At 39.8% G+C, this 71,392-nt stretch overlaps 1 protein-coding gene across 1 annotated transcript; it reads left to right on the plus strand.

The window, feature by feature from the left end:
- The first annotated feature begins 17,579 nt into the window (after positions 1-17,579).
- AMD1 (adenosylmethionine decarboxylase 1) lies at positions 17,580-42,235 on the plus strand. Its single transcript, XM_030316162.1, has 9 exons — positions 17,580-18,027; positions 34,126-34,212; positions 35,687-35,813; positions 36,383-36,485; positions 37,565-37,607; positions 37,735-37,879; positions 38,204-38,296; positions 38,373-38,528; positions 38,935-42,235. The coding sequence occupies exons 1-9, from the start codon at positions 17,918-17,920 to the stop codon at positions 39,073-39,075; spliced, it is 1,005 nt and encodes a 334-aa protein (XP_030172022.1). The 5' UTR covers positions 17,580-17,917; the 3' UTR covers positions 39,076-42,235.
- The last annotated feature ends 29,157 nt before the right edge of the window (positions 42,236-71,392 follow it).

The raw sequence follows: 71,392 nt of genomic DNA on the forward strand, positions 1-71,392 counted from the left end.
TTGAACTCACAACCCCAACATCAAGAGTCGCATGCTCCACCAACTGAGCCAGCCAGGTGCCCCCCGCCAACCTTTTTTTAAATTAATTTTAATTTTATTTTGCTTACTTTATTTATTTATAAACAACAGGAATTTATTGTCTCAGTTCTGCAGTCTGGAGTCTGGAATCAAAATGTCAATAGGATTGGTTCCTTCTTAGGGTTGTGAGGAAGAATCTGTTCCATGCCTCCTTCCTAACTTTTGATAATTTGCTGGCAATCTTTTGCATCCCTTGGCTCGTAAAAGCACCACCCCAATCTCTGCTTTCATCTTAACATGGTGTTGTTCTTGTGTGTCTCTGTCCACATATCTCCCCATTTTTTTTCAGTGAAGTGTAGTTGATACACGATATTATATTAGTTTCAGGTATGCTACTTGTATATACATTACAAAATAATCACCACAATAAGTCTAGTTACTGTCACTGTATGTAGTTCTTACAATATTATCAACTATATTCCCTATGCTGTATGTTACATCCCTGTGAAGTTTATTTCATAACTGGAAGTTTGTACTTCTTAGTCCCTTTCACCTATTTCACCCATTCCCCTACCCTTCTCCCCTCTGGCAACCATGAGTTTGTTCTCTGTATCTATGAGTCTATTTCTGTTTAGTTTTGTTTTTTTAGATTCTGTGTATAAGTGAAATGATATGGTATTTGTCTTTCTCTGCCTGACTTATTTCACTTAGCATAATAATACCCTCTACTTCCATCCATGCTGTCACAAATGGCAAGATTTCATTATTTTTATTCTTGTATGTGGTAGGAATTTTTAAAATTTTAACTCCAGCATAATTAATACACATACAGGGTTATATCTGGCTCAAGTTTACAATACAGTGATTCACCAATCCTATACATTACTCAGAGCTCATCACTGTAAGTGTCCTCAATTCTCTTCACTTATTTCACCCATTCTCCTACCCACCTCCCCTCTGGCAACCTCCAGTTTGTTCTCTATAGTTAAGAGTCTGGTTTTTTTATTGGGGGGGGGAGGTCTGTCTCTTTTTTTTCCTTATGTATTTGTTTTGTTTCTTAAATTCTACCTGTAAGTGATATTGTATGGTATTTGTCTTTCTCTGACTGATGTATTTCACTTGGCATTGTACCCTTTAGATCATCCATGTTGTTGCAAATTGCAAGATTTCATTCTTTCTGTAGCTGAATAATATTCCGTTGTGTATATATATACCACATCTTTTTTATCCATTTATCTATCAATGGACACTTAGGTTGCTTCCGTATCTTAGCTATTGAAAATAATGCTGCAATAAACATAGTGGTGTTTATATAACCTTAGTTTTACTATTTGTAACGTGGAGATGATGACAGTATCTACTTCTTAAAAATTAAAGGAGATAAAACATGTAGTATTTCACACGACTCCAAGTTGTATAAATTAAGTGGTCAATAAATATTAGCATTATTCATATATTTTAGGCGTATCAAGTTTTCCAGGAAAAAAAAAAAAGGAAACTTGTACTAGATAAAGAATATGGAATGGGTATGCAAAAATAAATAAGAGGTATAGCTCACTTTAAACAATAATGTGCTTTTTTCTTTTTCCTCTTTCTTTTTTTTTTTTTTTTTTTTTGTAAGCTCTACTACACCCAGTGTGGGGTTTAAACTCATGACCCTGAGATCAAGAGTTTCATGCTATAAGGACTGAGCCAGCAAGGCGCCCTCCCTTTTTAAAATAATCTCTATGCCCAACAGGGGCTCAAACTCCCAACCCCGAGATCAATAATCATGTGCTCTACTAACAGAGCCAACCAGACGCCACAATGTGCTTTTTAAAATATGTATAAATTGGTTAAAGTCAAACCGAGAGCTTCTGTTTAAAAGGGAACTCTGGGGATGCCTGGGTGGCTCAGTAGGTTAACTATCTGACTTTGGCTCAGGTCATGATCTCGTGGTTCATGGGTTTGAGCCCTGCTTCTGGCTCTGTATTCACAGCTCAGAGCCTGGAGCCTGCTCCAGATTCTGTGTCTCCCTCTCTCTCTGCCCATCCCCCACATTCTCTCTCTCTCTCTCTCTCTCTCTCTCTCTCTCTAAAAAATAAGTAAACATTAAAAATTTTTTAATCTAATAAGTTATTTATTTTTTATAATTTACATCCAAGTTATTTAACACATGATGCAACAATGATTTCAGTAGGAGATTCCTTAATGCCCCTTACTCATTTAGGCCATCCCCCCTCCCACAACCCCTCTAGCAACCTTCTGTTCTCTATATTTAAAGTCTCTTAAGTTTTGTCTCCCTCTCTGTTTTTATATTATTTTTGCCTCCCTTCCCTTATATTCATCTGTTTTGTATCTTTAAGTCCTCATATGAGTGAAGTTGTATGATATTTGTCTTTCTCAGACTAATTTTGCTTAGCATAATACCCTCCAGTTCCAACCACGTAGTTGCAAATGGCAAGATTTCATTCTTTTTGATTGCCAAGTAATACTCCATTGTGTATACCACATCTTCTTTGTCCATTCATCCATTGATGAACATTTGGGCTCTTTCCATACTTTGACTATTGTCGATAGTGCTGCTATAAACATTGGGGTGCACGTGCCCCTTCGAAACAGCACACCTGTATCCCTTGGATAAATACCTAGTAGTGCAATTGCTGGGTTGTAGGGTAGTTCTATTTTTAATTTTTTGAGGAACCTCCATACTGTTTTCCAGAGTGGCTACACCAGCTTGCCTTCCCACCAGCAGTGCAAAAGAGATCCTCTTTCTCTGCATCCTAGCCAACATCTGTTGTTGCCTGAGTTGTTAATGTTAGCCATTCTGACAGGTTTGAGGTGGTATCTCATTGTGGTTTTGTTTTGTACTTTGCTGATAATGAGTGATGTTGAGCATTTTCTCCTGTGTCGGTTGGCTATCTGGATGTCTTCTTTGGAAAAGTGTCTATTCATGTCTTTTGCCCATTTCTTCACTGGATTATGTTTTTTGGGTGTTGAGTTTGATAAATTCTCTATAGATTTTGGATACTAACCTTTTTATCTGATATGTCATTTGCAAATATCTTCTCCCATTCTGTCGGTTGCCTTTTAGTTTTGCTGATTGTTTCCTTCGCTGTGCAGAAGCTTTTTATTTTGATGAGGTCCCAATAGTTCATTTTTGCTTTTGTTTCCCTTGCCTCCAGAGACGCGTTGAGTAAGAAGTTGCTGTGGCCAAGGTCGAAGAGGTTTTTGCCTGCTTTCTCCTCGAGGATTTTGATGGCTTCCTATCTTACATTTAGGTCTTTCATCCATTTTGAGTTTATTTTTGTGTATGGTGTAAGGAAGTGGTCCAGGTTCATTCTTCTGCATGTCGCTGTCCAGTTTTCCCAGCACCATTGGCTGAAGAGACTGTCTTTGTTCCATTGGATATTCTTTCCTGTTTTGTCAAAGATTAGTTGGCCATATGTTTGTGGGTCCATTTCTGGGTTCTCTATCCTGTTCCATTGATCTGAGTGTCTGTTTTGTGCCAAAAAACTGTGTTTAAATAAAAGGAAACTCTGGTAAATTATTCTGTGACATATTGTATTTTCTAATATGTATTATGTTGCTATTCATGTTTAGACTTCCTCCCCACCTCCCTTAATAATTGGGAAATATCTGTTTTGTAACCCATAGGTATATCAAATAAAGTCTCTTATACTAACTTGTATTAAAAATAAAATGCAACAGGGGCGCCTGGGTGGCTCAGTCGGTTAAGCATCCGACTTCGGCTCAGGTCACGATCTCACGGTCCGTGAGTTCGAGCCCCTCGTCGGGCTCTGGGCTGATGGCTCGGAGCCTGGAGCCTGCTTCCGATTCTGTGCCTCCCTCTCTCTCTGCCCCTCCCCCATTCATGCTCTGTCTCTCTCTGTCTCAAAAATAAATAAACGTTAAAAAAAAATTAAAAAAAAAAGCAACAATAATAAATGATGCAAGGAATTCCTGATTTTGATCTCTATACCTGTTCATTTTTATAACAAACTTCTTATGGAAACTTCACAATATCATTGTAAGAGTCTCAATAGTTACGACCTAATAAAATGTCACAGTAGGTACGCAGTGAATAGCTGTTGGATGAACGAATGATTGAATTAATTAGTTAATTAATTCATGGATACATAAAAATGATACCTAAACCTAAAAGTATTCTGGGAAAAAAAATAAAACTAGCAAGAAAAATTCATAGGTATAAGTAACCATGACATTCTTTAACTACCTGACTTTTTGAGCTAACAATTGAAGATAGTAATTCTCTATTTTGCCTCTCTGTATCTCCATAATATTATATTGTATTATTATACTGTATTTTGTATTATACTGTATATTGTATTAATATACAATAATAGTATGTATTGTGTGTGTGTGTGTGTATATATATATATATATATATATATAGTCTTTTATTATATCATGGAATGACTGTGAACCAGCATAAGGTTCAAGGTTGTGTCATCTCATAGGCCCACCACACAGCTGTACCCACTGTGTTACTTAGCAACATTTCCCTGCTGCCCTCTCTCGCCTCCTGTTGGGAAATCTGCTCAGAGGCTGAGGAGCTTGTCAGGGGTGAAGGGACATCCAGTAACTGATGCTTTGTGTCCAAGAATTTTCAGAGGCTATGGATGACTCTTGGGTTTGGATGGTGATTTTTGTTTTTCTTTCTAGCTACTTTTTTCTACTTTATTTAATAATTAGAAGCTATATACTAGAAAGTTTACTTCAAAATGGAAGATGCAGAACAGAAACATGTTTGACTGGAATAGGGTTCTGTAGCACTGGCGATGCCACACCTTAATTGCTACAGACACTGCTGTTGAGAAACACTGACACTCCCCTTCTCACACTTTGGGTTACAGTTAAGCAATACACTGCTTCACACTGGAGACTGAATTTAAATGAGCTACAACTAACTTTTATGTAGGTCAGCAAGGTATATGAAAAGGAAAATAAATGAGTACACAGGAGAAAGGAATCACTCTTTTCTATATAATTCCTTGGGTGGGAGTATAACGTGAGCAGATAAAGGCAATACACCTTCAGTGTAATTATAATTCTGAGTGTCTGAAGTGCATACATTAATACCAGCCTATTTGGACAAACCTAAGCTAAAATTACTGTAATACTTTGTTCACATAATTGCTTCCTTAAAAAAATGAAGCTTTAAAATACTTATTGGAAAATTAATAAAAAACAATGATTAGATAAATTGAAGTGATTAATTGCCTCCTTAAGTATTGTTTTTCTTAGGAATATTCTTAGGAAAACCTAAGCTTATAAGTATCAAAAAGCTTACATTTTTAAATTTTTTTAAGTTTTTAAATTTATTTTTGAGAGAGAAAGAGAGAGAGAGAGAGAGAGAGAACAAGCGGGGGAGGGGTAGGGAGAGAGAGGGAGACACAGAATCAGGAGAAGCAGGCTCCAGGCTCTAAGCTGTCAGAGCAGAGCCCGACAAGGGGCTCAAACACCTGAACTGCAAGATCATGACCTGAACAGAAGTTGGATGCTTAACTGACTGAGCCACCAAGGCACCCCAAAAAGCCTATATTCTTTTTAGGGCTAAATGAACATAATACTAGATATGAAATAGATTGTAGAAATATCAAAATGAATGGAAAACTTTCACATTTCATTTAGGTATATAACTAAATAAGCCATACTGTGACTGAACTATTCAAAGTAGATAAGAATTAGCTTGTCATATGTAGTTAAACCCATAAAATATTCGAAGTTTTAATTACCTAAAAGCAGAAACAATTTAATTTCTTTCATCTATGATGATGACTGTTGTCATTTTTGGTCCACCATACTTTCATAAGGATTTAATGATTGTAAACAGTGTGACTGGCATATAAATAAATGTATGGTTTTTAGTATCTCAGAATTTGAAAGTCATTTAAAGAGGAATCTACTTTAAAACTGCATAGTTTCAGGGACTCCTGGGTGGCTGGGTCTGTTAACCTTCCGACTCTTCATCTCAGCTCAGGTCTTGATCTCAGTGTTGTGATTTCAGGCCCTGTACTGGCCATGAAGCCTACCTCAAAAAAAAAAAGAAAAAAAGAAAAAAAGTACATACTTTGTGATATGACCAGATACGAGAGTACCCATAATTATTTGATGTTTGCCTATACAAAAAGTTATCTACTCTTCATAACAATGTGATCTCCCTTATTTCAAATTTTTGTAAGTTATATTTTGTGGAATGAAATTCATTAGTTGAGTTTATACTCAACTAATATGATCCTAATGGTTTGTGAGCTGACAGTACAGAGCCTGCTTGGGATTTTCTCTCTCTCCCTGTCTCTCTTCCCCTCCCCAGCTCGCTCAATCTCTCTTATTAAAAAAAAAAAAAAAAAAGTCTGCTGAATAACAGACTGAGTCTTGAAGAGGTTGATCATTTAAGCACCACTGAATTCCTGTAACTAGAAAGATCCAGGCATCCCTTCTGTAGGACATTGCAAGGAAATGTCTTTTCTCTGATATTTCCCCTGATCCCAACTAACTTAAAACAGAGTACAGAGGACCTGTAGGATCCAGATGGTTACAGAGAGGTATGAAACAGTAGAGTCGTGGGGTGCCAAAAAAGAACTTTTAAAAACTATTGAGTCAGAGATTCTTTGGTTACAAGCCAAAAAAGGAAGCTATCCAAATTAACTCAAGTAAAAAGGGGGTGTTTAGAAGTCCCAGAGGGGAATTTCATTGTTCCCAACGCAAATATAGAAACGGTCCAAGTTGTCAGACCATTATTTCTCCATCTTTCTCTAGAGCTGTAAGGTTTCTGCTTCCTTTGGCACATCCAGGTTATGGCTTATCTCTCTGAAGGCAGATTTCTCAGTTTATTTGCATGCATACAGCAAAAAAAAAAAAAAAAAAAAAAAAAAATGGCTGCCACTCCTGAGCCTACCTGATCTTATAGCTGTAGTGTCCTCCATATCCTCCATACTGACTCAATGTCTAGGTCTCTGGGTTCACATAAACAAGCAAAAGAACCTTATTGGATAGGTGTTCTCCCCTTGTCCAGTCAGCCACAGCTCAGGAGACAAGGTCTTATGGAAGTAGAGCTGCCCCTTCCAAGGACTGTGGGTATGGCAGATTCTCTGAGAAAGGGTGTGTGGGGGGATGAAACAAGTAGTACCTCAAGTTACCAGATACCAGAGAGGTTGAAATTGGACTTTGTCCGTTGGTTATTATTATTTTTTTTTTTTTAGTCTCTTTCAAGTTGGGAGTTCAGGCTATGGATGGCAGAAATGTCAAATAGTATCAGCATATTCTTCTTATTACAAAACAAGGTAGGCTTTGGGTATGTGGCAGATATAGTTGGGTCCATTAGGGTTGCCTGGTTGGCTCAGTGAGTTGGGCATCTGACTCCTGATTTTGGCTCAGGTCATGATCTCAGAGTGATGGAATTGAGCCCTATGTCGGGCTCTGCACTAAGCATGGAGCCTGCTTAGGATTCTCTCTCTCCCTCTCTCTGCCCCTCCACCCCCTCATAAAACAAAAGCAAAAAAATAAATAAATAAAAATGGGAAGGGGGGGCGCCTGGCTGACTCAGTCTGTAGAGCATGCAACTCTTGATCTCCAAGTTGTGAGTTCGAGCCCCATGTTGGGTATGGACATTACTTAAAACTAAAATCTTTTTTAAAAGGGGGGCAAGGTATAATAAAAGTTCTTGGTTCCCAACCACCTCTCTAGCTTCCAGAGTGAGTGGAAGCTTTGAATGACCCACTAAAACCTGTTTCCAGGGGCCAGAATAGCTTTTGTTCTCCAGCCCCAAATAAACATATCCTAAAAGAGATAACATTTATAGTGATAGTTTATTGCTCCAATTCTCCAATTGTTCCAGTTACCATCTTTCTCAAACAAGGAGAGTACAATAAACCATGAAAAGAACTTAAACACTTCATTAATACTTTGTGCCATTGCTCTAATTGTGATACCATTCTGTGTATAAAAACAGAACAATCACATTTTACTTCTGATGTTTAATAGTTTGTAGAGATCACTTGCTTTTCTTGTTAATAGGTTATAATAAGTTGCTTTTTATAATTTGCTTTTACTAACGCCTTGCATTAAAGCATGATATATTCAGTTTAGCATCATGCCTATCAAGTAACCTAGGTACTAACATACAGCACAGTGGCTAGAGTCAATACCATATTGTATATTTGGAAGTTGCTAAAAGAGTAAATCTTAAAAGTCCTTATAAGAAAAATTTTAAAAAATATTTTTTGTAACTGTATGGTGACAAGTTATAACTAGACTTGTCATCATTTTGCAATGCATACAAATATTGTAAATCATTATGTTGTACACTTGAAGCTAATATATATGTCAATTATACCTCCATTTAAAAATAAATAGGGGTTTGATGGGGGGTGAGGGAGAGGGGAAAGTGGGTGATGGGCATTGAGGAGGGCACTTGTTGGGATGAACACTGGGTGTTGTATGGAAACCAATTTGACAAAAAATTATATTTAAAAATAAAAATAAATAACTAATTGACAAAAAAACTAAAGATAGGAATCTAGGTGTTGCCTGAAACTGCATGTAGTATAGAGCTCTTAGTTAAAAATACTTTTTCCAGGGCTCCTGGGTGGCTCAGTCGGTTAAGCATCCGACTTGGGCTCAGGACAGGGTCTCAGGGACATGGTCACGTGGTCCACGAGTTCGAGCCACACTTCAGGCTCTGTGCTGATCCTGTGGAGCCTGGGGCCCACTTTATGTTCTGTGTCTCCCTCTCTTGCATTCCCTTTCTGCTCATGCTCTGTCTCAAAAAATAAATAAACATTAAAAAAAAAAAAAAAAACTTTTTCCAGGGGTGCCTGGGTGGCTCAATCAGTTAAGCATCCAACTGTTGATTTCAGCTCAGGTCATGATCCCAGCATCCTGAGACTGAGCCCCGTGTGGAGTGAGCCCTGTGTCATGCTGAGCATGGAGCCTACTTGGGATTCTCTCTCCTTCTCTCTCTCAAAACAAATACTTAAAAAAATACTTTTTCCTCAACATGTTGAAGGTATTTCTCCATTGTCTTTAAGTTTCCAATGTTGCTGTTGAAAAGTCCAATGATTTCCAGTTATTTATCCTTTGATTGAACCTTTCTTGTTTCTCTATGTGAGCTTTAAAAATCTTTTTATTTTTTTATCTTTTTCTTTTGAGAGAGAGAGGGAGAGCACAAGGGGGGAAGAGGGGCAGAAGGAGAGAGAGAGAATGCTAAGCAGCCTCTATGCTCCAGACAGAGCCCGACTGCAGGGCTCAGTCCCACAACCCTGGGATCATGACCTGAGCTGAAATGAAGAGTCAGAAGTTTAACGGACTGACCCACCCAGAAGTCCCTAAAAATCTTTATTCAAAGTATCCTGAAATTTCACAAATATGTGCCTTAGTTTGGGTCTTTTTTTTTTTTCATTCATTGTGTGGAGCACCAGGAGAGCACTTTCAGTAAAAAGAAAATTCATTGTTCTGAAATGTTTTAAATTATATTGCATTATACTGTTTCTTTGATTTTTACTTCCTCTCTTCTTTCTTTCTTATTACGTGGGTAGGGGGACTCTTGGACTGATCAACTAATTCTCCTATCTTTCCTCTCCTATCTTTCATCTCTAGCTTATCCTACCTTCTCAGAGATTTCTTCAAATTTATCTCCCATCTTTTTTTTAATGTCACCTGTCTTATTTTTAATTTTCAAGCACTCTCTTTTGTTCTTTAAACATTTCTTGTTTAGTATTTTGTTTTTGTCTGTTTTGTTTGTTTTGTTTTTGTGGATAGAGCAATTTCTCTTATCTTCATGGTGTATAATTCTGGCCTTTTTTTTCTTGGAAGTTTACTTCTACTCTCTACACTATTTCTGTTTCTTCTGGTTTCCTTTCTTTCCTATTTACTTTGATCTCTCTTTAAATGTTGAAGGCTCTCATCAAATATCTGATACTTGGCTGTAAGTATTTAAGCACTCCAAAAAGATTGTAAGCTCTTGGCTCCTGAACTTAAAGGCTTCACCACAGAAAGACCAAGTTGAGGTTTTTTTCCTCTTGAAATGAGCCTCAAAAGTGAGTATGTTGAAGAGATCTTTGATTTAGATCTATTCAGGTTCTACAGAGTAGAAGCCTCCAAATTTGAGAAATCTTGATTTGCTTTTTGAAATTAGATGTTTGACCCGAGAGAGGCAGAAAATAGGGCTAATTTTCCCATAGAACTTAAAATTAAATATTCAAAAGAACTCACTTCCCATTATACTTGACTTAAGAATTTACTGTAAGCAATAGACACAATAACTGAATTTCTGTAAATATTTCCCCTCAGTGAATGTAAGCTTTTTTTTTTTAAGTTTATTTATTTATTTTGAGAGAGGGAGAGAAGAGAAAGAGAGAGACAGCATGAGTAGGGGAGGGGCAGAGAGAATCCCAAGCAGGCTCTGCACTGACAGTGCAGAGCCCAGTGCAGGGCTTGAACTCATGAACCGTGAGATCATAACCTGAGCCAAAATCAAGAGTCAGTAGCTTAACTGATTGACCCACCCCGGCGTCCCCGGGCTTTTTTATCTCAATGTGACAGGTTTTTTTTGAGATAGAGTAGCTAGTGGGACCCAAAACATTACAAATCTCTAAGAAAACTTTATGTCTAGTGGCATAAAAGCACTAGGGAAGAGTTGGAGAGTTGGGGCTTTAAGCCCCTATAAAAAGCTGTTAGAAGCTAAAGTCCAGAAATAATAATTCTGTGAACTCTGGGACCAGTATCTTACGCCCAGCAAGAAGGGTCCTGCCTTGGACCCTGCATGTTACGAACATACCCCAAAAAGCATTTAATAAAATAACATATGGGTACCTCTGTCGTGTGAAATCCAAGGCACATTGTTGGCATAGTGTGGCTCATAAATATATTCTCCACTCCTGGAAATAACACCAATCAGACCCCAGGGAAATACTTTTACACATGTCTTGCCTTATGTTCACAATGCAAAAGCCAACTGAAGACAAATGTCATAAAGGTTTATGGTTCATAGTGCTGTTGACATAGAAGAAAGACTTTGCTTTGGAATGTGGGGAAGATTTGAATAGCAGAAATGGATAAGAGAAAAGACAAAATAATTGTCAAATTCTTCCTCTTATTGTGAATGCAATAGCTTTGGACCTCATGAAGTATCTTTTCCTGGTGCCAAGTACCCATTTTCTTGCTTGTCTCAGGACACCGGAGATACTCACAAATTAGAGTGAAAATTCAAACAGTTCAATATGGTGGCTGAAGACCATTTTACAAAACCAAACACTTTTATATTATTCTTAAATTTATGTATAGGTAGGTATAGACATAACATACATGAAGTGTGATACAGACTCTTTACATTAGTAGCAAAATGGACATGTTATATGACATTGCAAATAGTTTAATTTTCATGAAAATGTTGAATGTTTCATAAATCTGTAAAAATTAATTTTAAAAACGTATCTGTGGAAACCAATTTGTCAATAAATTTCATATATATAAAAAAAACGTATCTGTATAAAGTTAGGAATTGTTATTATAATTCATATATTTGTGATAATTCATATATTTATTGTCTTTACTTTTAACAGATAACTATACATTTTGGAAAAAATAGCTTTCTGAAGTATCTGAACAGAATTTTAATTTGTGATTTTTTAACATTTAATTTATACTTCATACACGTTCAAAACACTTTTTTAATCTTTTAGATGACAAATGAGTACAAGTGGAGATCATGACAGAAAAAGAAAATACAAAAGTGGAGCTCAAAACCAGTAAAAAAAAAAAAAAAAAAAAGGAAATAAAAAAAACCTTTTGAAGAGGCTATCTGCCTACATATTTGAAAACTGAAACAAGGTGTTTATGAACCACATGAAATTTACAAACAACACATTACAAATTCTTTGCTTACTGAACATTTAATTACTAATGAAAATAAATAAGAAAATTATGTTAGCATATTTTGTCAGCACGATGGCCAATACATTGTTTATAAAAGGCTCTGTCCAATTCCATTAAGGTCATTGTCTATCTTTTCTTATTTTTAACTTTATATCTGTTGTTAAATATTTAATTCGGGGCGCCTGGGTGGCGCAGTCGGTTAGGCGTCTGACTTCGGCCAGGTCACGATCTCGCGGTCCGTGAGTTCGAGCCCCGCGTCGGGCTCTGGGCTGATGGCTCAGAGCCTGGAGCCTGTTTCCGATTCTGTGTCTCCCTCTCTCTCTGCCCCTCCCCCGTTCATGCTCTGTCTCTCTCTGTCCCAAAAATAAATAAACGTTGAAAAAAAAAAATTTAATTCACCCTAGGAAACACCATCACTAAATTTGTTATATCCTGAGATTCTTGTTCTCTCTTATTAGTTTTATTTTATGTTACTTGTCTTTCCCCCATGTCTCACTAATTGAAAATCAACACAGAACTTTAAGGGGAATCATTCCAAATAAAACTGCATTTTTCACTTTTGGCATATCTTCTCTTATTCACATTAGTCACACCAAAGAAGTCAAACGGCTTTTAGGCCAGATTATATCTGGGCACTTTTGTTTCACAATTTAATGTAAAACACATCAGGTATTTCAAGGTTGTTCTTTTTCTCAGTACCTTTGCTTCTGTATTTTGCAGTGATAATGCCATATATGCTGTTCTACAGTTATTAAATCACTTATAATCCCAAAGGAAGACCACAACAGCCCTGGGTCATGGAATTCACATTTACATTACAGAAATCCATGTTTTCAACACCATGAAAGTGACAAATTTGTGACAACCAGTGGTATACTGGTAAATGTTTAACAATGGACTCTTAGAAGGTATGGAGGACCCTAATTGTAGAGTCTGCCAATTTCCTTGAAATAAATACTCCCATTCTGGTCCATTCAACCTATGTCAACTGGCTCCTAAAAGTCCTGAAAACTTAACAAATGGCTCTTGCAAACAGGAAGAAGTCAGCTCCCACACACCACCCAGGCACTTTCAATTCATTCCCAAAGTATATGAAAACTTACATATGTGCCTTGTTTTGAGATTGAGATATCAAAATAAAAGATATGGATGTGCCAATTTAGCTGGCACATTAGACCAACAATGAAGCTATTAAATGTTAAAGTATGTAGTCCTAATGATAAATGTTTTTGACGTTCCCAGCGGGTAGCGAGTGTGATGATGGTGGGTTCTAAACTCAGCGATCCCTGACTCCCAGCATTCACACCCTTATGGCATCCACTCCTTTACAGTGTGGGTAGAACTTGCGACTTTATTCTAATTTTCTTAACCAGTGGAATATGACAGTGGTGTAAAGCTGATGGAATGCCATTCTGCAATTGGTATATCACACTGTAACTTATGTCTTACTAGCAGAACTCTGTTTCTGGATGTGATGAAGCAAGCTACTATGTTCTGAGCTGACCTATGGAGAGGCCCGCATAGCGAGGAACTGAGGCCCTCAGTCCAATAGCTTGAAGGAACTGAATTCTCCCAACAACCATGAGAACATGGAAACAGCTCCTTTCCTAGTCAAACCTTTAGAGGAGACTGCAGCACAGACTTGCTTGATTGTGGCCTTGTGAGAAACCCTGACGCAGAGGACTTAGCTGAGCCATGTGCAAACTCCTGACCCACACAAATAGTGACATAATAAATGTTTGCTGTTTTAAGCAACCAAGTTTGTGTAATTTGTTACACACCAAGAGATAACTAATGCAGTCAGTGTGTGCCAGAGTACTGTCCTAGAGAATGTTATGTGGAATTATAGCTGGTGTTAGAAATTGAATAAGATTTTTGGAGTGCAAAGAATTGAGTGCAGGGCTTTGAGGGAATGTTGGGAGATAAGACTAGTTTGAAAGAGCGGGATCTATTAGAAGGTACTTAAAAATTCATGTAGTCAACTGGGGTGCCTGGGTGGCTCAGTTGGTTAAGGGTCCAACTTTGGTTCAGGTTACAATCTCACAGTTCGTGGGTTCAAGTCCCACATGGGGCTCTGTACTGACAACTCAGAGCCTGGAGCCTGCTTTGGATTCTGTGTCTTCCTCTCTCTCTTCCCCTCCCCCACTCTCACTGTCTCTCTCTCTCAAAAATAAATAAACATTTTAAAAAAATTTTTAAATTCATGTATTCAACTAATACTGATTGAATATATTATGCCAAATACTTTTTGGGGGCAATGCTATCCACCTTAAGCAAAGACAAACAAGCTGTTACATGGCTTAAAATCTGAGGGTGAGATGGGGCGCCTGGGTGGCGCAGTCGGTTAAGCGTCCGACTTCAGCCAGGTCACGATCTCGCGGTCCGTGAGTTCGAGCCCCGCGTCAGGCTCTGGGCTGATGGCTCGGAGCCTGGAGCCTGTTTCCGATTCTGTGTCTCCCTCTCTCTCTGCCCCTCCCCCGTTCATGCTCTGTCTCTCTCTGTCCCAAAAATAAACGTTGAAAAAAAAAAATTAAAAAAAAAAAAAATCTGAGGGTGAGAGACACATGACAATCAACAAGTAAGTAAATACAAGAGAATAATAAGAATTATGCAGAGAATTAGGTGGCTCAGTCGATTAAGCATCCGGCTCTTGATTTCAGCTCAGGTCGTGATCCCATGGTTCATGGGTTTGAGCCCCATGTCAGGCTCTGTGCTGACAGTGTGGAGGCTGCTTGGGATTCTCTCTCCCTCTCTCTCTGCCCCTCCTCTGCTTCTCTCTCTCTCTCAAAAATAAATAAACAACAACAAAAAAGAATTTTGCAGAGAATTAAAGCAGAATGGTATGTTAGGGAGTGACTACTTGGCTACTGTAGGTTAGAAGGTAAGGAAAAGTATGTCAGGCCTGTAGAATGTCCTTCACATCCATTCTCTCCCTCCTTCCTCTTAAGTCATAGAATCCCCCAAGTTTTGACCAGGCAACTAGCTGCCCAAGTAGGAATCATACTTCCCAGCCTCTCTTGCAGCTAGGTATGAACACATGACTAAGTGAGCAGAACTGATAATGCAATTTCCAGGTCTCATTTTCTTAGGGAAATTGTTTTTTTCTGCACTCTCTCTTCTTCTTCTTTTTCCAGGCTGGAATGTAGACATATGTGGACCAGCCTTAATGATGTGAGTGAAGATTGCACCCTATGGTAAGAACAGGGTAGAAGGAACCAGGGTCCCTGAACGATCTCCCAGAACAGAGCTGCCCACTCATCCTTTACCACCTCCCTGCCTCTGGATGTTATGTGAGACAGAAATAAACTTTAATCATTTTTCGAGCTACTGTATTTCAGAATCTCTGTTATAGTAGTCTTAGCCTATGCCCTACTACTACAGGTGACCTCTCAGAGGTGGGGACATGACATTTAAGCTAAGAGCTAAGTGAAAAGAATGAAAAAGCTATATAAAGTAGAGAGAGAGCATTTAAGACAAATGAAAAAGACCTAAAAAGAGAAAGGTCAGTATGGCTAGGGAATAGGGAGATGAACTTGGAGAAGAATTAGGAACAGATCATGTAGGAGTTTGAAAACTAACGTAAGGAATTTTGATTTTAAGTATGAGGGGAGAGCACTGGAGTATTTTGAAATATTAAGAGAAGTGTCATAACTGGATTTAGGGTTTTTTGTTTTTCTTTTTTTCCCCTGGATTTATGATTTAAAAAAATCACTCAGACTGCTCTCTGGTAAATCATCTGAGGGGGCCAAAAATATGTTTTGGACATGTAAAGTTTAGCAAAATAGTTGAATAAGATTAACTGACCAACTTAGTTATTAGTACAAAGGACTTTGAGCCTCACGCTAGTAATGATGCTGAAGAAAAATAATATATTTTACAAATGACCAATCCAATTGGTAGACACTATTTAAATTATCCTATGTCAAATTAACAAGAACTTACCTTGCCAAGATTCTTGGCACTTTTATATTAACTTAAATTGCATTGGGAAAAAGCATAATAGTAATTGAAAAGCAACTAATTATAAGCAATTATAAGTCAAATTATGTTTACACCACAATTAGTGTTTGAGGTGGTTTAGTAGACATTCTTCATTTCAATAAGCAACCATCAAATAACTGAATAGCTTGTAAAACACATAAATACTTCTTTTATCTTTATTCCAAGTATAACCACCACATTCACTTTGAATTGTTATTATCATAAAATAAGCAACATTTCTCTTTTGTCCCAATTCCCAGTTTGAGTTGGATGCTTTTAAAAACATGGCAAGAGTACTCTATGTACCTACCGCACAACATAGCTTCTTTCAACAGTTTTCATGGAGAAATGTGAACAAATTCACGTTCTTGTAAGACAAGTACTACCCTGGAGGGAATCTAGAGTGCAAATTCAAACCACATCTTTTTCACTAGGTTTTGCACACTTACAACATGATCTCATTTCACTTTTGGTTGAGGGAAGTCTTTCTCTAAGGATGATAGGGAAAAGTCTTTTGTGTTGTAAATGGTAATTTTATGACCGGCTGGGTTTTTTCCTCCCATATTCTTGAGTGAAAGTCATAACTGTTACCACAATTTTGCCACCTCAGGTTAAACTGTTTGACTACACCTTAACAACTATTTTACAGTTTACATTATTCCTGAAGTATTAAATATATGGTTCTTTATTTAAAAAAATTTTTAAATTCATGGTTCTTTAAATCACCGCTAATGATAGGTCAGAAATCTCTATTATATAAATTTCCATGTAAATTCTTTTGAAGCATGTGAGATGATAGTACTGTAAATTTTGGAGGTGGGGGCCCCCTTTCAACTAGCTCATCAGTTTGAGAACATTGAAAAAAATATTATCAGACAATTTCAGATTATATTTATTAAACCAGTTTCTAGAAATAGTTTTAGAAAATAAATTCCCACCCGTTGACCTAATCGAGCACGGAGTTGCCAGTGCTTCACGGCAGCCGCTGAGCTCGGCCAACTCCAAGGCTGGGCGAGCCACATGGTTGGAGGTAGGTAGAGCCCTCCGAGGCTGGGCGCCACGTTGCTTTTCCCTTTTTAAATAGGCAGACAACGCTTCGGGCTATTGTGTAAACGGATCGAGAACTCCTTTTCCTCGAACATCAGCTAAGGCAGGGGCAGAATTAAAGCGCCTTCTAATCCGACCCTCGGCAACATGTGCGTCACGGACAAATACTGAGTTTTAATGTGTGGCTTCTTTCGTCCTGAAGAAACACATACTTTAGAGAATGGCCAAGTACCACGGCAATCGCGGTGAACTGCACAGGATCAAAACCACCACGCCATCCCAGCAGTGGCCACCGCCCCCGCCGAACCCCGCCAACCCTAAGGATCCACCCATGTTCTCTGCTAACCAGTTTAACGCAGCGCGGCGCACCCTTTCCCCACTCCGTTCCCGTTCTCCCCACCCATTCTGCATTCGACCCCAGGCTCTCGGTCGCCAGCCGGACAACACAGCGCCGTCTCCCGCCCAAGGGACAGCGCGAACCCAAACCGCAGCGCGGCGGGTAGCTCTCCGCGCTCCCGGCAGGCGGGCCGCCAGCCAGCCGCAACTCGGCGGCTGCTGATTGACAGGCGGGAACACCTATGAGCCTCAGGGGCGGGAGGCTACGTCACTTCCTGGCCTTTCGGGGGAGACGGCATATATAAATGCGGTGCTCACGCAGCGCCCTCGCTTCCACAGTATGGCCGGCGACATTAGCTAGCGCTCGCTCTACTCTCTCTAACGGGGAAACAGCGGACTACAAGAGACTGAACTGTATCTGCCTCTATTTCCAACAGACTCACGTTCAACTTTCGCTCACAAAAAAAAAAAAGCCGGGAAAATTTTATTAATCCTTTTTTTAAAAAAAGTTAATATAAAATTATAGCAAAAAAAAAAAAGGAACCTGAACTTTAGTAACACAGCTGGAACAATCCGCAGCGGCGGCGGCAGCGGCGGGAGAAGAGATTTAATTTAGTTGATTTTCTGTGGTTGTTGGTTGTTCGCTAGTCTCACGGTGATGGAAGCTGCACATTTTTTCGAAGGGACCGAGAAGCTGCTGGAGGTTTGGTTCTCCAGGCAGCAACCCGACGCAAACCAAGGATCTGGGGATCTTCGCACCATCCCAAGGTGGGTGCTGGGGGCTGTCGCTGCCTGGAAGGCACCAGCCACGGGCTGGGGTCGGGGGCCCCGGGTTCCCGCAGCCTTCAGGTGGGGGCGGGTCCGCGGGCGGGGCTCGTTTCGGCTGCTGTGGAGGGGGGGGCTCGGTGCTGGGGGGAGCGGCCGCGTCCACGCGTGGCCCGAGCCGACTTCTCCCGCCGCCTTTGCCGGACCGGGCGCTGCCCGGGGGGAGGGGGAGGAGGCCGGCGCGCCGCGTGCTCAGGTAACGTCCCCCGCGCAGCGTGCGGGGCGGCGGGCGGCGCCAGTCGGTGTGGTTTGTGGGCCCGCGCCGTCCGACTTTCCCCTCCGGAGTTGGCGGTCGGGACCCCGGGTGGGGGCGCCTTGGGGCCGCGCGGGCTGCCTCCCGGCAGGTGTGGCTCAGAGAGCTTAGTCAGGCGCTACTTCGGGCGTTCCCCTCTCGGGGAGCGGGGAGGGAGGGAGTGGGTTTGAAGCCGGGCTCGTTCTCTCCGCGTGCTTCGGGAGGTGGGGGCTCTCCCGGTCTCGGACTGAGGGTCTGGCGCGCAGGCCTCCCGCCCGCGGTCGGCGCTGGCAGCATGTGGCGCCCGGGCGGCGGGGATTGGGCGGGAGCAGTGGTGTCGCAGTGGCTGGGCCCCACCGCCGCCCTAACGTGCTCTGCACCAAAATCCTTTTCGGGGCGGCCCCGGAGCCCACCGAGGCTGGCCCCGGAGACTCTTGACCTTGGCTGTGTAACCTGTTACCGCGTCGGCGGGTCCCGGGCGAGGTGCGGGGTGGAGAAAGGTTTGTCTAAATTTACGGGCTAGAGGCCCGTCCGAGCCAGGACATAATACCTTTAATGCCTAAGCCTGCAAAGGAATCTGGGGCCCCAGCCTCCCACCCCCGGCAGTCACGCGAGAGCGCTGGGCTGATCGCGCAGAAAAGAAGAGGTCTTCTCGTGGTCTTGGGAAAGCAGAGAGCAAATGGAAGTACAGGCGGTTGCGAAGGTGCCTGGGCCTTTCCCGTGGCGCTCACACCGCTAGGCACCCCTTGCCTTTCCGCGCACAAGTGCGGCGAGTGTGACGGTGCGGCGGAGGAACCGGCGCGGCTGCCTCGTTGAGGCGACGACCAATGAGCTCCTGGGCCCGACCGGGAGCCTGGCCCCAGGGTGTGGGCCAATGGGCGTTTCAGGAATGTAGGCTGCGCTCGCTGCAGTCCCTGACAAAAAGCAACTGGAGAAGGGAATCCAGGCGGACACGTGCTGCCGGGACTTTTAAGGCAGTAGGTCTGTCTTGAAGGATCCTCTTGCTAAAAGCGTCGTGTTAGCTAGAATGTGACAGGTCTCATTTTTCAAGCTTTGTTCGACACTTAAAATGTCTAACGTAGACCTTCACTATGTGCCAGGTTCAGCTTTAATCACTGTATTATAGGAGGCAGTTACTTACAAATATTGGGAAGCTTAGTATTTCCTCCATTTCACAAAGGGGGAAACTCCCTGGTGGTGATATGCGTCTGGTGAAACAATTGTGATCAGATAATCTAGAAAATCGTGTCATTGAAGAACTAATGAATAAGTCTCTCATAAGGTGGTTAACAAATGGTTTTGCTCTGACTCTTTAAATGTTCTGAAGCTTTATTTGTAAGCACACATTCTTAATAAAGGGAAGAGGGCTTTTCTTCCTTCCAAGTTCTTAGGCAGAAATGCCAGAATTTAAGCTTGGGCTTTTTTGCTTAAGTTCCCTGAGTCAAGGAGGAGGGAGAAAGGGTTATAAAAGGGCAGTTTGCTTTCTGTAAGTAAGAACCACTGTTCCTTTGTACTTTGGTCAGCAGAAATTGTTTTGCTCCCTCAGTGTGGCTCTTAAAACGATGGCAAAAGTTAAACCTTCAAGGACAGAATATTGTTTTGTTCGTGATTTGGTGCGGTGATTTTATAGACCTTTAACATTCGTTAAATCACTATCTTGAGAGATTGTACCACACTTAAGCTGTTGTAGATAGAGCAAGTAAGAACTGGAAAATCTGTTTAACTGAGAGGTCTTTTGGCAACCTTGGTAGGAACTTTCTCTGTGACCTGTCAATCAAGCATAAATAAATTGCCTCTGGAATATCTAAATTTGAATTCAGCATTTAATAACTAGCTGTTTGATGTCTCTTCATCTCTAAAATGAAGACAGTACTGGTATCTACCTTCATGGAGTAGTTGTGAGGATTAAGTGGGTTACTTTAGGTACACTACTTTAAAAACTGACACATAGTAACCACTCTAAGTTATTATCTTTGGGGGTTTTTTGTTGGGGGGGTTTGGGGTTTTGGGTTTTTTTGCTTTTTAAAGGCCATTTTTTTTCCTTTTCCCCCTTTTTAAGCAAACAAGGTTGTAGAAGAAAATATGTCAGATGGTAGTCTAAAAGACTGCATATTAAAGGGTGTCCTAGCAATTTGATGTATTTTGACTCCAGTAGAGGAGATAGTGTCATTGGGGAGTTTTAGATTGCACCATTATAATACATTCTACGAAGTATTTTATCTTTGTAGCCTTATTTTTATTTAATGATAAAATTTTATTTAATGATAAAAATGTTGAAGGCAGAAAGACCTTATCTCCACTGTCAGTCATCCATTAAAATGCAGACAGACATTTTGTGTAGTGTTTTGTGTCAACATACCACAATTTTTTCATTCTGTTAATGATCTTAACTTAGCAGGTTTGCATCCTATTTAAGATATCTTTACTCACTAGAGGTTAATGAAGATGTTCTTTTTTCCTCCTAAACTTTGTTTTGCTTTTTGTATTTAGATCTGCATTTCCATCTGGAATTGATTTTTATTTTTAATATAGTATGAGGGAATACAATGCACTTGAAGCAAAATTGGCTCATCTTTCCAAGCTTTAACTCCCAAGTTCATCTAGAACTGTTCTGTTAAACATTTCCTACTCTCCTGTAGGCCTTTCAGTAGAATTCACCTTAAGTATAATCTGAACAAAGTATGTGATCTGGAGAATCTTTTTACTAACTTCTCAAAGGAGACATGGAGCACACTATACAGTTTTTGGTTTTGTTATTTTAAGTAGGAAAATCCTGTCTGGACTGGGTTAAAGAATGCTGGTTAACAATATGGACAATATGGGATTTTTTTTTTTAAGAAGATCATTTTCTTTTTAATGTTTATTGTTTATTTTTGAGGGAGAGACAGCATGAGCAGGGGAGGGTGAGAGAGAGAGGGAGACACAGAATCTGAAGCAGGCTCCAAGCTCTGAGCTGTCAGCACAGAGCCCACATGAGGCTCGAGCTGACAAACCGCGAGTTCATGACCTGAGCCAAAGTTGGACATTTAACCCACTGAGCCACCCGGGTGCCCCGCTTAACAGTATGTTTAAGAAAAGCAGCATTCTGGGGCACCCGGTTGGCTCAGTCAGTTGGGCGTCTTCAGCTTAGGTCATGATCTCGCGGTTCGTGGGTTTGAGGCCTGCGTCAGGCTCTGTGCTGGCAGCTCAGAGCCTGGAGCCTGCTTCGGATTGTGTCTCCCTCTCTCTGTCCCTCCCCCTCTCTCTCTGTCCCTCCCCCTGCTCATGCTCTGCCTCTCTCTCTCAAAAATAAATATTTTTTGAAAAAGCAGTATTCCATATCAATAAAGGAATAGATGATGTGTTCTAAAACTGGCTTATTTCACACATTATATTATAGGAAATGGCTGCTATGGGGAGGAAGTCTGTTGGAAAATTAGAAATTTTGAGGAGAGGAAAGGTTTTTTGCTTTTGAATTCATAGCCCTGAGCTTTTATTCTTAGTAATGAAGTGGGTTCAGATGGGAAATTGTAGTGGAGGCGAAGAGAATAAAAATTATGGGAAGGTTAGAGGTGTATTATTTGCAGTTAATGTGAAACTATAAAAACTACAATCTATGGTGGTCATGTTGGAAACAACATTTAGGACAAAGTGGGATGTTCTGCCATTTCTCTCCTTCAAATTTTGTAAGGTACAATTTAAATCACTATCCATATAATTACTGCTACATTCAGTTGATTACTTTCAACAGGTGCACTTTAAAAAGGGTGGCTTGGAGATAGCAGTTTAAACTTTTTCAAAACTTCTTTGAGAAAGGTAACAAGAGAAGCTTACTTCAATAGGAAGCTTTTCTACTTCAAACCTTTTTACACTAAAAGGTTTCTTGGGTAGGGGTTGTAAATTCCTTCAATGTAAAATTACTGATTCTGCAATAGTGTGCAATGATGTAGTCAAGTAAGGCAGGAGTTCTGGAAAAGTTAATTTTGAGGTATGACTTAGAATCCTTGCAACCAGCCCTCATCCTTTACAAAAAATTAAATTGTAGTTTATAGTGTCTGATCTACTGCATCTTAGTAGGATCCAACTCTTTGGGTGACATGAGTGATAAAACTGCTCTGAAGGGTTTCTTCCACCTGCGAGCAGCATTCTGTTCCTTCAGACATTTACTTTGTAAAATTGAGATTAAGAAACATCTAACACGTGGAGCACTTGGGTGGCTCTGTCGGTTAAAGTGTCCGACTCTTGATTTCAACTCAGGTCATGATTTCATGCTTTGTGGGATCGAGCCCATGTCAGGCTCTGCTGCACTGCTAGCATGGAGCCTGCTTGGGATTCTCTCTCTCTCTCTGCCCTTCCCATTTGAGCTCTCTTTCTCAAAGTAAATAAATTAAAAAAAAATTTTTTTAAGCATCTAACATTAAATTTACCATTTTAACCATTTTTTGTAATTTTCTTTTTTTGAGAGAGAGTGAGGGGGGTGCAGAGAGAGTGGAATAGAGGATCCCAAGTGGGCTCTGCTCTCAGCCCAGAGTCTGCTTCACATCTTCTCTCCCTGTCTCCCTGCGCCTTCCCTGCTCCTTCCCTGCTCCTGCTATCTCAAAAATAAACATTTAAAAATACTTTTATAATTTTAATTTTTTTTAATTTTTACTTATTTTTTAAAAATTTACATCCAAGTTAGCATATGGTGCAACAATGGTTTCAGTAGATCCTTTAATGCCCCTTACCTGTGTATCCCATCCCCCCTTCCACAACCCCCATTAGCAACCCTGTTTGTTCTCCATATGTAAGAGTCTCATGTTTTTGTTCCCTTCCCTTTATGTTCATGTTTTGTATCTTAAGTCCTCATATGAGTGAAATCATATGATGTTGGTCTTTCTCTGACTGATTTCGCTTAGCACAATACCCTCTAGTTCCATCCACGTAGTTGCAAATGGCAAGATTTCATTCTTTTTGATTGCCAAGTAATACTCCATTGTATGTGTATGTGTGTTTGTGTGTATATACCACATCTTCATCCATCCTTTGGTGGACCTTTGGGCTCTTTCCATACTTTGGCTATTGCTGATAGTGCTGCTGTAAACATTGGGGTGCATGTGCCCCTTCGAAACAGCATACCTGTATTCCTTGGATAAATACCTAGTAGTGCCATTGCTGGATCGTAGGGTAGTTCTGTTTTTAGTTTTTTGAGGAACCTCCATCCTGTTTTCCAGAGTGGCTGCACCAGCTTGCATTCCCACCAGCAGTGCCAAAGAGATCCTCTTTCTCTGCATCCTTGCCAACATCTGTTGTTGCCTGAGTTGTTAATGTTAGCCATTCTGACAGGTGTGAGGTGGTATCTCATTGTGGTTTTGATTTGTCTTTCCCTGATGATGAAGGATGCTGAGCATTTTTTCATGTGTCAGTTGGCCATTGGGATGTCTTTGGAGAAGTGTCTATTCATGTCTTTTACCCATTTCTTCACTGGATTATGTTTTTTGGGTGTTAAGTTTGATAAGTTTTTATAGATTTTAGATACTAACCCTTTATCTGATATGTCTGTGTTGTTTGTAAATATCTTCTCCCATTCCATCGGTTGCTTTTAGTTTTGCTGATTGTTTCCTTTGCTGTGCAGAAGAAGCTTTTTGTTTTGATGAGGTCCCAATAGCTGCTTTGGTTTCCCTTGTTTCTGGAGACATAGTGAGAAGTTGGCTGCGGCCAAGATCAAAGAGTTTTTGCCTGCTTTCTCCTCTACGATTTTGATGGCTTCCTGTCTTACATTTAGGTCTTTCATCCATTTTGAGTTTATTTTTGTGTATGGTGTAAGAAAGTGGTCCAGGTTCATTTTTCTGCATGTCACTGTCCAGTTTTCCCAGCACTACTTGCTGAAGAGACTGTCTGTTGGATATTCTTTCCTGTTTTGTCAAAGATTAGTTGGTCATACGTTTGTGGATCCATTTCTGGGTTCTGTATTCTGTTCCATTGATGTGAGTGTCTGTTCTTGTGCTAGTACTATACTGTCTTGATGATTACAGCTTTGTAATACAGCTTGAAGTCCGGAACATTTAAAGATATTTTTAAATGATGTGTACACCCAACATGGGACTTGAACTCCACCCTGAGTTGAAGAGTTGCACAGTCCACCAACTGAGCCAGCCAAGTGCTGCATTGGGTTATTTATTTTTGTTCTTGTGGAAGTTCCTTATATATTCTGAATGTTTACCTTTTATCACCTATTTGATTTGCAAATATTTTTTCCAATTCTGTATTGTGTTTTCACTCTTTTGAATGCTTTCCTGTGATGTGCAAAAGTTAAGTTTGATACAGTCCCGTTTGTCTTTTTTTGCCTTTGTTGTCTGTGCTTTTTGTGTCATATCTAAGAAAGCACTGACAGATCCAGTCTACTGAAGCGTTTCCCCATGTCTTCTAGGACTTTTGTAGCTTTAGGTCTTAATTTTTGTCTTTAATCTATCTTAATTTTTGTAGATGGTCTTAGGAAGGATCCAACTTTATTATTTTGTGTAAACACCCAGTTTTCCTAGCACCATCAGATGACTCCCCCCCCACCCCCAATTTTGTAGTCTTGGCACCTTTGTTGAAGGTCATTTGAGGCATTTACTTACTATATTTAAAAGTATGGTCAGTTGTCCATTTGGGGTCTTGTTGAATCAGATAACAAGTCGTTTTAGTTGTTTCTTTTCCCTTGTAAACACTCCGGCTTGTTCTGTTTTTATTAAATCACAGACTCTTTAAGAAAACTTTAAATATAGGGGTGCCTGGGTGTCTCCGTTGGTTGCATGACTCTTGATTTAAGCTCAGGTTATGGTATCACGGTTAGTGAGATGAAGTCCCGCTTATGGTCACTATCAGCACTGAGCCTGCTTGGGATTCTGTCTCTCTCTCCCTGTCCCTCTATCCCTCCCTGCACATAAGTGCACTCTCTCTTTCTCTCTCAATAAATAAACTTTTGGGGTGCCTGGGTGGCTGAGTCAGTTGAGCGTCCGACTTCAGCTCAGGTCATGATCTCACACCTCGTGAGTTCAAGCCCCGCATCAGGCTTTGTGCTGACAGCTCAGAGCCTGGAGCCTGCTTCCAGATTCTGTGTCTCCCTCTCTCTCTGCCCCTAACCTACTCGTGTTCTGTCTCTGTCTCTCTCAAAAATAAATAAACATTTAAAAAACTTTTAAAAAATCAATAAGCTTTTTTTTAAAAAAAACTTTATTTTTAACATTTTATTTATTTTTGAGGGACAGACCAAGCACGAGCAGGGGAAAGGCAGAGAGAGAGGGTGACTCAGAAACCGAAGCAAGTGACTCAAATCTGAGCTGTCAGCACAGAGCTGGACTCTGGGCTCAAACTCATGAACTGTGAGCTCATGACTTGAGCTGAATTTGGATGTTTAACTGACTGAGCCCCCCTGGTGTCCCTAAAAAAAAAAAAAATTAAATATAAAATGTAAAATTTTGCTTTTCTGGCATAGTGATCTAAGATTATTCAATCCATGTACTGTTATTAGTAAAGAGTATCCTATTTTGGGGTGATACATGATCTGGTTGTCTGGGATCCAATAAAGCTTTATTTACAAAAGGAGGCTTGGGGCACCTGGGTGGCTCAGTTGGTTGAGTGCCCGACTTTGGCTCAAGTGATGATCTCATGGTTGTTGAGTTTGAGCCTTAGGTTGGTGTTGGTTTTTCACCTTTCTTTTCATATACATGTATTGACATTTTCGGTTTTCTTTCTCTCACATCTTGCCCCTTGATTTATTCATTCTTTGAAAGCCTGTGGGCTATCCTAAGATTGTCTTTTTGGTTGATAAACCATCCAGTTGTTTTAACAAGTGTTGTGGGGTTTTTTTTTTTTTATGTTTATTTTTGAGAGAGAGCACGAGTGAGGAAGGGGCAGAGAGAGAAAAGGAGACACAGAATCCCAAGCAGGCTCCAGGCTCTGAGTTGTCAGTACAGAGCCCGATGTGGGGCTCAAACCCACAAACCATGAGATCATGACCTGAGCTGAAGTTGGACGCTTAACCAACTGAACCACCCAGGCACCCCAAAGTGTTTTTTTGTAATGTTGATTTATTTTGAGAGAGCACCTGTGCATGAGTGGGGAGGGGGCAGAGAGAGAGAAGGAGAGAGAATCCCAAGCAGGCTCTGCCCTGATAGCACAGAGTCTGATATAGGCTCGAACACACGAACCAGGAGATCATGACCTGAGCCAAAACCAAGAGTCTAGATGCCCAGCCAACTGAGCCACCCAGGCACCCCTAAAGTTTTTTAAAGCAATTGTGTTCTTTCATACTGTGACTTTGAAAAAATACTAGATGGTTTCTATTAGATGAGGAAGAGCTTGGTTGCAAAAATTATTAACTAATGAGTGAGTGCAAGAGCATTCTGGTGTCCCTCAAGGTGGAATAAGCACACTGTCTAGCGTTTACTAAAAACTTTGGACAGAATGCATGGATCAGCTGAGGACTCTGGAAAGTAAATGTTAGCAGGTGAATTGGAGAAGGAAACCATAACTCAAAATAGCACTGAGACAGCTATGATTTCCTGTTTTTTATTTCCTTTGGTTATCTCTTGGGGTGGTCTGAAAAGCTGCCAGAAGCTGGTAACTGCACACTAGGTGCAGACAAAAAGAGCTCCGAAAGAGGGCCAACCTGGTCCAAGAGAGTGGGGGAAAATCTTTTTTCTTTTTGTATTGCTTTGCTTTTTGTGTGTGTGTTTTGGCCAGAAGAACTGTGGTCCCAAAAGTAAAGAGCATCATGGATATATCCCTGTTGATATTTTTTCTTTTTATTTCCCTGTTTGGCCAGAGAGGGACAGATAGTCAAGGCAGAGTGGAGAGAACCAAGAATTGGGCCCTCACCCTGAACCAGAAATTGTCAGCAAGATTATGGGGAGGAGAAAGATGAAGAAAGTGATCCCATAAAGATTTATATGAATACCACTGAGCTGCTCCTGTATGGATTTGATCACAATTTATCAAAGGCTTTGAAAAGTGATAGGTCACCTCCCAGTCCCAGTCTGACCACTGGGTGACAAGCAGGGCAGATCTGAATACCATGGCAGGGGCTTTCATAACTAAACAGAAATCATAACATATAACCCATAGAAGTTGGGTAAAAACTTGAAGACTGAACTTAACCATTTCAATTGCCTGCTAAAACAATTTTTTTTAATTACTTTTTTAATGTTTGTTTATTTTTGAGAGTAAGAGAGGGAGACACAGAGTGTGAGCAAGGGAGAGGCAAAGAGAGGGAGACAAAGAATCCTAAGCAGGCTTTGGGTTCCAAGCTGTCAGCACAGAACCCAACATGGGGCTCAAACTCCCAAGCCGTGAGATCATGACCTGAGCTGAAGTCAGATGCTTAACTGAACCACTCAGTTACCCCTAAAACAATTTTTAAAAATCAGCATGCTCCATAGGATTTAAACAAGATTTAAAATTATATAACATGATCAAAATGCTAAGGATGCAATCATAAATTAAAAACAAATCACCAGGAAATTCTCAGCATCCATCAAAGGAAAAAGACTGCAACTTCAAGGTGATGCAGATCACGATTTACAAACAGCTATCATAACCATTCCATAAGAAGTAAGAGCGAATTTTTTTTTTTTTTTGGTATGTGAGAGAGACAATCTGAGGGGGGTAGGGGCAGAGAGAGAGGGAGACACAGAATCCAAAGCAGGCTCCAGGCTCTGCGCTGTCAGCACAGAGCCTGATGTGGGGCCTGAGCCCAGGAACCTTGAGACCATGACCTTAGCTGAAGTCAGCCATTCAACCAGCTGAACCACCCAGGTGCCCCTTGAAGTAAGAATGAATACTCTTAAAAGGAAAGACGAAGTCTTAGAGAAATAAAAGAAAAAATTTAAAAATACAACAGGAAAGGGGCACCTTGGTGGCACAGTAGGTTGGGCATCTGACTTTAGCTCAGGTCATGATCTCACAGTTTGAGTTCGGGCCCCACATTGAGCTCACCGATGTTAGTGCAGAACCTCCTTTGGGTCCACTGTCCCCACCTCTCCCCTGTTTGTACTCTAAAAAAAAAAAAAAAAAAAAAAAAAAAAAAACCAGGAAAATAACTACTGGAATGAAAAGTTTATTGGGTGGGCTTTAGTAGAATGGAGATGACAGAAGATTGACTGAACTTGAAGATAGATCAGTAGGAGTTACCCAAGTTGAACAACACAGAAAAGATTGGAAGAAATGTCCCAAAGGTCTCTCAGGTTCTGTTCAGACCAAAAAGTTTAATATGTTTGCATCAGATTACGCAGAAAGAGAAGGGTGTGTTGCAGGAAAAAAACCTGAAAACAGAACTACGTTCATTATAATGAGTAGATTCTACAACTAAATTATTTGGCCGTGAAATGAGTAAGTTTCATTTATGTAGATTAAAATAAGATGGCATTTCAAGTGGAATGATCTAGTTAACAAGATAAACTTACCTTTTTAATAAGAATTGCCCTCTAAATACCTGAATTATTAGTGTGACAAATTTAAACAGTAAAGGATCATGTAACTATTTTAAATTTAAAAATTTTAGGGCTATAGCGGGGGGCCTACTTGGCTCATTTGGTAAAGCATGTGACCTTTCGATCTCAGTCACGGATTCAAGCGCCACGTTGGGCATAGGGATTGCTTTTTAAAAATAAATGAAAATTCAAGGCTGTTATTTCTCCAAATGTCCATAAGATCTCATCAGAATAATTACTTATTGCCAAAGTCAACAAATATTTGAGGACCTTCTATGAGCTGGACTAGGCACTGGAGATAAACACAATACAACACAAAGTCCCTAACTACACGGAATGAGTGTAGTGGGATTGGCATGAATACCAAAATAGCCACACAAATACTAGGTAAGCATTCTGAGTTTGTTTTTTTTTAAAAGTTTATTTATTATTGAGAGACAGAGTATGAGCATGGGAGGGGCAGAGAGAGGAGGAGACACAGAATCCGAAGCAGGTTCCAGGCTCTGAGCTGTCAGCACAGAGCCCTATGTGGGGCTCGAACCCACAAACCGCGAGATCATGATCTGAGCCAAGTCGAACACTTAACCAACTGAGCCACCCTAGGCGCCCCAGCATTCTGAGTTTTAAAACCCTTTGAGGTGCCTGGGTGGCTTAGTCAGTTGAGGGTCCGACTAAGGTCATGATCCCAGTGGGGTTGTCTGATTGAACCCCATGTCGGGCTCTGTGCTTAGCGTGGGACCTGCTTGGATTCTCTCTGCCCCTGCCCCCCACCATTATGTGTGCACGTGCTCTCTCTTTCTCTGTAAAGTAAAAAAACCTTTTAATGACATTTGGTCTGGTGGGAATAGTGAGGTGATTTGAGCTAGAAGAAGGGGGCTGAGGACAGGAGTTCTAGGTAGGGTGAAATCCATTCCAGCAGTACTCTCGCTCCCACATGGCATGATATGGGCAAATTGAATTTATGGTGCCCTATTTCTAGGAATGGTTGGTGGAAAAGCCCAGTGTGACTGAAATACTGGGAATGGGGATAGAGCTAGTTACCTGTATATTTTGTCTGTGTGTTTTATTTATTTCAACTGTTCTTCTGATACAGTGTCTTTATATTGCAAATTTTGAGTCAAATGAGAAGGGGAATGCCAGGAGATATGAAGATTAGATAATAGTTTATTCTCTGGGTGTAAAAAAGGATCACTCTGTAATGAGGGGACCTGGAACTGTTGAGGGATAGATTGACTATACTGAAAATAAAGAACGTAAGCTTATAGTGACTGGGATTCCTAGCCCCTTACCCTGTTTTGCCTACTAGAAATCTTAATGCTCTTTAGGCAAGAGAATGGAATATTTGGGTAATCTGACTTGCCCAGGAAAGAACTTTAAAAAAAAATAGTGATAGGGAAGGAGTTCCGCAGTGAAACCACCCAGTCACCGTGCCCTGCATGAAGGCCCGCAGTAAATACACCCCATCCGGGTGTGTAGACCTTCTGACTAGCTAAGTCTTAGTACCCTATTCTTGGCCAAGAATCACTCAAAAGAAATGTTGAAAGGAAACAGTTGGGGGAAGATCTAAAGATAAATTAATGCATAGAAAACCAAACCAAATGAAAAAGCAGGACAGCTTTTAAATCCAGAGAAAAAGTTATACAAGAAAGAAAAAGTTCATGGAGCACAATTAAAAGTCTTAACATACTGTTAACACTGCTGTATGATTCATGAAAGTTAAGAGAATAAATCCTAAGAGTTCTCATAGTGGAAATTTTTTTCTTCTTTTGCTTTCTCTTTTTATTGTATCTGAGATGGATGCTAAACTTACTGCAGTAATCATTTCACAATATGTAAATCAAGCCATTATGCTGTAGGCCATAAACTTACATACAACAATATGTATGTCACTTATAAAACTGGGGGTGAGGGAGTCAGCATGGATAGTGAATAAGAACTGAGAAGGGGTGATAGGACTCAGTAGCATAGCCAGTGAGTGTAGAATTCTAATGGGTGAGCTGAATTCTAATGGGAAGTCATTAGGTAAGATCTAAATTAGATAAGCTCTAAAGAGAGACCCCTGTGCTTCAAAATTCGACTTAAAGCTTCTTGCATTTATAGTGTATTAATTATAATTAATATTTATATTAATATTGTATTAACATTTACCTTTGTGTTCAGTATTTTGAACACAGTATTTTTTTTTTTAAGTTTATTTATTTTTGACAGAGACAGAGTGCTAGCATGAGCTGGGGAGGGGCAGAGAGAGAGGGAGACACAGAATCTGAAGCAGGCTCCAGGCTCTGAGCTGTCAGCACAGAGCCCGACGTGGAGCTCGAACTCACAAACTGAGATCATGACCTGGGCTGAAGTCGGATGCTTAACCGACTGAGCCACCCAGGCGCCCCAGTATTTGAATTCTTATCATAGGTAAATTTTGTATGCATTATGTAATTTAATCTTTATTAGTCATGTGAAGTAGGTCTTATTGCCCACCAGATATTTAAAAAAAAAGCCTTGGGACACCTAGGTGGCTCAGTCAGTTGAGCATCTGACTCTTGATCTCAGCTCTAGTCTTGATCTCTGGGTTTTAGGGTCGTAGGTTCGAGCCCAGGCATGAGGCCTACTGGAGAAAAAAAAAAAAAAAGCCTATTTATGGAATACTGGGTTCCAGACACCTGGGTGGCTCAGTTGGTTAAATGTCTGACTTCAGCTCAGGTCAGCTCAGGTCATGATCAGATCAGTTGGTGAGTTTGAGCCCTGCATTGGGCTCTGTGCAGACAGCTCAGAGGGTGGAGCCTGCTTTAGATTCTGTGTATCCCTCTCTCTGCCCCTTTCCTGCTGATCCTCTTTCTCTGTCAAAAATAAACATTAAAAAAAAATTTTTTTTAGAATACAGTGGGTTCTGAAATGCATACATTAGTGAATTTTGAGTCTTAGAAATGGGAAAGCCCAAGCTGTTGCTTGGCTTCCTAAAATAAGAGGATTCAGATGATCAGTTTGTATTGTTCAGAACTGCGTCTTAATTGCAACTTTTTTTCTTTCCTAAATAAAAAATTGTACCATTTTAAAAATTTGAAACAAACTGCAAAAATATGTCCCACTCTAATGTGTATTTAAGTGTTTTAAGTTTTTTCAGATAGGTGTCAGTACTGTTCAATTTAACTAATTTACCCAACGTATTAATGTAATTACTGCCTTCTCTATTGGTCACATAATTGCCCACTGGGCCATTAATAATCTCTTCTAAAAATGATGAAACAGGCACAAAATGCTGGTAGGATTGATTGCCACTGTGCTTGATTTTTTTTTTTAATTTTTTTTAATGTTTATTTTTGAGAGAGAGCAAGCAACAGAAGCAGAGACTGAGAATCCTAAGTAGGCTGCTGTTAGCTCAGAGCCAGAGGCAGAGCTCTATCTCATGAACCGCGAGATCATGACCTGAGCAAAATCAAAGGTCAGATGCCCAACCAACTGAGCCACCCAAGGCGTGCCACCTGTTTTTGTGCTGGCTGTATTGTTGAGGATTTCTTTCTTTCTTTTTTGTATCTTTTTTGTGTTATTTATTTTGAGAGAGAGCACAAGCGGGGGAGGGACAGAGAGAAGGAGAGACAGAATCCCAAGCAGGCTAATAATCCGCATCATTAGTCCAGAGCCCCATCGCACCCCTCGAGATCATGACCTGAGCCAAGATCAGGAGTTCCACATTTAACGACTGTGGCACCCAGCACCCCTGTTGAGAATTTCTTAAAGATTCTTAACTGGATAAGAAAACTAACCATAATGTGCTATTTTGGGGGGTATTCAAGAATGATCTGCCAAACATTAAGAGCCTTAAAAACATTTCTAGCCTTGGGGCGCCTGGGTGGGTCAGTCCATTGAACCTTGGTCTTCTGGCTCAGGTTATGATCTCACAGTTCGTGAGTTCAATCCCCACATGGGCTAGCTGCTGTCAGCCTGTCAGCACAGAGCCTGCTTTAGATCCTCTGCCCCCGCCCCCCGCCAACTCTCTGCCTCTCCCCTGCTCATCCATGCGTGCGCGCGCGCTCTCTCTCTCTCTCTCAAAAATAAATTTAAAAATACTAAAAAAAATTCCTAGTATGTTTTTTTAACTGGTAATTTTAAGTTTGTCCTGTGGAACTGTTTTATGTATTTCTGTTTATAGTGGGCATGTTAAAGAGGAAGCACTTTAAAACATTTTTTTTAATGTTTATTATTTTTTAGGCGGGGGGAGGGGAAGAGAGAGAGGGAAACACAGAATCTAAGCAAGTTCCAGGCTCTGAGCTATCAGCACAGAGCCTGATGCGGGGCTTGAACCCACAAGCCATGAGATCATGACCTGAGCTGAAGTTGGACACCTAACCAACCAAGCCACCCGGGCACCCCAAAAAGGAATCACTTCTTAGGTCTCAGATAAATTAAAACTACTTTATTTAGTTATGCCTATTTGACTTCCATTTTGCTGTCTATTACCTGTACTTAGCAGACTACTTTGTTGAAATGGACATTTCCTGATCCTATTAAAGAGCTTGTAGTGTTCCCAAAATTGCCAGCAAAAGCCATTTTTCAAGTTTTTATGCTCTTAGACTTTAGACACCACTAGGTATTATGATCATCAGCTGCCAAATTGATAGAAAATAGTATCTATACACTGAGTACCAGTTTACTTGCTGTCAGGCCTTTAAATCTTTTTTGCCAGGCTAATCAGTGAAGAAATGGTGCTCTTTAAATTGTAATTCCAATAGTAAGGTTTAAAAAATCTAAGAATTTGAGGGGCGCCTGGGTGGCTCAGTCAGTTGAGCGTCCGACTTCAGCTCAGGTCATGATCTCGCAGTCTGTGAGTTCAAGCCCCGTGTTGGGCTCTGGGCTGACAGCTCAGAGCCTGGAGCCTGCTTCAGATTCTGTGTCTCCCTCTCTCTCTGCCCCTTCCCTGCTCATGCTCTGTCTCCGTCTCAAAAATAAATAAAAACTTAAAAAAAAAAAAACCTTAAAATCTAAGAATTTGATAGACAAAAAACATCTCATTTTAACTTAATTTCTTTACTGGCTTGCTGGTGAAAAGGTAATGATTTTCCTTGGTTTATGGGCCTTTTTAATTTGCTGTGTGCATGGCTTACTCATTTTGTCATTTGTTTTTTCTTAATAAATTGTAAGTAGTGTATAATTTCCAGTTTTCCAGTTTACTCTTTGTTATTGAGTGGATATGTCAATTATAGATAGACTTTAGAAATAAAGCTAAATATTATTCATAAGAGAAGATGGAACAAGAATGTGACAACATAAAAAATCCATTGTGTAAATTGTTAGAACATTCAAGTGTGAGAGTTTTATAATTTTTATTCAAGTAGTCAAGTGCTGTTATGACTTAATCACATTTTTTTGTGTGTTAAATAATAGATCCGAGTGGGACATACTTTTGAAGGATGTGCAATGTTCAATCATAAGTGTGACAAAAACTGACAAGCAGGAAGCTTATGTACTCAGGTAAGTCCTGCAAAAACCAGCTTTTTAGGGGCGCCTGGGTGGCGCAGTCGGTTGGGCGTCCGACTTCAGCCAGGTCACGATCTCGCGGTCCGTGAGTTCGAGCCCCGCATCGGGCTCTGGGCTGATGGCTCGGAGCCTGGAGCCTGCGTCCGATTCTGTGTCTCCCTCTCTCTCTGCCCCTCCCCTGTTCATGCTCTGTCTCTCTCTGTCCCAAAAATAAATAAACGTTGAAAAAAAAAAAAAAAACAGCTTTTTAGCTACCTGATAACAGTCTGAACCATACATTCATTACATGGAATTGCAAATTGTTCCTCTGGATTTTAGTTCTATAATCATTTTTACTTTGAGAAATATAGTATAAAATAAAGTTTTGTTTGTTTGTTTGTTTAAGTTTATTTACTTATTTTGTGAGGGAGAGAGAGAATCCCAAGCAGGCTCCATGTGTCAGCACAGAGCCCAACACAGAGCTCAACCTCATGAACCCTGTGAGATCGTGACCTGAGTTGAAACCAAGAGTTTGGACACTTAAACTGAGCCACATAGGCACCCCTAAAATGTTTGCTTTAGATGTCCCAGTGTGCTCTGAAGTTTTACCTAATAGCTCTTCAAGATGGTTGCCATCTTTACCTCCTTGTAGTTAGCAGAAAGTATCTGTAAAAGGTGGTAGAATGGCATTGTCCTTTTACCCTCAGCCCCAGATAGAGAGGCCTTCCTGTTTAGTGTATGCCTCTCACTGTCAGAACTTCGAGCAAAGTGAAAACTTAGCTTCTTCCTGTAAATACAATTGCTATAATAGAAGAAAGCCATTCAACATGTTTATAGGTACAAAGCTAATTTATTCAATGAAAATACTAATTTCTTATACATGTTATAATGGACCTTGGGGCTACTGGATTAACAAAGTACATAAGGTGTCTGGTTTGTTTTTATCACATGCTTATTATGTGCTAAGAATATAATGGTGAGTAAAAACAAACATTCCTTTTCTTCATGGAGCTTATTATCTAGTGAAAGAAATAATGAGATGGTTACAGAAATATGTGTGAGAGTGGGTAGTACAAGGTGAGACATGAATTTAGTAAATAATATCCTAAGATAGGTGAGGTGAGGAGGAAAGTTTAACAGTAAAAGGGGATTTGTATAATGAGCTAATATGCTTTGTACCTGATTCAAGACCTGTTTGTGGGGTTCTAGAACCTTAAACTCATTTTTGTATAGTAAAAGGGGATTTGTATAATGAGCTAATATACTTTGTACCTGATTCAAGACCTGTTTGTGGGGTTCTAGAACCTTAAACTCATTTTTGTATACTAGAAAGGGCGGGATACTGTAGTACATTTATGCTTCCTTGAGATCCTCACATTTTAAATTAATAGCCAAATTTTAGATTGTAAATGATAATCCAATAGTAGATGAATTGTATCTCAGTAATACATAAATGTCATTATAACATTGTGACTTTTTCCAAATGCAGTGAGAGTAGCATGTTTGTCTCCAAGAGACGTTTCATTTTGAAGACATGTGGTACCACCCTCTTGCTGAAAGCACTGGTTCCCCTGTTGAAACTTGCTAGGGATTACAGTGGGTTTGACTCAATTCAAGTAAGTAATCAAACATTTAATCCTTTTTTCTAGACAAATGTTAGGGTTCTGTGATATGCCTAGTAAATAAATTTTTGTATACTTCTTAGTTGTGATGGGTAGTCACTGATTTTTTTGAAACTAAATGTATACGTGTTCTCAAAAATCATTGTTTCCATGCCTATTTAAAACCTCAGATCCAAAATTACTGCTCTAGAAATAATGTACCTTGTTTCTACTGCTGTTAAGACCCATCATGTATAGATTGGGTATTTTTTAGTTTCTAGAAACTCAGAGATGTGATCTGCATTCTTAATACATTGTTGATACTCTTCTCCAGCTTAAATAAATTTGGTCTGTATGACAGTAATTCATGATATTGGTCTGAAACCTTGCTCTGACACCAGGGCCTTCATTTTTGTTTGTTGGCCAGCAAAAGATCACCTATCTTTTAAACCTATTAAAGGGAAGACATGTTAAATTTCATTGGAGAAAATATTTATAGATTTGATTTTGTTATGCATATGCAGAAAATAGTTGACTAGGAACGGTGATAGAATTCTGTGTATGAAGTTATCTGTCTTTTTCAGAGCTTCTTTTATTCTCGTAAGAATTTCATGAAGCCTTCTCACCAAGGGTACCCACACCGGAATTTCCAGGAAGAAATAGAGTTTCTTAATGCAATTTTCCCAAGTAAGTTTAAATAGAATTGAAACTTGTTTCCTTAGAGGTTATATCCTTTCAGAGATCTTTTTATATTTGTGAAAGCATATGTATGCAAGGATATATATTAAGGATAAATATGTCAATAAAGTTCATTACAAATTCTAGAGTGTATATATGCACGGTAAGGTCAGTGTTGACAGGATGGAAGAAGAAAATGAATTGATAACTTGCCAGAAGGAGACATGATCTTTGTCTAGCCAGTTGCTCTAATTTATATCTAATTTAATGGTTATGAAGGCCGTGCTCTCTTCCTTCAGAAAAAGGTATAGTGACTTCATAAACCCATGCTAAGATGCTGTTCCATATAAGAAACTTGGGCTTGGCATTCTATTCAGGAATTGAACTGGCTTAAAAATGATAAACAGTGAGATCAGAGTGTCACTTCAACCAAATTGGCAAGATTTTCTTCCATTTACTAACTTTTTATTTATAGGCCATCCTTTTTGAACTTCAAGGTCAGGGAACTAAAAGTTATCTAATCTAATACCCTTAATACACTTATATCCTAGAAGAGGCTGAAAACCTAGGATGATTTTACTAACTTGGCACAAAACCATTCACAGGCATGATTTAAGATCCCCCCCCCCCCCACAGACATGATTTGAAAAGAAAGTCCAATTTCTATCCTGTTCTTAATCTATTATGAAACTATACAAGGCTGTATCAGTGCCGAGTATAATTTAGTGTAAATATCTTCCAGTTAATTTACTGTGTTAAATGAGGCTTTGGAACAACAATATGGAAGGAACATAATACATAAATGACTTGTATTTACTTGGGAGTGTATAGAGAAACAGGTGATCAAATTCCATTTCCTTAATGGAGTTTTAGGGGGAGAGGGTGAGCCATACTTTCCTCAGCACTCAGACTAACTCCCTAGCTGAAGTATATCTCTAATGATTTTTTTTTTTTTTTTTTTTAATGGGATGATGAGATCCTGCCTGCTTGGGAGGGAAGCACTATCACCCTAGCTATTGGAAGAGTGGAGGCAAAAGTATCCTATGAAATGGAGCTGTTAAATTTATTTTATTCTCCTCCCTTAACAGATGGAGCAGCATATTGTATGGGACGTATGAATTCTGACTGTTGGTATGTTGGACACAGTTTTATGGGGTTTTTTTTGTTGTTATTTGTTTTTGTCTATATAGGATTTATTTTAAATTGCTATTTGTCATTTTCAGAAACTTTTTTTTTTTTTTTTTTAACTTTTATATAGGTACTTGTATACTTTGGATTTCCCAGAGACTCGGGTAATCAGTCAGCCAGATCAAACCCTGGAAATTCTGATGAGTGAGCTTGACCCAGCAGTTATGGACCAGTTCTACATGAAAGATGGTGTTACTGCAAAGGATGTCACTCGTGTAAGCATTTTCAGGAATTCTTTAGGACTAAATAATTGTAACTCAAAGTGTATTCTTTTTTTCTTTTTTCTTCTTTTAATGTTTATTTTTTATTTTTGAGAGAGAGAGACCGCATATGAGCAGGGGAGGGGCAGAGAGAGAGGGAGACACAGAATCTGAAGCAGGCTCCAGTCTCTGACCTGTCAGCACAGAGCCCAATGTGAGCTGAAACTCACAAACTGAGAGCATGACCTGAGCCAAAGTCGGATGTTTAACCGACTGAGCCACCCAGGCCTATAAGTGTATTTTTCGAATTTGTATGTAATTCAGTCTTTCCTTTCCCAGGAGAGTGGAATTCGTGACCTGATACCAGGTTCTGTCATTGATGCCACACTGTTCAATCCTTGTGGGTATTCGATGAATGGAATGAAATCGGATGTAAGTAATATTTTGCTTAATTGTTAAATATTTAAGTGTACCCATTTCATTATTAACATAAAACTGTTTCTCTAAGGGAACTTATTGGACTATTCACATCACTCCAGAACCAGAATTTTCTTATGTTAGCTTTGAAACAAACTTAAGTCAGACCTCCTATGATGACCTGATCAGGAAAGTTGTGGAAGTCTTCAAGCCAGGAAAATTTGTGACCACCCTGTTTGTAAATCAGGTAATTTGTTTTATTACTGACAATAAAATCTTACAGGAAATAAGGATAGTGAATCATGTCATAAAACGTATCCTAAGATGGCATGTAACAGCAGATATCTAGAAGTACCACTGGGTGAGGTTATTAGTAGAAGCGATGCTTTGTTATTGATTAGACTTGGTCCTTGTTTTATATCTAGCCCAATTAATGGGTTCCTTCTGTCCTGTTTTCCCTGTAGACAGATGGGGAGGTGGGGGGACAACGTAGGACGATGCCCCTCTCCATCCACCCACAGGACAGCTAAAGTATTCAAATGCCACAGTTTCTTTAAGATAGTAGTCTTAAATACTTTTTAAGTGACTGTTGTGTTTGAAAATACTTCTGCAGATTGGAAGCACTAATGATTGGTTTAAATTCTTTTCCCCAGAGTTCTAAATGTCGCACAGTGCTTTCTTCGCCCCAGAAGATTGAAGGCTTTAAACGTCTTGATTGCCAGAGCGCTATGTTCAATGATTACAATTTTGTTTTTACCAGTTTTGCTAAGAAGCAGCAACAACAGCAGAGTTGATTAATAAAAATGAAGAAAAAACGCAAAAAGAGAACACACATAGAAGGAGGTGGTGGCTGCTTTTTAGATATTGATACCGGGGGCCGTGCTTTCCATAACCACCACCTTGTAGCTGCAGAAAGCCCTAGATGTAATGATAGTGTAATCATTTTGAATTGTATGCATTATTATATCAAGGAGTTAGATATCTTGCATGAATGCTCTCTTCTGTGTTTAGGTATCCTATGCCACTCTTGCTGTGAAATTGAAGTGCATGTAGAAAAAACCTTTTACTATATGAAACTTTACAACACTTGTGAAAACAATTCAATTTGGTTTACGCACAATGTAATATTTCTCCAGGTATCATCCAAAATTCCCCACAGACAAGGCTTTCGTCCTCATTAGGTGTTGGCCTCAGCCTAATCATCTGGGACTGTTCTATTAAATTGCTGCCAGGATTTTACATCCAGTTACCTCCACTTTCTAGAACATATTCTCTACTAATAGTACTGAAACCAATTTCTACTTCATACAGATGTTTTTTGCAACAGTGATTAAAGTTTATCTTCCACGAGTCGAGTCCTCTTCAGAAAATGATTGCAGTTACCCATTTTGTGTATTACTATTTTAACATTATTGCTTCCTGTACCTGTACTTCCTTTAATTGATTTCATTCCTTGCCATGGTGTCTTGCCTCCCAACCCCTCCCCCCCTCAATAAAGCAATATACTGTTACACTGTGGGTTTATACTAATCTTATACCCGGGAGGGGGAAGGGGAATGGACCCTGGGCTTAATTTTATTTAAAGGTCAAAGGAGTTTGTCCTCCTTTTATATTGGCATGGACTCTTTTGGGAGATAGTGACCAAAATAAACAATGGTGATTAGCAAAGAAGACACATAAATTTTATTAGGGTATACTGGCAGAACTGTTCCAGAAACTGTATGCCATTCTGTATTCCCATTAATGAGATTAGCTTCTCATGAGTACCATGCCTTTACTAACTTGCTAAGTGGTTGTGTAAAAGAATTTTTATCGCTAAGTTTATTGGCAAGGAAATATAAAGGTTGTATTGAATTTAGTAAGTCATCTCAGATGATTTACCTTAACTTTTGCTTTTAGCAGCTATCTCCAATAATTTTCATTCACAGTGTATCATAAACTTTGGTTCAAAATGGAGTCTGTCTTTGCCATGTTATGACTTAAAGTTCTTTGACTTTGTGTGATGCATTATGATGGTGTTCTGACTTCCTGGTGTTCTTTCACCATGGTTTCATAGGATCAAGTGAAACTTCCCAGACTGAGAACTGTTCAGGATATTCAGACATACAGTGAAGCAGAATGCTATCCATAAGACATAAAATTCCAGACGTCTATGGGAAATGACTAAAAATACAGGCTTTGAGGAGTTGGCATCTTTTAGGTATATTTGCAAATACTGGGATATAAGCAGCTGAGAAAACAGCAAAGTTGACTAAATTTTGTATTCTTGTCCTCAAAGTTTTTTGATTCTTTCTGGATTGTTGCAGTGATGTTTTTTTGTTCCTTCCGTATTTATAAATGAAACACTTTTTTTAGTGTTTCTAAACATAAAATCTACTTGGTTTGAAATCAAGTGGTTGGAACACAAATTTTGACTTTTATTTTAAGCATGTTGATTCAAAGTTTCATTGAAGAAACTTTCAGTCAATGGATCAGTTTGATTCTGTAATTAGCACACAGTACCTAATTAATGTTTTGTACTGTTTTGAGGACCAATGCTCAAAGTGGATTTTGTTCTTGAACAGTGTCCCAGTAGATTTGATGACATTTGTTGGCTTGAGGTCTGATTTTTTTTTTTTCTAATAGATTTAAGATTTCTATCTAATGTTGAAAACTGCACAAATTTGTATGGAATAAAGCCTAGAAAAATTAAAACTGTAGATTGAATAGTAATCAAAATTAATACTAGTGTGTATGATGGAGGAGGGAAAATTTTGGTGCCATAATTTCTCTCTTCATGGTGTTGGACTTAAATCAGTTGAAATGTATTTCTGTACCACAATTTAAGCTTCAATAAAAGTTTGCTTAATTCATTGTCTAGTGACATTCAAAAAGTTTTTTGTTGATGTATTTTTTAAATAGTATAGACCAAATACTAGCCATCTGCAATTTTTATAATTTGAGGAAATTGGTATTTGGTGGTTATTGTCCAATGTTTGAGTAATCATGAAGACAGAAGATCTTTAAGCTCCTGGGAGAATAAGTAATTTATACTCAGATTTAAACATTTCTTATTAGTGGCTTCATAACTAAAGCTTAAGAGAAATAGCTGGGCTATATATATACCAGGATATCAGAGTAGAAGAGGTAAGTGGTTAAGAATAAAAAATTGTGTTTGTGAGTTTGGAGTTAAGTCAGAAGTTTGAAGGTGAAATGTTCCAGGTTTTATAGAATAGGCTCTTAATAGGTGAGGGAGAACAAGCTATAAACTTAACTGGAACAAAGTTATAAGCTTGATCATTTTTGCCATGTAGGTACATGTCTCATGATCACTTATTTGGCAAAATTTCAGTTCTTCAGTCCCTGTCTATAATCTGAAAATTGGAATCTTATAAAAATGTGTATTCAGATCTTTTTCAGAGAAAAGTATATTAGAGAACATTTTCTAAAATGTGAATAGAGAGGGGGTTGATCCTAGTTGTTACATATGTGATGTGTGTAATACCTCCAATACCAGGTTCTTTCACAAGAACAGGTAAGTGAGCAATGATATTCAGACACCTTAAGTTGCAAATATGATATTACACTATGAAAGGTAAAGAACCTTATTTTCATTGTCCTGGCCAGATAACTTGCACCAATTCCTCACTTCCCACCTTCAAACTTGATATTTCCATCCCCCCTTTTATTCGTGTTAAAATGGAAACTGTTCCTTTGGAATCTGTCCCTTCTACCTTGAGAGACCTTGTAACTGAGCTCTCTGCAGGGTTTAGCTAGAACACCAGAAAATAGATGAGATTTGTAATTCAACATTTTAATTGGAGAATTTTCAAATATATAGAGTAAACAAAAATAGTATATTGAATCTTCATATCCTACCTTAAACAGTACTCAATTCAACTTTGATACATCTATCTACACATCTTTGTAGGTAAGATTTAGAAGTTGCAATCTGCAGATCTTAACTACAATTCAGGAAAATGGACGCTTTATTTAGCTCCCATCCATGTAGGGACAGAAGGTTCACTTAATCCCTATTTAGGCAACTCTACCCCACCCCAAGTTAATCACTTTTCCAAAAAAAATTTTTTTTTCCACCATAACATAGGGTCCCACCTGCCCCACTCTGGAACTTTATATTAAATATAAGGTATATACTCCCTACAGTGCTTTCATTTGGTATAAAGTTTTTGACGGGTTGAACCATGTATTCCTTTCTGCCAAGTAGTATCCATTGTATGAATGTACTATGATTTGTTATTCATTCTGTTACACATTGGTTTCCAGTTTTTGGAAAACAAATAAAGCTGCTATGAACATTTGCATACAAGTGTTTTTGTGGCTTCGGGCTGCCTTGTATCGGAGTACTGAACGTGTTTTCGTCTTTATTCGCCATTAGTATATTCTCTGAAAATGTTTTGTACATTTGAATCAGGTTGGCTTTTTTGAATAGAAAGTTTTGCAAGTGTTTTCTAGTCTGGTGTTTCTTCGTTTTCCTAATGGTGACTTGATGAAGTTCTTAATCTCAAGTCTTGATTTATCAACTTTCTGAATGGGTCTTTTTCTGTCTCAATAAATCCTACATAGCCTCACATTGTGGTGGTGGTGGTATTGTTTTCTTGTGAAACCTTCATAATTTTGGCTTTTACATCTATGATCCACCTCAGATTTCTATGTGTGGTATGAGGTAGAGATTGAAGTTTCTTTTTAACCCATGTGATTGTGCAGTTAACTCTGGCACCACTTGTGCTTTCTTTCACCATTTTAAAACAAAATAGTTTGTTTTGGCATAATTTAAGTTGAATTACTTTGGTGGAATTTAAATTACCTTTAAATTATTGGACCAGTTTGTTACCATGCTTTGACTGTTCCATGGGTTACCTGTATTTCTGTGTAAATACTAAAACTCATCAATTTATTTTTTTAAGTAAGCTCTACACCCAAGGTTGGGCTTGAAGTCACAACCCCAAGATGATGAGTCGCATGTTCTACTGACTGAGCCAGTCAGGCACCTTCAATTTCTACTTTTAAAAGAGACTGAGATTGAGTAATTAGAATTGGGTAGTATCCTGGGTAGGATCCGTTGTCATTTAAGTTTTTCTCAGGAGTGTTCTGTGTGATGTTTTGTATGATTTTCACGAGCCCTTGGTGCTAGTGTCATTTGAATTTTGTGATTTGTAATTTTTAATTTTTTAAATCTTTTATTATAGGACCTTGCTAAGCTCTTCATTAATGCACTGGTTAGGACCTCTAGTACATGTTGAATTTAAGCGGTAAGGGTAGACTACTAGGGGGGCAAAATTCAGGAGGGGCTCCCAGACTGTTGCAAGCAGTCTTCTGAGAATAAGTACATCCTTTCATTTTGCTCCCTGGGGGCTTTGCTTGCCTGAGTCTTGTCCTGGTCCTCCATTAAATAAAGTCCTCTTCTTTAAGTTTTAGAAAGGAAACATTCATTGCTTAGTCCATCAGAAATGCTTGCTGTTGGTTTCTACGTATAGATGTCTAGTTAGATGTCTTTTACATATTCTCTGATTTTCTCAGGAATGGGTGTTGAATTTTATCAGACCTCTCCTCCCCCTTTTGGTACCCATGGAATGATCATACGGCTTGTCTCCTTTATCTGTTACGATAGTCCTGTCCTTGGGGAAGTTTAGCGATGGAACTTTAGGTCTAAAACAGGCTCCCAAATACTGGGGGCAGAAATGTCTTGTTTGAATAACTTTGCCCAATTCTCTCATTTCTCTTTCAAAATAAACATTAAAAGAAAATAAAGTAACTTTGCTCCAGGTTTCACAAATAGAAATAAGTGTTCAACTCTTTTAAGTTTATTTTGAGAGAGGACGAGCAGAGGAGGGGCAGAGAGAATCCACTGTCAGCACCTAAATGCGGGGCTGGATCTCATGACAGATCATGACCTGAACCCAAACCAAGAGTACAACTTGACCAACTGAACCAGCTAGGCACCCCACCCCCAACTTGTTTTCTTAGTCACTGCAGTATTTCAGTCCACTTTTAAAAATAATCCTTTTCACGCCTACCCTAAAACGTGGGAATTGAATTATTTCACCTACTTTACAATTCAAGAGTTAATACCCCACTCTTGATAGCACATTTTCCTGTTTTGCCTTCATCTTTAGCATTTTAGTAGTAAGAGGTTGAGGTGAACCCTGGAAGTTAGAAAGGCCTCCATTAATCCCTTGATGTCCTTGACCCTGGCTCTCCAAGCAGATTCCTCGGATCTGCCCCTCAACCATTTTCCCAACCAGCACTGATCATTTTGCAAGGACTGAAAGCCTGTAAAATGAGTTGAAATAATGAAATCTTAACACTGATGAGGCTTTCTGGAAATAAACACTAACCCAATAATGGAAAATACTTCCTAGGGAAGATAATCTGGTAATCCATTTTTTGTTTTGAAGAAATTTTTCAAAATGTGTATATAGTCCTAAACAAAATTGTGTGTAGAAAAAACCAAGATGTCAAAAGTTAAGGTGCTGGTTAGTTCATGTGGCCATTTCTATGCAGCTACATTAAATTTTTATTTTTGAAAAAAGTTTTAGTATTTTTGAGAGGACGAGCTGGGGAGGGCAGAGAGGGACACAGGATCTGAAGCAGACTGCGCTGACAGCAGAGAGCCTGACGTGGGGCTCAAACCCACGAATACAGATCATGACCCGAGCCAAAGTGAGTCGCTTAACCGACTGAGCCACCCAGGCACACCCCCTGTGTTACTTTTTTTTTTTTTTAAGTTTTTTTTTTTTTTTTTTTTTTTTTTTTGAGAGACGGAGTATGAGTGGGGAGGGGCAGAGAGAGAGGAAGACACAGAATCCAAAGCAGGCTCCAGGCTCTGAGCTGTCAGCATAGACCCTGACGCGGGGCTCAAACTCAACCATGAGATCATGACCTGAGTCGAAGTCGGATGGTCAAAGAACTGAGTCACCCAGGTGCCCCTCCCTACATTAAATTCTTGAAAGAGGGGCGCCTGATGGCTCAGTCAGTTGAGGGTCCGACTCACGTCATGATCTCACAGTTAATGGGTTTGAGTCCCACGTTAGGCTGCGGACTGACTGCAAAACTTACTTCAGATTCTCTCCCCCTCTCTGCCCCTTTACTGCTTGCGTGCGTGCTCTCTCAATAAATAAATGTTAAAAAGGAAAAGGCATGGAGCTAATAAATGAAAGTTCATACTGAACAAAGCTCACCCAACCTTTTTAGGAGAACTAGGTTACTGTACAGGTAAAATTAACATGCATTCAGCCAAAAATTCAGTATGAACTAAGAGCCATAGTGCTAGATGCTGAGCATATATAAATGAGCCATAATCATTCCCCCTTCAAGGATCTTGTAGAGGAAATAGATGCATAAACTCATGATTGTGATCAAGGCATGTGTTACAAGAGTATGGAAGAGAGTCTGCCTCTTCCCTGGGGAGGTTGGGCCAAACAGCTGAGAATCCACTAAAAAGCAAGGATGTAGCATTCTAAGATCTTGTTTCAAAGAGATCGAGGTGAATTGCAAGCATCTCCATTTATGCGGAGGAGCTGAATGAATAGGAGGGGAAGTGGTTAAGATGGTGGGTGCTCTGGTAGTAAACTTAGATTTCATTTTCCCTTGACCCCTGCTCCCAGGACCAACGCATCGGTTTCCTTACCAGGACAGCTCACATCTGAGCCCCTCAAGAAATGGTTTATACAAGACTTTTGTATAATGAGGGAAATACTTGAAACTTAACGGGGTTGGGGGGGGGGGGGAATTTAAAGAGGCCAAAAAAGATAATCCTGTGAGGAACTTCCAAATGGATTGGGGGAAGTTAGGCTAGATTTCCAGAGACCAGTTAGCCTCTGCAAGAGGAGAGGTAAATGTGACTGCTAACTTGGTGAAGTCCCAGCAACAAAATGATAAATAGGAGACACCAAAGAACAAGTAGGAAACCTGGAGTTTTCTGGTTTGGTCCTACTTAACAAAGGAGGGTGAGGAGGATTGGGCTAGAAGAGAATAGGTTTGCTTTTGGATATGTTTAATGAGCCAAAAGGTGGATAAACCCAAATTTGCTACACTGGGGCTGTGAGACTATGCGTACTTTCATAAAGAATGCCTAACCTATTCTCAAATTATTAAATTTATTGATGACTTAAAAGGATTGATTCACATAAGCAAAACAAACCTACACACCTGTAGGGCCCTGGTCAAACAATCCCACAATGAAATTCGGTGTAGCTATCAAAACCCATAGGGGGTATACTGGCTTACCATTTGAGTAGTAAATAATATCTAACAACAAAAACTGTTCCTGCTGTTGGCTGCCAATTCCCTTCAGCCTCCTACCATAACCTGCACTCTGCAGGGATAGTGCTGAGTTAGAAGCTCCCGCTGGGCAGGCACACCACCACGGAGGCCTTTGTACGCTGGTTTTCAGTCCTGATGCAGAAATGGAATGGAGGCCAAGGTCACAGACTAGGTTGAGAGATTGAGGCCACCGGCATTCACACATTCATGAAAACAAGGCTGGGTTCATGCAGGAATCAATGGCATTTTTCTGATTGACCTCAGAGGTAAAGGGTCATCTGGAACAGTTTTTATTTCCAAATTCTCATGGCCTAAAAGACTACACTGCAAAAAGCCAAATACTATGAACATGGATTGTTTTAAAAGATACAGTGTGGTTTGGTTTGGTTTTGTTTTTTTTAATGTTTTTTTATTTTTGACAGAGACAGCGTGAGTTAGGGAGGGGCAGAGAGAGAGGGAGATACAGAATCCCAAGCAGGCTCCAGGCTCTGAACTGTCAGCACAGAGCCCGATGCAGGGCTCGAACTCATGAACCCGTGAGATCATGACCTGAGTCGAAGACGACACTTAACCACTTAACCGACTGAGCCACCCAGGCGCCCCTAAAAGGTACAGTGTTTTGTTTTGTTTCTTCAATAATTATTCAGCAGACAAGATCACTCTGCCAAATAGTTATAAAAACTCCGAATACTTGTCCTCAGTTTCTGTATTTATCTGTTTGCAAACTGGCAGCTGTTTGGGGCTGATAGCACCACACACTTTGTAGCACTGATCTAGAGCTTTATGTACTTCCGAATGTGGAAACTGAGGAATGAGAAAGGGGACAGCTGAGGGTCATTTTCCTGTCTTTGTGGAAATCATTCTGTAGCAGGATTCTCACACACAGAGTCCTGACACCGAGGCTTCTCTTTCCAGGAAGCAACTTTTTTCGTGCTAGCACAGCTCACTTGGGTTCCTACAGGAAGAACTGAGCTCCAAACCCCACGTGGCATAGTTTTTTTTTTATATATTTTCTACTTCTTTGTCTCCCATATATGGTAACAAACATGCAGTCTGATTAAGTGGCCTCATCTTACAAGGTCGTGAGGGATTGTGCCTAGCCAGGTTGCCTTGAGGTTTTTTGGTTTTCTTTTACTTTTTCTTTTTCTTTTTCTTTTTCTTTTTCTTTCTCTTCCTCTTTCTCTTTCTCTTTCTCTTTCTCTTTCTCTTTCTCTTTCTCTTTCTCTTTTTCTTCTTTTTCTTTTTCTTTTCCTTAGGGAGGGGACACTACCACAATGCCGCCCAGATAAAGCAAGCATTCAGCTAGCATTTGGGGACATAGGCCAGCCACCCCGCTCATTAGGTTCATTCAAAACATATTTGACTGCTGGTGCTACGTGTCCTGAGGAAATGAGCTCTACACTAAAGGCAGAATAATTCTGCTTAATTTTTAGAATTTTTATTAGACACTTTTAGAACATGGTACTAAAATACATATAAAATACACCCCTCATTTCCTAGAAAAACAAACAGTTCTTACAGCTGAAAAGTAGATCCTCCCATTGCAAATAATCATTCCTGTTGTTACTATGCCGGGAGGCAAGACTTGCTCAAGGACATTATAGAACCTAATGAAAACTATTGCTTCACAACCTAACCTTTCTTGCACCGGACAGTTATGATCAGTACATCCCTAATCTAGTAGCTAATTGTTCTACACTCTGAAAGGAAATCTCATTCAGTTCTTACCAAATTATCAAGTGTTATCATTGTTGATTCTCCTTTTTTTTTTTAATTTTTTTTTTTAACGTTTATTTATTTTTGAGAGAGAGAGAGACAGAGCATGAACGGGGGAGGGTCAGAGAGAGAGGGAGACACAGAATCAGAAGCAGGCTCCAGGCTCTGAGCCATCAGCCCAGAGCCCGACGCGGGGCTCGAACTCACGGACCGTGAGATCGTGACCTGAGCTGAAGTCAGATGCTTAACCAACTGAGCCACCCAGGTGCCCCTTGATTCTCCTTTTAAAAACTACATTGTCACTGAATGGCACTGTATGATGTGCTGTTCACTGGTCATAATGTAAAAGGCCATCAAGTTTTATCAGTAATCAAAATGAATCCTTTATCTCCATTCAAAAGAATGAGTGAGACAGCAGGACTGAAGTTTTAAGTATGGGAGGCAACTAGTGAAGAGAATCTTGATGCCAAAAGCTTGCTGTCAAGATTAAGGGAATCGCTACGAAATGTTTTTTTGGAAAGTCTGTGAATTATCTTCGTATTTCTAAATTGTTTTTAGCTATGTGTTACACAGTCCGAAGGTTCTGCTATGTCTTGTGTGCCTCAAAACATCTCCCCCTCTGGCTGCCCTGAGGCCACCCAACACTTGTCACTATTAGTAACTACTAAAGTCAGCATTTTCACATACAACTCCCACTGAAATCCATCCACAAATATTTACTGAACAGAAGTGCATGACGTAGTGAGAGGGAATGAAAAGTATAAAACCCTCTGCTCAAAACCTTCTAGTTCTTCCCTATTTCACTCAATTTCAAACCAAACTTCTTACCTTATAGATTTATCTGTCCCCTTCCTCCTCTCTGACCTCATCTACTTTCTCCTTGCTCACCCCTGTCCAGAAATGGTTCCTTGCTTTTTTAGAACGCACCAGGCATGATTCTATCCCAGAACCTTTACACCAACTATGCCCTGGAATGCTCTTCCTTTAGATATCAACATAGGTCACTCCCTCACCAACCAAATATTTTGTTTAAATAGCATCTCAATAAGACCTACCAGGAACATCCTATTTTCTTATTTTATTTTATTTTTAAGTAATCTCTCTACCTACAATGTGAAGCTCAAACTCACTATCTCAAGATCAAGAGTTGCATGTTATATTGAATAAGCCAGCCAGGTGCCCCAAAACAGCCTATTTTATTCTTTTTTCAAACATCCTATTTAAAAATTTTTTTCAAGTTTGTTTATTTTTGAAAGAGAGAGAGAGAGTGCGCGCGTGCACGCATGAGCCGGGACGGGGCAGAGAGAGAGGGAGAGAGAATCCCAAGCAGGCTCAGTGCTGTCAGTGCAGAACTCCACATGGGACTTGAACCCACAAACTGTCAGATCATGACCTGAGCTGAAATCAAGAGTCAGACACTCAACTGACTGAGTCACCCAGGCACCCCTTTAATGTTTTTTCTTTTTTAAGTTTACAGATAACCTGTTTTAAATCGTAGCTTGATCCCAAAGCAATCTTAACATTCCTTGCTCTTTAAGCTTTTATTTTTAAGTAATCTCTACACCCAACATGGGGCTCAAACTTACAGCCCCAAGATCAAGAGTCACATGCACTGCCAGCTGAGCCACTCAGGCGCCCTTGTTCCTTAATCTTTATTCATTTTTTCCATTAGATGCTAAGTAATTTGTCATGTTTATTATTTATTATCCAGCTACCTCCACTAGAATGTAAGATTTGAGGGCAGAGATAATATGTCTGTTTCATTTCTTTATTTCCCAAATGGTGGAGGCCAGGTTCCAAGAGGTTCTCACATTGATAGAGCTGACTTAAGTAGCCAACAGGATGCTATGGAAATTATCAAGTGCGACTTCAAAAGAAGGGTGTTAAATGGCATCTTAGAAAGAAATGCCCTAAACCCAGTAGAGCCTTTAGATGACCACGGTCCTGGCCAACATCTTTTCTGCAACCTTATGACGTTCTAACCCAGAACCAGTTAAGGTGCTCCCAAATTTCAAATTTCTTGAGATTGTGAGAGATAAAGTTTATCGTTTTAAGCTACTAAATTCTGGTGTAATTAGTTGCATTGTAAGTGATAGCTAATATACCGAGTGTCTGGAACTATATGCCCAGCACATAGTCACCACGTAATAAATATTAGAGGAAAGAACAAAACTGCCAGAAGTAACCTGGCTTTCATCAATATTAGGATTATTGTCACTTAGCAGAAAGTGTAATTGTATACTTTTTATTTTTTATTTTTTTTATTTTTTCTTTTATTTATTTATTTTTTAAATTTTTTTAACGTTTATTTATTTTTGAGACAGAGAGAGACAGAGCGTGAACGGGGGAGGGTCAGAGAGAGGGAGACACAGAATCTGAAACAGGCTCCAGGCTCCGAGCTGTCAGCACGGAGCCCAACGTGGGGCTCGAACTCACGGACCGCGAGATCGTGACCTGAGCCAAAGTCGGCCGTTCAACCACTGAGCCACCCAGGCGCCCCACTGTTTTTTATTTTTTTAGTGATTTTGCTTTTAAGTAATTCCTACACCCAACGTGAGGCTTGAACCCACAACTCTGAGATCAAGAGCCACGTGCTCCACCAACTAAGCCGGCCAGGTGCCCCTGTAATTGTACACTTTAAATGGGTGAATTGTATGGCATGCGAATTATATCTCAGAGCTATATTTTTAAAAAAGGTTGGCGTGTTGGAGAGAATGTGTGGCAGCTGGTACTCCCATACCCTGCTGATGGATACAAACAAATACTTTGTAAAAGTCTGTCAGGCATGCCTAGATGGCTCAGTTGGCTGAGCATCTGACTTCAGCTCAGGTCATGATCTCACATTCATGAGTTCGAGCTCTGCATCCGGTTCTTCCCTGAGCTCACTTTGGATACTCTGTCTCCGTCCCTCTGCCCCTCGCCCCCTCTAAAATAAACAAACATTAAAAAAATAAAGTTAGGAATACACCTACCAAAAGAATCAGCTGTTCCATTCTTAAATATTTCAACAAGAAAGTGAAAGCATATGTTCATATAAAGATTGGTACATGGGGGCATCTGGCTGACTCAGTCCCCAGAGCACACAACTCTTGATCTGGGGAGCCATGAGTTCAAGTCCCACATAGAGCTTACTGAAAAATAAAATTAAAAAAAAAAAAAGTCTTGTACATGAATGTTTATAATAGCCTTATTTGTTTAAAATTTTTTTTTAATGTTTATTATTTTTGAGAGAGAGAGACAGAGACAGAGACCAAACAGGGAAGGGACAGAGAGAGAGGGAGGCACAGAATCCAAAGCAGGCTCCAGGCTCTGAGCTGTCAGCACAGAGCCGGATCCAGGGCTCAAACTCACAGACCACAAGATCATGACCTGAGTGGTAGTCGGCCACCCAACCGACTGAGCCACCCCAGCACCCCTATCATAGCCTTATTTGTAATAGTCAAAGTCTGGAAACAACCCAAATGTCCATCAGTAGGTAAATGAATAAATAAATTGTGGCATATTCATACAACAGAATACTACTCAGCAATAAAATAGAATACACTGATGTGAGAATTGTGGTTGGGAGGTTAGTGAGGGTAACATGAGAAACTTGCAGTGATAAAACTCTTTTGTATCTTGAAGGTGGTGCTGGAAACGTAAACCTACATGTGATAAAATTATACAGAATTAAATGCACTCCAAAGACAGTAAGATTAGTACATTGTATCAATGTCTATATCCTGGCTGTGATATATATTTTTTTAAGACTTATTTACTTTTTGAGAGAAAGCACAAGGTGGGAAGGAGCAGAGAAAGAGAGGGGGACAGAAGATCAGAAACAGGCTCTCTGGGGCACCTGGGTGGCTCAGTTGGTTAAGCGTCCAACTTCAGCTCAGGTCATGATCTCGCAGTTTGTGGGTTCAAGCCCCGCGTCAGGCTCTTTGCTGACAGCTTGCTCAGAGCCTGGAGCCTGCTCCGGATTCTATCTCTCTTTCTCTCTGCCCTTGCTCCGCTCACATCCGTCTCTGTCTCTCTCAAAAATAAGTAAACATTAAAAGAAACAAGAAAAAGAAAAAGAAAGAGAAAAAGGGGAAGGAAGGAAGGAAGGAAGAAAGGAAGGAAGGAAGGAAGGAAGGAAAGGAAGGAAAGGAAGGAAGGAAGGAAGGAAAAGAGAAAGAGAAGTAAGAAAGAAACAGGCTCTGCGCTGATAGCCGCAAGCCCAAATGGGGGGCTCAAACTCACAAACCGTGAGGTCATGACCTGAGCCGAAGTCAGAGGCTGAACCACCCAGGCGCCCCCTGGCTGTGATATTATACTATCGTTTTGTCTGTCTTTTTGTATTTGGGTTTTTTTTTCCTTTAATTTTTTTTTAATGTTTCTTTATTTTTGAGATATAGAGACAGAGTGCCAGTGGGGGAGGAGCCGGAAGAGGGAGACACAGAATGCAAAGCTGGCTCCAGGCTCCGACCTGTCAGCAAAGAGCCTGACGCAGGGCTCGAACCCACAAACTGTGAGATCGTGACCTGAGCCGAAGTCGGATTCTTAACCAACTGAGCCATCCCAGGCGCACCATGTTTTTTGTTGTTCTTTTGTTTTGTTTTGTTTTGTTTTGTTTTTGAAGTAAGCTCTAGGCCTAATGCGGAGCTTGAACTCACTGTTTGACCCTAAGGTCAAGAGTCGCCTGCTTTACTGACAGAGTCAGCCGGGCTCCCCAATTACACTATAGTTTTACAAGAAGTTACCACTGGGGGAAACTTTGTAAAGGCTACACAAGATCTCTCTGTATTATTTCTTACAACCACATGTGGACCTATAATCTCAAGTTTTAATTAAAATATTCTTGGTGTAGGGGCGCCTGGGTGGCTCAGTTGGTTAAGCAACCAACTCTCGATTTCTGGTCACAATCTCATGGTTCCTGAGATGGAGCCCCGGACTCCATGTGCTGATAGCTGGGAATCTGCTTGGGATACTCTCCCTCTCTCTCCCTCCCTCTCTCTCTCTTTCTCTCTGTACCTCCCTCATTTGCATGCAAGTGTGGTATCTCTTTCTCTCAAAAATAAATAATGAAACTTAAAAAAATTTCTTGGTACATAGAGACGCCTAGCTGGCTCGTTCAGAAGAGCATGTAACTTTAGATCTAGGGGTCCTAAGTTTGAGCCCCACGTTGTGTGTAGAAATGACTTAAAATAAATAAAAAGGGGCACCTGGGTGACTCAGTCAGTTGAGCATCGGACTCTTGTTTTGGCTCAGGCCAAAGTCGTGGGATGGAGCCCTGCATCGGGCTCCACACTGAGTGTGGAATCTGCTTGAGATTCTCTCTTGCTCTCTCTCCTTCTGCCTCTCTCCCCTGCTTGCTCTCTCTCTCTTTCTCTCTCTAAAATAAATAAATAAATCTTAAAGAATTCTTGGTACATATACAGATGAATCTCTAAATAATTATGCTGAGTGTAAGAAGCAGAAAAAACAGTACAGACTATGTTATTCCATTTATATAAAATTCTCTATAGAATGCAAACTACTGTTGATAGAAAGCAGACCCATGGTTGCCCAGGGAGGGGAGAGTGTCTGGAAGGGTAGGGCAGAAGAGAAGGATTATAAAAGGGCAGGAGGAAATTCTTAGAGGTGACGCCTATGTTCATTATCTCGATTGTGGTGGTATAGCTATACCCATGTCAAAATTGATCAAGTTGAACACATTCAGTATGTGCAATTTATTGTATGTCAACTACACCACAATAAAGCTGTTAAAAACCCTGACAGTTATAATATCAGCAACAAAACTACATCTTCTATTCATGATTTCACCAAAATTCACCATCCTACATCTGTGAAAGATTAAGGGGTTTCACGGTCCAAAGTTTGGTGAAGACTGAGTGAATCGATTCAGATTTAAAGTCAGGTATAAGCTATCTTGTCAGGCTTAGTTAGTTCTAGAAGAAAGCACAAAACCCTGAAGCCTATGGGTGGAGGTTGGCCACCCGCCGAACCTGTTTCAACAGTGTGTCTATTGTATGAAGTGAAACCGCCTTGGGCATTTTTTGAAAGCTTATCTAGAGAATTTTGATAGCTGAGGAGTTTTTCCCACATTAGCCAAAGGCCAAAATATTTCAATCCTCTTATTTTCACAAACACCAACTTTCTTGGGGGGAGGGGGTCCCCCTAAACTGCATGTGGGCACACACACACACACACACACACACACAGTTTTTCTTTGTGAAATTAGGTGAAAGCTACAACTTAGAGAAAGCACACCAGTATACAAAACATTAAAAATTTGTACAATTGTTAGGGGTGGGGGGATGGGCAAAATGGGTGAAGGGGAGTGGGAGATACAGGCTTCCATTAACAGAATGAGTAAGTCATGGGAATAAAAGGCACAGCATGGGGAATATAGTCCGTGATACTGTAACAGGGTTGTATGGTGACAGATGAGAGCCACACTTGTGAGCACAGCATAATGTACAGAGATGTTGAATCCCTATGCTGTGCCCCTGAAATAATGTGACATTTTGTGTGTCAACTATACCAAAAAAAGAAAAAAAAAAAAAACTTGTGCGATTTACTTTCTATATAAAACCTCTATTCCTAGGGTTCTGCTAGTTTCGAAACTCAAATTTTAATTAAGACTTGTATGTAATCAATAACAATTTATAAAAAATGCAAATGGTACAGGGGCTCCTGGGTGGCTCAGTAGATGAGCGTCTGACTTCGGCTAAGGTCATGATCTTAAGGTTCCCGGGTTCGAGCCCTGTGTCGGGCTCTGTGCTGACAGCCTACTTTGGATTCTGTGTCTCTGTCTTTCTCTGTCCCTCCCCCACTTGTGCTCTGTCTCTCTGTCTCAAAAATAAATAAACATTAACAAAAAATTTTTTTTAGGGGCGCCTGGGTGGCTCAGTTGGTTAGACGTCCGACTTCAGCCCAGGTCACCATCTCGCGGTCCGTGAGTTCGAGCCCCGCGTCAGGCTCTGGGCTGATGGCTCGGAGCCTGGAGCCTGCTTCCAATTCTGTGTCTCCCTCTCTCTCTGCCCCTCCCCCGTTCGTGCTCTGTCTCTCTCTGTCTCAAAAATAAATAAACGTTAAAAAAGATTTTTTTTTTAATTTTTTTAATGTAAATGGTACAAAAGGGTATAGAGTGAAATCACTCTCCTTCTCCTACCTACCTACCCAATTGCCTCACCAGAAACATCCAGTTTTGCCACTTTCTTCTATGAACTGTCAGAAAGTCTATGCACATATAGGCAAACACATTTGTCAATATATTTGCCTATATACGCATTTACCCATATGTCTTGGTACACAGCACATAGTCATCTTATCTCAGCTTTAAAAAAATAACGACTTTCAAATAGATAACATGTTAAAACTCAATAGGCATACTACTGAAGTTTTCCTGCTATCCGTGCCTCTGCTTCCATGCTCCTCCTGAACAACTCGTGTTACCAGTTTGTTCTATTTCCTTCTAGACATGGTCTATGCATATGTAACTTTTTTGTTTTATTTTGTGCGTGTGTGCGTGCGCACGCGCGCGTGTGTGTTTACTAATAACACAACCTTGCACGTTCCATAAGTGCAGGGACTTTGCCTAATTGGTTCACTGTGGGAACACCAGTTTCTGAGTAGGACTGCCCATGTTCATAATATTCCAGGTCTGCAATGCGACTCAGTAGCAATGCGACCTTGGGAAATGTCACTTTAACAGATCATGGTCTCACTTCCCTTGCCTGTACAATGGAAGTAACAGTGCCTCCTACATAAGGTGGTTGTAAGATACAATGGGCTAATACATGAAGCACTTGCATGTATACATCTGACCAACAGTAAGTGTCCAATAAATGTTTGCTAATATTAGTATAGCACAATCCATCTTTCTCAAACACTGTTTTGAATGCATGCAAATTTTGTATAATGTTTATATTATGATGCTTTTGATGATCATAAGCATCTCAGAAACTGTCTGTTATTTACACTGAGTCTTAAGGCACCCTTTCAATTTACTTTTCCTCCTTACTCAACCAGCTTTTTAACCTGCTGAGTGTGAGCTCCATTCCAGAAACGTATACCACACAAAAGTCATGCACACTCCCCCCAAGGCCTCGCTTAGCCCCATGCCTCCCTCCTAGTAGCCATTTTCATCTTGCCTCTTCTTCCTGTTTTCCTTCCTCTCCTCCTGTCTCCCTGCTTCTATCTGGTCTTTGACTAGTTTTGCCTCTACGTATAAAGAGACAATTATATATGTATGATATAGTACATTTATATTTCTATACTCTGCATTCTTACATATTTCTCTTTTTTTAAGCTTATTTATTTATTTTGAGAGAGAGGGCATGAGCAGGGGAGGGGCAGAGAGAGAGGGAGAAAGAGAATCCTAAGGAGGCTCCATGCCATCAGCACTGAGCTTGACGCAGGGCTCAAACCTACAAACCTGAGCTGAAACCAAGAGTCAGATGCTTAACCAACTGAGCCACTAAGGCACCCCCATTGTTACATATTGTCAGTGTGTATCCAGATTATCCCATTAGATTACAGTGAATTCAAATGTCTACAATGTCTGTTCTTTGTTACCCTTTGTATAATATGTTCACAATTAACTCATGGACAAACATTTTTATTTTCTTTTTCTTTCTTTTTTTAAACATTTGATCTTCCTCCATAGTCCTTGGATTCCAGAAAAACTAAAGCAATAAAATATGGAGAAGGTTATGCCTGGGTATGAGTTGAGGCAGGCTGCAGGGGTCTGGGAAGAAGGCCTATACTAAAGAACACCATGGCAAAGCCACTACTCCCAAAGCACTCTCCTCCTACAAAACATGTCGTCAAAGTTTTTTTTTTGAATTTGCTATAAGCAACTGATCTGAACCCTTAACAGTAAGTCACTTATTCTTGGTCATTATGATCACTGTGATCATTATCAAATATTTATTTTGCACTTTTGTTGTGAAAGTACCATGCTTACAAGATACAAGGAGACACTGAATGATTCTTTCCTGTGATAAACTAAAAATCTAATGTGATTTAGACCCAATATGCTAAGCCACCTGAGTGGTACAAAAAATAAGGAGTTATCCTCAAGGGCTGTAAACAACCAATGAATGCTTCATAGAAAAAGATGAACCTGACCTAACCCTTGAAGAAGGGTCAAACATTTAATGAGCATAAGGCAAAGCAAATATTTGAGGTGGTAAGCACTATATGAATATTCTATTCTTTAATATGAAATGCCATTTAAAAACTCAGTTTCAAAATTATTTTGTAAACAGATCATTCAAACGACATTTATTGAGTATCTACTGTCTGCAAAGGACAGGCAAAGTAAAATGGGATTTAGACATGAATAGGTGTGATCCCTGTCCCACAAGAGATTACAATACAATGGAGAATACCAACTTGTAAATACCCAACAACTTGCAGAATGAAGGAGAATCAGAAAACTGGAACCATGAAGGGTTCCAATCCTTTAGGAAAAAAAAAAAAGAAAGAAAGGAAGAAAACTGGAACCACAAGACTGGAACAAAGATTTCTTGACCACCACACTTGTTGCGCAGTCTATCTCTAGAGCACAGCAGACCCCTTTAATGCTAAATGTTGGCAAAATGTTATAATCATGGATAACATCAGGTGAATAACAGAGTGTCTGGTCCAGTGTTACACAAGTCCACTGATTTGCACTACTCAAGCGTGATACTATGTATTACTTGATCATCCTTATCATCATTCTTATTGTTAACTGTTTTTTGTCAGTTCCTTGTCTCAGCCACTAGAACTTTGGTTCCTGAAAAAGCATTAAGCAAGCTGTGTAGAAGGGATCTTAGTATTATCTAACTTTTTTTTTTAAGTTGCTTTTTTTTTTTTTTTTTTTTTTTTAGTAATCTCTACACCCAAGGTGGGACGCGAACTCCCGACCCCAGGTCAAGAGTCACATGCTCTTCCAAGTGAGGCAGCCAGACACCTCCCTATTTTCTCATTTTATTTTATTTTTTAAAACATTTATTTATTTTGAGAGAGAGAAAGAGAGAGCGCACACAAGGAGGGGAGGGGGCAGAGAGAAGGAGAGACAATCCCAAGAATGCTCCACATTGTCAGCGCAGAGCCGGATGTGGGGCTCGAGCCCACAAACTGTGAGATACAACCTGAGCTGAGATCAAGAGTCAGACGCTTAACCAACTGCGCCTCCCAGTTTTCTCATTTTATAAAGGAGGGAGCTGACATCTGCCAAAGAACTGCTTAAGCGCCCCGAGGCTTTTTCTTTCATTCATTTCCTTAATGATAAAGACACTTATATTTAAGTTTTATACTATAATTTGTCATTTTTGGACATATCTTAAACTTCCTATCTCCAGGATGTGTTGTCTGTGACAGAAAGTTAGCACTAAAAAAAAAGGCAAAAAGGAAGTCAGCACCAACATGATTAAGTGCTCTAAGCAACTTCTGCTGCCCATCTTTGGGTCCCTACAAGCATTGCAATACTTTTTTTCCCTGCCAGTCAGAAAAGAACCTTTGTTATCCCTCCAAGAACATCAACAATATCAAATACAACAATACACAAGAAATTTGGAATTCGTTTTTGTTATATATTTTTTAAATTTTTTTAATGTTTATTTTATTATTTTTTTTAACGTTTATTTATTTTTGAGACAGAGAGAGACAGAGCATGAACGGGGGAGGGTCAGAGAGAGAGGGAGACACAGAATCTGAAACAGGCTCCAGGCTCTGAGCTGTCAGCACAGAGCCCGACGCGGGGCTGGAACTCACGGACCGCGAGATCATGACCTGTGCCAAAGTTGGATGCTTAACCAACTGAACCACCCAGGCACCCATATATATATATGTATGTTTTTAAGTTTATTTATTTATTTTGAGAGAGAGAGAGAGAGAGAGAGAGAGAGAGAATCCTAAGCAGGCTCCTCTCTGTCAACACACGGAGCCTTACAAGGGGCTTGATTCCAGGAGCCGAGAGATCATGACCTGAGCCAAGATCAAGAGTCTGATGTTTAACTGACCAAGCCACCCAGGCTCAGTTTTTATTCTATTTTTATATTTTTTCCCAAACTTCAACTTTAGATGACACCCAGTTGGATTTGGTAACATATTTCTGAACAGAAATCTATGCGGTTTTTATGTTAGGAACATTAGAATATCTAAGGTCACTTTATTTCCCCAAGTTGATCCTTTTTTGCCCTCATGTACTGAATTTTTATGTACACACCAGCATTTTATGATGAATTGCTTCATTTCATCAAGTGTATATCAATTTCCTACACTGTATGCTGTTTTATGCTTGACACGGAAGGACATGATAGTAAGTGACACGTGCCCTCTTACTCTCAAATCGTTTACCAGCTTCTGGACAGTGTTTCATGGAACACAAGTTCATGAAGGATAAATAGATGCTGTTAACTTGGCGTAATGTGAGTGCAGTATTCTTTCTTCTTCCTAAAGCTCTGTCTAAAGTTATCAAGGACATCTGAAAAGCCACTGGTGATGCTCAATCCCAACCTACCAGAGTGACCTCTACATAGAAAATTATGTGAGGAATCATTGTAGGAGTTCTATAGTATTGAAGCAAGCACCTCCCTCCTTAAAAATAACAAATGATTTAGAAAAAAGAAAAAACCCAGGTGTATAACATCTGAGAAAATAAATATAAACTGAAAAACAGAGCATGAGAGAATTCACTTAAGAGGGTAAGACAGTACAGGGCACCTAGGTGGCTAAGTCGGTTGAGCATCCGCTGACCGACTTAATTTTGGCTCAGGTCATGATCTCAGAGTCGTGGGATTGAGCCCTGAGTCAGGCTCAATGCTGAGCATAGTGCCTGCTAAAGAATCTCTCTCTCTCCTTCTGCCCCTCTCCCCTGCTCATGCTCTCTCTCTAAAACAAACAAGCAAACTAAAAAAAAAAAAAAAAAAAGGTTAAGACAGTATTTAGTGGTATTCCTTGCTTATAGTAAACATGTCATTTTATTTTATATTTTTAAGTTTACTTATTTATTTTGAGAGAGAGAGCAGAGCAGAGGGGCAGAGAGAGAAGGAGAATCCCAAGCAGCACAGCTGACAGCACAGAGCATGTCATTTTATTTTATATTTTTAAGTTTACTTATTTATTTTGAGAGAGAGAGCAGAGCAGAGGGGCAGAGAGAGAAGGAGAATCCCAAGCAGCACAGCTGACAGCACAGAGCCCAACATGGGAGTCAATCTCATGAACGCTGAGATCTCATGACCTGAGCCAAAATCAAGAGTCAGACGTTTAACCAACTGAGTCACCTAGGCTGCCCAAGATGTCATTTTATTTTATTTATTTTATCATTTTATTTTTTAAAATCTTTTATTTTTTCAATGTTTATTTATTTTTGAGAAAGAGAGACAGAGCACGAGCCAAGGAGGGGCAGAGAGAGAGGGAGACTCAGACTTCAAAGCAATCTCCAGGCTCTGAGCTGTCAGCACAGAGCCTGATGCGGGGCTCGAACCCACAAACCATGAGATCATGACCTGAGCCAAAGTCTGACACTTAACTGACTGAGCCACCCAGGCACCCCTATTTTATTATTTTTTTAAATATGTTTATTATTTATTTTTTTAATTTTTTATTAAATTTTTTTAATGTTTATTCATTTTTGAGAGAGACAGAGACAGAGTGCTAGCGGGGGAGGGAAAAGAGAAAGAGGGAGACACAGAATTCGAAGCAGGCTCCAGGCTCTGAAATGTCAGTACAGAGCCTGACGTTGGGCTCGAACTCACAAACCATGAGATCATGACCTGAACCGAAGTCGGACACTTAACTGACTGAGCCACCCAGGTCCCCCATTTATTTTTTTCTTAAAGAAAGCTCTATGCCCAATGTGGGGCTTGAACTCATGACCCTGAGATCAAGGGTCACATGCTCTACCAACTGAGCCAGCCAGGTGCCCCTAAAAATGTCATTTGTTTATTTATTAAAAAAAATGTTTATATTTATTTATTTTTGAGAGACAGATGCAGAGCGTGAGCAGGGGCGGGGCAGAGAGAGAGGGTGACACAGAATCCGAAGCAGGCTCCAGGCTCTGAGCTGTCGGCACAGAATCTGAGGCGGGGCTTGAACCCACATGAAGTCATGACCTGAGCTGAAGTAGCATGCTTAACCAACTGAGGCACCTAGGCGCCCCATAACAAAAAAATTTTAATTAAATAAAAACAGTAATAGGAAAGTATCAAGGTTTGATCTCATACAAAGTTACTATGAGAATAAGGAATAGAAGAACATATCTGCAGACGATAACAGCACATCAGAAAATATGCCCACAGGACAGATCAAATGTAACCTATGATTTCTAATTTTTTTTTTAATTTTTTTTTTCAACATTTATTTATTTTTGGGACAGAGAGAGACAGAGCATGAACGGGGGAGGGGCAGAGAGAGAGGGAGACACAGAATCGGAAACAGGCTCCAGGCTCTGAGCCATCAGCCCAGAGCCCGACTCGGGGCTCGAACTCACGGACCGCGAGATCGTGACCTGGCTGAAGTCGGCCGCTTAACCGACTGCGCCACCCAGGCGCCCCATCTAATTTTTTTTTTTAAGTAGACTCCGCATCTAATGTGGGACTTGAACTCACAACCCTGAGATTAAGAGTCCTATGCTCTACCAAACTGTGCCAGCCAAGTGCCCCCAAATATAGCCTACAATTTCAAAACAGGTTTAAAAAATTAAAAATATACAAGACACGAAAAAACAAACAAACAAAACAGACTTGGAAAAACTTGGGGAAAAAATGTAAAAATAAACCAAAAAATTATTTAACAATGAAGACTAAACTAGAAGGAATTCAGTAGCATCAAACACAATCCATTATGCTGCCGTAAATAGAAATAGAATGTGTAAATAGGAAAAAGTTTAAAACGCAAAAGAAAACAAGTAAAACAAATTCAAGAGATAGTGTCAAATATTGAAGAGAGGAAAGGCGACTGATATATGGACAGTAGGAATCTGTGAAGAGGAAAACCAAAACAAGGGAATCGAACAAATACTAAAATCTGTAATTCAAGAAACTTCTTTATTTTCCTGAAATTAGATTATTTGAAACTATATATTACATGACCACAGCACTTCTCTAAGGACAGGGTCCTAGAATGAGCAATATCAAGGAAAATCCTAGTAGAAATACTGGCTTCTAAAGAAAAAAAACAACAAAAAACCTTGGGACAGGGACACCTTTAAAAAAAAAAGTCACTTCTGTGAAATTTTTTACTTCTGAGAAGTAAAAATTAGATTAGCATCAGACTTTTTGACAGCAATGTTGTAATGCGAGGGGGAAGGATGGAGTAACATGTTTAGTATACCCTTGCTTGCGTGTCTTCAGACTATACTAACTTTATTTTTTTTAACGTTTATTTTTAAGAGAGAGAGAGAAAATGAACACCAGTGGGGGAGGGGCAGAGAGAGAGGGAGACAGAATCGGAAGCAGGCTCCAGGCTCTGAGCTGTCAGCACAGAGCCCGATGTGGGGCTCAAACTCATGAAGCATGAGATCATGACCTGAGCCAAAACTGGACACTTGACTGGCTGAGCCACCCAGGCGCCCCAGACCATACTAACTTTATATACAGCCAAACTGGCCTTCATGTAAAAAGATCACATAGGAACTATTAATAACTTGTAAGAACTTGGAGAATATGTTCTTACCCCTTTCGGAGAAATCTAGAGCATGAACTTCTGACAACTGAAATGACTGGTGAGATATCAAATTAAGGACTGGTGGGAAATGTTAAATGTAAATGTATCTGTAGAACTAAAACTAAGGGCTTAGAAAGAGTGCATTGTGTAAAAGCCATATGCTCTGATGAGGCAAATACAGCACAACTCTTTTTTTAAAAGAGGGGGAAAACTGGAAGAGCATATATTAAAATTGTAATGCTTTCATTAATCAGGTCATTAGTGTTAGTAATAATAAATAATGTTAGTACTCAAAGACTGTTATGCATATAATGTATAGTCAAAAAAAAAACCAAACCAGGTATTTATGGTATATTTTAATTGTCGTGCCTTGTGTCTTTGACAGCCAGGATTTTATGTGTGGAAGAAAGGAGATACAGGTAGAACAGGAAAGCAGTTAAGTAGGAGCTTTGTAGTCCTGAATTTGAATTGGAGATATCAACAGGAACTCAAGAGATACTTTGTGTATGTAAAGCTATCTCTTGATAGATCATTGCTCATGAAAATAATGCAGGACTTACTGGAGAAATGCAGATTCTAGATCTAGGACACGAAATGTACAAGAATGAGTCTAGAATATATGAAATAGCAGAAAAACTATCAAAAACTACTTGAGTCATGTCAAAAAAGACTTGGGAGCTGAGGTGCCTGGGGGGCTCAGTTGGTTAAGCATCCAACTTCGGCTCAGGTCATGATCATGCGGTTCACGCATTCAAGTTCCGCATCAGGTTCTCTGTCGTCAGTGGGGAGACCGCCTTGGATCATCTGTCCCCTCTCACTTTGCCCCTCCCCCGCCTGTGTGTGTGCTCTTTCTCAAAAATAAACATTAAAAAAAAAAGACATAGGAGCCAACCTGAAGACACTAAGATGTGACAATTTTAGCTTCAACAATAGTTATACAGTAGATTAAAATTCTTCAGATACATGACTTAATATATATTTTTTAAATGGTCACTTTTGGAAACTGATAGGGAAGCAATTTATTTTATAAACTAGTAAAGGAGAAACAATTATTTGTCTTACCTATCCTATATGAACTGTATACCTGAATAAGCAAAATTTATATGTGAGGGGAGATGTTTCTTTATGATAGTATTCCAACTACTAAATGAAAAACGAATTAGAATATCACTATTTTACAACCACCATTAAATAACTGCTAAGATCTTCAGAAGAGCAATAACCAGACATTATGTGCCTCTTACGATTTTGCTAGCCTCTATCCATAGTCTTGTAAGGAGATTGGAAGAGAATACAGAGACAAAGCAGCATGTGGAATTGCCCCATGAGTGTGCAATAAGAAGTTCCAGACTGTGGGAAACTCTACAGGTCAGATGGCCTGGATTCTTCCACAAATAAATTATAAGAAAGTGAAGGGCTAAAAGAGGAGCCCATAGTTTAAAAAGAGAGACTTAAAAGACCTCCTGTTTTTAAAAAGCATAAGACTGAACTGAAGTGTCTAGGGAATGCATATTTGGGTGATAAAACTATTTTTTATAATGGAAGGAGATGATTACTTTAAATACCATGATAATGGTGGCTTCTTAGAAGGGAGGGGCTTGTGTCCGGGCACCTGAAAGAGGTTGTAGAATGCTTGCCACATCCTCCCTCTTTATCTGAGTGGGGTCTACCTTCTAGGCCTTTTCTACACATGTGTTTTATTTGACATAATCCTTTTTTAAAGCTAAAACTGTTTTTAAAAGTCCTTAATAGTGTTCAAAGATACTAGATAGTTCTAAGTGGGAGAGGAAAAACTAGGAATTTGAGAAAAAAAAAAACCATTGAACTGTTTCAACATGAGACATGTTCTTCCTGAGGATTTAATACACATATTAAATGCTTAGAACATAATTTCATTTTTCCTTAACACTTTTTTAAGATGGATACTGGATATTCATCTTGGATTATGTTTTGCACCTACTTTAGTTTGGGGCTTGCTGCTGACAGCAACATATCCTTATGCTCAAGTATTTCTGTTTATAGCCCATGAACGTCATAAAGTTGTATATGAGGTCACTCCTAAATGTTTTAATTCCCCTCAGATTTCCAGGGCATATAAACCCTTGGTCAGTATTGCTTTGGAAAAGTGAGAAGTTAGATAAGATTATGGATGGCCTTAAAATTCTTTGTTTAGTTTTTGTATTTAACAGGTATTTATTAGTACCTGTGTATGTCACAGAGTAGGGATTCAGTCGTGAACTCAACACACACAGATCTCTTATCTTCTAATGAACCTTTGCAACTCATAAGGAAAGCTCAGGAAGTTGATACTTCGGACAGGATTGAGAAAACAGCTGATCTGTTATGACCTATGATCATCAGCACAAAAATTACTCCATGAACTTCAAACAACTATTCTCAGGCTGCTAATGACCCCCTTTTAATTCTATGGAATTGTCATTGTAGAAAAGAACAGCAGTTTCAGACCAGGATGCTTTCTGTATACTTAATCTTAAATAACATTAAAATTCAGTTCTTTTTACTTAAGTCTACTTGCTCCTTATTTTAAAATATAAAGCATCTTCATTTAAATCCTGAGAAACATTTTTACTCCAAAAGAGAGGACATGACCCATGTTTTGAAGATAAAATGGCCATATATTTTTTTTAACTTTTATTTATTTTTGAGAGACAGAGGGAGATACAGCATTAGCAGGGGGAAGGGCAGAGAGAAGGAGACACAGAATCTGAAGCAGGCTCCAGGCTCTGAGCTGTCAGCACAGAGCCCGACATGGGGCTCGAACCCACGAACTGTGAGATCATGACCTGAGCCAAAGTTGGACGCTTAACCGACTGAGCCACCCAGGTGCCCCTATTTTATTATTTTTTAAAATATGTTTATTATTTATTTTTTAATTTTTTATTAATTTTTTTAATGTTTATTCATTTTTGAGAGAGACAGAGACAGAGTGCTAGCGGGGGAGGGAAAAGAGAAAGAGGGAGACACAGAATTCGAAGCAGGCTCCAGGCTCTGAGATGTCAGTACAGAGCCTGACGTTGGGCTCGAACTCACAAACCATGAGATCATGACCTGAACTGAAGTCGGATACTTAACTGACTGAGCCACCCAGGTCCCCCATTTATTTTTTTTCTTAAAGAAAGCTCTATGCCCAATGTGGGGCTTGAACTCATGACCCTGAGATCAAGGGTCACATGCTCTACCAACTGAGCCAGCCAGGTGCCCCTAAAAATGTCATTTATTTATTTATTAAAAAAAATTTTTTTTTATATTTATTTATTTTTGAGAGACAGAGAGATACAGAGCGTGAGCAGGGGCAGGGCAGAGAGAGAGGGAGACACAGAATCCGAGCTGTCAGCACAGAGCCCGACACGGGGTTTGAAATCATGAGCCGTGAGATCATGACCCAAGCCAAAGTCGGACGCCTAACCAGCTGAGCCACCTGGGCACTTCTAAAAACATCATTTAAACAAAGAATGAAAAGGAAAAAAAAAAAAAAAACACAAAGAATGGAGTGAAACAAAGTAAGAGGAAGATCCAATGCCAACTACTTAATCATGTTCTTTTTTTAAAGTAACCTGAAAGATTTTTGTTTGATGTTGGATGCTCTTATCCTTAACTAATTGCTATCCTGTGTCACTCAAAGTAGGAAAAAAATACGTTATCTTGGTGGAAAAAGCACAGCCTCATAAATCATAGTGCAATCTAATCAAAATTGCATCATCAACCTTTTATTTCCACACACATGAATACATAGAGAAGTATCATATACTAAGGGTGCTTGATAAATATTTACTGACACTACATTTCCACAGCAGGCAACGAGATTAGTTGGGATTTTTACTAGTAGTCTTGACTATCAGTACAATAAGACCAAAGTGCATTTTATTTGTGTTCACGTTATAAAGTATTTTTTTTCACAACTTAATTAATAAAATCCACATTGGCACCAAAATCTACATTGGCACTAGAAAGATGACCGTGTCTTCACAATGTGGTAAGAAGCTAGTTTCACATCAATTTTTTTAATGTTTATTTATTTTATTTTAATTTTTTTAATTTTTAATTTTTATTTTTTAATGTTTATTTATTTTTGAGAGAGAGAGAGAGCGAGAGAGAGAGAGAGAGAGAGAGAGAGAATGAGCAGGAGAGGGGTAGAGAGAGATGGAGACACAGACTCGGAAGCAGGCTCCAGGCTCTGAGTTGTCATCACAGAGCTCGACGAGGGGCTCTAACTCACAAACTGCGAGATCATGACCTGAGCTGAAGTCAGATGCTCAACCAACTGAGCCACCCAGGTGCCCCACCTATGGCAGTTTTAAACATAAGGGCACCTGTATTGTCCATTGTATCCTTAATATGATCTCACAAAATCTATGGCTGTTGATGCCAGGGGAATTGGGGTTCACGTGGAAAGCGTCTAGAATGTGTGTTCAAGGTGACTGGTGAAAGGTTTCCTTAGCACTACAAGCATCCACTGAATGTTAACATAATTTGGAAAACAGTGCAATAGAAGCAAGAACAGAAACTTCTTAAAGACCTGTTTGACACCCTTCAATTTCATTCCAACTTCAACAAAAACAGAAACAGCCAACACAATAATGAAACTGCTGAAAACAACACCTAATTCTTAGAGAGTTCAGAACTGCTCATTTTAGATTTCTGATTTGATGTTTTGATCCTTCATCTATAAGCAAATGCAATTTTATAGTTTACATCGTCTTCTCACCCTGAAAGAAAATGCTTCAGTTTGTATAAGGGGAAAATAAAGCAGAGAGACAAAGAGAAAGAGAAATCTTTGTTGAGCTCAGTATCTCTAAAATGAACATAATATGACATGTTTTATTCTTTCGTCCACGAGGGTGCTAATGTGCTCTTTGGTAAATTTCTATTGAGCAAAGACTATATTAATTGTTCTTACAGCTAGATTTTTATCTACCATTGTTCAAGTCAGAAGATGCTACAAATTGAAAATGATGCTATATGACCAATGATTATGATCTGTCTGAGTGGGTGTTGCTGAAACGACCGATACTGGAGATGACTCTACAGTTACTGGGTGTGGTATATTTTTTTCCACTAAAGAATTAAGGTTAGAAGGGCATCATGTCTGCAATTTATTCTTTAAAAAAAATTTTTTTTTATGTTTATTCATTTTTGAAAAACAGAGACAGAGCACAAGCAGGGGTGGGGCGGAGAGAGAAGGGGACACAGAATCTGAAGCAGGCTCCAGGCTCTGAGCTGTCAGCACAGAGCCCGACGCGGGGCTCGAACTCACGAACCGTGAGATCATGACCTGAGCCGAAGTCGGACGCTCAACCGACTGAGCCACCCAGGCACCCCACTTCTTCTTTTTTTTTAAGTGAGCTCTACATGCAACATGGGGCTTGAATTCACAACCAGAAAGCAAGAGTAGCATGCTCTACTGACTGAGCCAGCCAGGTGCCCCATAATGAAACAATTTTTTTAATTGATTCATTAAAACATCAATTAAAATTATGATCCCAAATTATTATGAAAAATATGTATCTACAGAAACTTTGAAAATTCTGTACCTTATGTTTAACAGCAAAGCTTCTGTTGTATTCTCATTAGGTACATTAGAAAATAATTTTTTATGTTTTTATTCATGAGCTAAATTGTCAGAAATAATTAGTACCAAGACATAAAATACCAATGGCATTTAAATTTTTGGGCTTCAAGCAAAGATTTCAGTGGTTCCTCAATTTTAGCCCTTTGTTAGTAGCAAAATTATCTACCTTCTACAGGCTTTATTCCTGACCCAACCATTTATCAGCTCCTTGACCTTAAGTCCCTCAACCCCTCTGGATCAAGCTTTTTTAGAAACAGTTAAAAATTATATTTAGTTGTCTTAAAAATATTTCCTTGTAGCACAAAGATTCTAAATGTAAGTTCCCTCAAAAAAAAAAAAAGTTCCTTTTTACAAATGGGAAAATAGAAATTTTAATCTTAACTCACTTTCCAGAAGTCACATGAGAAAAAGAAAGCCTAATTTAAAACGAGTCAATTAATCATATCCAGTCTGGATATACACCAACAAGGAGCCCATTGTGGAAAGCGGTCCTAAATTTCCCAGATACACCTGCTGTCAAGGATCCATCCTCAAGGGATCAGTTGCCAAAGCTCATCTCACTCTATAAAAGGAGGGGGATGGGGAATTATAAAATCTCCAGTTCGGTCTTGGGAATGTTTTCCGTCTATCAGAGGCTAGCAAACCTCCTGGAGACAAGAGGAAGAAGAAGCCTTGGAGTCAACGTGCTCTCCAAACAGACCTGAGACAGGAGGTGATTTGGCCATGGGATTGTTGCTACAACAGGCTTTGTGTTTTGCTGCCCTTTGTAGCTACCCAAACGCTTTCTGGTGAGTGAGAAAACATGTCAGACTCATTTGAATCCCTGCCCTTTTTACGTGATTTTAATTATGGGGAAGCTGGACAGAAGACTGAGTACTGATCTCTGGCTCATCAGCCTGTGGTAAAAGATCTAAGCTTTCTTTGTCCAGGTTTACCCTGCAATAAGGCAATATTCTGGCTTGAAGTGTCTACTTTTCTTTTTCTTTTTTAAGTTTATTTATTTTGAGAGCGAGACAGAGTGTGTGTGAGTGGGGGAGGGGCAGAGAGAGAGAGAGAGAGAGAGAGAGAGAACCCCAGGCAGGGTCCACACAGTCAGCACACAGACTGACTCGGGGCTCAGACCTAGGAACCATGAGCTCATGACCTGAGCTGAAGTCAGATGCTTAACCGACTGAGCCACCAAGGTGCCCCTGAAATGTTTACTTTCCTAAAACAGAACAGGAAAAAGAAAGGAAAAACTCTGTGGGTTAGATTTTCTTAAGTAAGACAGGCTTTATACAGAAATGTACTATTTGTTGGAAAGTGGATACTTATAATTCTGATAATGGCCAACATATACACAGTATTCCTACCGTCAGGCTCTGTCCCAAGCACCTTACATGTATTGATTCATTTAATCCTTACAGCAGGGGCCCCTGGGTGGCTCAGTTGGTTAAGCGTCCAACTTCAGCTCAGGTCATGAGCTCATGGCTCCTGGATTTTGCCCCACGTTGGGCTCTGTGCTGAGAGCTCAGAGCCTGGAGCCTGCTTAGATTCTGTGTCTCCCTCTCTCATGCTCTCTCTCTCTCTCTCAAAAATAAACATTAAAAAAGAAATTTTTAAAATATCTTCTGAATGTTTAACATTTGTTAGTCACTGGTTCAACTTAAAACTTTGACAGAGAAGAAATAATATAAATGGTGAATGATGAAGAGTCAAAAATGAGTGATTCCTGTAAAAAATGCTTAAGGTGGAGGACACAGTCTAAAGATAGGTCACTCAACTGAATCACCTACAATGTAACCCTCAAAGCTGTTTGGACGTAGAATGCTTTTTAAATTCTAATTAAGTATTTCTTTCAAATTCCTCTCAGTTAAAGCTGTTTTACATTATTTAATTCATCTCTCCATTTATTTAGTAATCTTAATGAACCCACAATAGTGTACAAAAAAGCCCCCAAAATTAAAATCAAGTTGAGGGAGAAAAAAAAAATCCACCCACACAAACAAATGCAAAGCAGAACGTGAACAACATGATTTAAAGTTGTGTTAAAAGATTAAACTGAGGGGGCGCCCGGGGGGCTCAGTCTGCTAAGCGTCAGACTCTTGGTTTCGGCTCAGGTCATGATCGAGCCCCACATCGGGCTCCTTGCTGACACTGCAGAGCCTGCTTGGGATCCTCTCTCTCTGTCTCTCTCTCTCTACCCCTCCCCCACTTGTTCTCTCTGTCTCTCTCTCAAAAATAAATAAACTTAAAGATATTAAACCGAGGCCTTTAAAGGTTTGTAGGTGTTTATTTGAGCAAAAATTGATTTGAATCAAACAACACCAAGCCACAAGTGGTTAGGAATGCTCCACAAGGACTGGGGAGAGAGAGAGAGAAGGTGGAAGAACCGCAAGGAACTCACTGATTGGCTGCAGCTTAAGATTTTTTTTTTTTTGTAACATTCATTTATTATTGAGAGACTGAGAGAGACAGTGTGAGTGGGGGAGGGGAAGAGAGAGAGAGAGGGAAACACAAATCCGGAACAGGCCCCAGGCTCTGAGCTGTCTGCACAGAGCCCAACATGGGGCTCAAACCCCTAAACCCCTAGATCATGACTTGAGCCGAAGTCGGGTGCTTAACTGAGCCACCCAGGCGCCCCATGATTGGCTGTAGCTTAAAGCCTGTTTGGCTTTTGTGCTTCCTTGTCCTTAGGTTTCAACTTTGTAAACTTGAAGCATTTACAGGCTTAGATTTTGGTTTGCTTGTTGTGGGTTCATTACAACCACCTGAATCTAATGGGCTCCTTGTTTAATTAAATTTAACAGTTGCATACAGAAACTCATAGGAAAAGTGGAAGGAGGACCTGGCAAACATTAAGCGCTCAGTAAATGTATGTTTCAGGAATAAATGTAAGATTACAGTAAGCTAGTCAGGACCAGTTTCTCGGAGTG

This window comes from Lynx canadensis, chromosome B2 (assembly GCF_007474595.2).
Source record: "Lynx canadensis isolate LIC74 chromosome B2, mLynCan4.pri.v2, whole genome shotgun sequence".
NCBI classification, from domain to species: domain Eukaryota; kingdom Metazoa; phylum Chordata; class Mammalia; order Carnivora; family Felidae; genus Lynx; species Lynx canadensis.

Coding starts and splice junctions, on each gene's coding strand:
- AMD1 (XM_030316162.1), top strand. CDS start 17,918: ATGGAAGCTGCACATTTTTTCGAAGGGACCGAGAAGCTGCTGGAGGTT. Junction 34,213..35,686: donor CAGGAAGCTTATGTACTCAG/GTAAGTCCTGCA, acceptor TTCCAAATGCAG/TGAGAGTAGCATGTTTGTCT. Junction 38,297..38,372: donor TGAATGGAATGAAATCGGAT/GTAAGTAATATT, acceptor TGTTTCTCTAAG/GGAACTTATTGGACTATTCA.